A 71228-nucleotide genomic window follows, 5' to 3' on the forward strand; every position below is an offset into this window, starting at 1 on the left:
AAAGACACTCAATTTTAGGCCTGGTCCCTAAAACAAAACAAGCGAGGAAAGACTTTTCTTTAAGTAATGGTAATAAGTAGCCATTGTCCAGGAGCAACTCTGTGGCTCTCACAGTTTTGTAGTTACTCCAGGAAAGAGAGAAGCTAGTTAAAGGATGGTAAAGAAGTATTCAGCCTCTTTGAGAAGTTCAAGTAGAAGGAACAATCTTTTTCAAGATCTCTTATGAAGTGGTGAGTGGGTTCCAAAGACAAGGAAGTAAAATAACTCAATGAAATTGCTAGGCAGAGGATCTCTGGTCCATGGCTATCTAGATCCCAGTAACTTTAAGTGCTCAAGCACACTGTCCTAGACCCTATTACTAATTTTACTTGGTGGGGTGTACACTGTGTAGGCTCATAAAACAATATATTTACTTTTGAACTACTATGACAATCAGTTTTGATGCTAACATTGTAGAAATTAAAACAGAAGAAGGATAAGAAAAGTCCTAACTATAGGGAATGCTCACATCCCTGAAGAAGGACAGGTCAGCAAGGGACCAAATTCTCCCCTGGTCTTTTTATGTAGAAAGGCAAAACATCATATTTTGAAAAGAGGCTTTTCTCAGCCAAAGCAAATTAGACTTCTTTCTTTAAGCCTATTGATCTGAAGCTGTTCCAGAAAGAAAAAAAGAGATCAGGCCAGATGTTCAGCAGCAGCCAGAGTTGGACCCTACGTCACCAGAGTTCCGCGGGGAGGAGCTGGATCCCACCGATGTTGAAATACACTGTTGGGGACCAATCTTGATTCCATTTGCCTGCAAAAGAAGAGGTAAGAGATCCCTCTCAGTTCTCAATGCTGAAGTGGAAGAACAAGGGAGGATAAAAGGAGAATCATGATTTACATTTTCAGATACCACCTTGGCAGGTAATCGTGAGCCCTAGTTAGACTGTTGTGAAACAATAATCCATGGCTATAAGGATGTGATGACCAGTTGTGATATAAGGATTACTGATGATTAGTAGTGGCTTCTGTGCCCACTTTAAGATGACTGTTTTAAGTTTCATAGTTACATGCAGAATCAGGATGTGATTAAGAGTAGGAGAAGGCAAAAAGTAGATTTAACACAAAATTCTTTTTTTGCCCTGGAATTTGCTTTATAGAAATAACCCTGCTGAACAATTAAGAATCACACCTCCCCAATGCGCGGGAATAGTAAAAAAAAAAAAACAGGTTGAGAAGAAAACCTCCCATATTATATAAGCCTTTTAGATCCCTTATTAATAATCTCTAGGAGGGCCTCCCCGGTGGCACAGCGGTTGAGCGCTGGGTTGCGAAGCTGCCTGCAGCCTCTGCAGTGCCAGTTCGATTCCCAGCCGCTGGCGAGGGTCCCACATGGCACGCAGAGATCTCCTGCTGTGCCCGCTGCTCCCCTCAGCAGTGTATTTCGTCAGTCTGCCTGTTCTGTTCCCCGCTCTGGCTCTGGTGAATCCTCTCACCCTCCCACACTTCTGACTGTACCCAGTGCTTGAATAAATAAATAAATAAATCTTTTTTTTTTTTTTAAAAATAATCTCTAAGAATTATGGGTCTCAGACTTAAGAAAAAAAAAACAGAATGTGATGATAATTTTCTATGTAGCTACATAAAAAAAACAAGTTAAACTGGCATAGCTTCAAATAGTGTGATGTTAGATAGCAATGCTCACATTCTAGGCAGCTCTCTGTTTAAGACAAAGCAAAGGTAACTGACAGGCCCTCCCCACAACCCTCCTAGCCCCCCACACACACACTTTCTCACCTCATTGTGGATATCAAATAAACCCTGCTGGATCTTTCTATATATTTCTTTGGCTGTGTTAATGAAGGCCTAAAGGAAACACAAATCATATTATTAGGCTCAGGTTTAGGTAGAAAAATGAGGATAGCCAAATATAAATACTCCTATTTGGTTATCTAAGATGTATTAGGAACCATTAGAGAAGACAGTGAAAATACAGACGGCTCACCAAAGTTCCTCAAAAAAAAAAAAAAAAAATTGAGAGTAGTTTCAAAAGGAGAAAAGAGATTATATGGCATCTAGTACTGACCCAAAATGTTCCTAGCATTCTCTACAAATAAAACAAACATGCTCTCTTTGCCATTAGTCACTGAAGACACAGTCAACACCAGTATTGTGAATGACTACAGTAGAGGCCATTAGATCCTCCAATAAAGTGATTTACAAGTAACAGAGTCCTCTAATCCACTTACCAATTAATGTTACCCAGAGCAAAAGGAAAACCTTAGAAATAAATGTGAAAGAAAATAGGAGAATTCCCTTGAAGGGAGGACTTATGGTTACCATGACTACAGGATTTTTTCCTTATCCATGTCTTACAGGAAAAAAGAATGCTGAATAAAAGGACATAGCTAAGGTGTAGTCTATGAAGAGTTTTCCCTATTTTTTCCAAATAGTACCTCTTCAACATTGCAGGCTGTTTTGGCTGAAGTTTCCATGAATATAAGTCCATGTTCCCGAGCAAAGGCCTCTCCTTCTTCTCTCTTCACATCCCTGCGGGACTCTAAGTCACTGCAAGAGATTAATTGAGGGGCAGGGAGGAAACTAAAAAAAGATGGAAGTAAAAGAAGCAAGTCTCATTCTAAAAGAATCCCATAGCTGTTTCAAATGCCAGTTAATCCATAAGGTATGTAGCCTCTACACGATACTCTCCAGCACAGGGTTACTGATTTCTGTAGCCTCTTGGAAAATATTCTTCAGATTCATGACAGCTGCTGCATGGTTGAGGATTAAGCCTTACTCTACTACAGAGAAGGTTTATAAAGGGGTAGGCAAGCCCAGTTACTCAAAGCTTATGTTCTAGACTGCTTTTGTGAATGCAATACAATGAGAATTTAGGAAAGATGAAAAGAAATTTCCAGTGGCTAGAAGGTAGCAAAATCATAGATGTCCTATCCCATAGGGATGAGCACTCCTTCCTCTTTTACTGAAATCAACCCACAAGAAGGGAGTTAAGTGGAAATAAGGACACTGTTGCCTCGGGCCTCCCTGGTGGTACAAGGGGTTAAGTCTCAGCACTATAAAGCTCTCAGCAGCCACTGCAGCACCAGTTCTATCCCCAGCCAGGAAGTGAACCTGCATGGTGCACCAGACCTTTCCTGGTTCACCAGACCTTTCCTGGTTCACCTGCTGCTCCCCTCAGCAGTATATCTCAGTAGATCTCCCTGTTCCGCTCCCCACTCTGTCTCTGGTGAATCCTCTCACCCCCATGCCTCTGGCCTCTACCCCAGTTCTTGTATGAACTTTTTTTAAAAGATACATTTTATAAATGTATAAAATGTATAAAATGACAAAAGATAAAATGTATAAAATATATAAATCTTTTTTAAAAAGATTTGTTATTTATTTATGCAGTTCTTGTATGAATAAATAAAATAAATCTTTAAAAAAAAGATTTATTGGGCCTCCCCGGTGGCGCAGCAGTTGAGCGCTGGGTTGCGAAACTGCGCGCGGCCTCTGCGGCGCCGGTTCGATCCCCGGCTGCTCCCCGGCCACCAGAGGAGGGTCCCACATGGTGCGCAGACCTCTCCTGCCGCCCGCTGCTCCCCTCAGCAGTGTACTTCGGTCCTTCTGCCTGCTCTGCTCCCCGCTCTGGCTCTGGTGAATTCTCTCACCCTCCCGCGCTTCTGACTGTACCCAGTGCATGTATAAACAAAACAAACAAACAAACCAGCAAACAAATAAATAAAGCATGCCTCTATAAAAAAAAAAAAATTAAAAAAAAAATTAAAAAAAAATAAAATAAAAAAAAGATTTATTTATTTATGCATACAAGAGCTGGGGTGTAGGCCAGAGGTACAGCGGGGTGAGAGGATTCACCAGAGATAGAGTGGGGAGTGGAACAGGCAGATTGACTGAAATACACTGCTGAGGGGCGCAGCGGGCGAGTCAGGAGAGGTCTGCTGCGCCAGGTGGGTTGCTCCCTGGCCGGGGATAGAACTTGTGCTGCAGTGGCTGTGGACAGCTTCATAGGTTGTGTCTTAACCCCTTGTGCCACCAGGGAGGCCCCCAAATAAAATAAATCTTTGAAAAAAAAGAACACAGTTGCCTTAATTCTCATGTTTCTTTATTAACCTGTACAGTAGCAGCTTACTACCAAGGAAATGAAAGATTCAGAGAAAATGATATGGAGGAAAAAAGAGCCAAAGACTAAGAAAGGGAATAAAGTGGCACAAAAAGACATTACGAAAGATGGACAAAAGGCTGCAGAATAAGGTAAGGGTGATCTCTTTGAGTTTCACTTTTCAAATTCGAAGTTTTTGTTTGGGAGGTTTCAAGTTTTTCAACCATGGGAAAAAAATCAAGAGTAAGTCCATTAAAAGAACAACAAATCCACAATATGTCTAGTTTTTATTCTTCAGCTGTGTGAAGACCAGGGAAAAACTATTCATTTAAATGTCAACACTCCTAAATTTGTACCTCTAGCCCAGATGCTCCTCTAAGCTCCAGATCTCTTAGTCCATTTGTCTGTTCTTCATTTCCATTCCGATATATAAAAAGCAACTCAAACTTAGATCAAAATGGAACTTGATTATTTTCCCACTAACCTACTTCTGCCCCAGGCTTCTACGTCTCAGTAAATGGCACAAAGCAAAAATCAAGACACTATTATTAACATCATTTCCACTTTCATTTCAAATACTCAATCCACCCCAAAGTGAGGCACTTCCAAAACGTACCCTAAAAGCACCCTTTCCTCACTCTTTCCAGCATCATCACCCTAGTCCAACCCACTATTAGTTAGATTACTGCAAATGAACCTCCATTTCAACTCTTGCTTCCCTCCAGAATAACCTTTTACAATTTGATCAAGCCAGTTTTTTGATCAAGCCACTTTTCTACTTAAAACTGTCAGAATGGGGCCTCTCTGATGTCGAAAGGGATTAAGTCTCAGCATTATAAAGCTATCAGCAGCCACTATAGCTCGAGTTTGATTCCTGGCCAGGGAGCTAACCCACATGACATAGCAGACCTCTCCTATCTCACCTGCTGCTCCCCTCAGCAGTGTATTTCAATAGATGGGCCTGTTCTGCTCCCACTCTGTGTCTGGTGAATCCTTTCACCCCCTGCACTTCTGGCCTACACCCCAGTTCTTGTATGCATAAATAAATAAAATAAACCTTTAAAAAAAAAAAAAGATTTACTGAGACTGTAAGTGTGGTGAGGAGATGGAGAAATTGGAACCCCTGTGCACTGCTGGCAGGAATGTAAAATGGTGCAGCCTATGGAAAGCAGTATGACAGTACCTCAAAAAATCAAACATAATTATAAGATGCAGGAACTCCACTTTTGGGTATGTAACCAAACTGAACAGACATTTGTATACCCATGTTAATAGCAGCATTATACGCAATAGCAAAAGGTCAAAGCAAGCCAAGTGTCCATCAGTGGATGAATAGGTAAAAAAAAATGTGGTCACCACTTATGGTGAAACACTAGTCATCCTTAAAAAAGAAGGAAATCCTGGGCCTCCCCGGTGGCGCAGCAGTTGAGCGCTGGCTTGCGAAGCTGCCCGCAGCCTCTGCAGTGCCGGTTCAATCCCCGGCTGCTTCCCGGCCACCGGAGGAGGGTCCCACATGGTGCGCAGACCTCTCCTGCCGCCCGCTGCTCCCCTCAGCAGTGTACTTCGGTCCTTCTGCCTGCTCTGCTCCCCGCTCTGGCTCTGGTGAATTCTCTCACCCTCCCGCGCTTCTGACTGTACCCAGTGCATGTATAAACAAGAAAACAAACAAACAAACAAATAAATAAATAAATAACATGCCTCTATTTAAAAAAAAAAATAAATAAATAAATAAAAGAAGGAAATCCTGACACATGCTACAATAGGAATGAACTTTGAGGATATTATGATAAATGAAATAAGTCCATCATGAAAGGACAAATATTACATGATTCTACTAATACGAGGTGCCTAGAGTAGTCAAATTCATAGAGACAGAAAACAGATGGTTGCTAGGGACTGGTGGGCTGGGAAACTGGGGTTAGTATTCAATTGAAACAGAGTTTCAGTATGAGTAGATGAAAAAGTTTTGGGGATAGAGGGTAGAGATAGATGCAGAACAGTGTGAATGTACTTAATGCCTCAGAACTGTACACTTGAAAATGGTTAAAATGATAAATTTTATCATTTATATTTTATCACAAGAAAAAAATTCTTGTACTGAGACACCAAGAACACCATAAACTAAAAAAGCTTGGGAACCAAATGCGTCAGTGTTGACATAGGACTCCCATGATTCCTGGTTCTTATTATTTACACAAATAAAAATTTACCTCTTATTCCCAATTAGCATGATAACCATGTTGGAGCTAGAGTGTTGCCGGGCATCCTCTAACCAGGAGGTCAGGTGGTTGAAGGTTTCACGTCTAAGCAGAAAAGTTTAGAAAGGTGGTCAGGGGCCCATTTCAAAATGCTAAAGTAATTCCAAATGCATGATAAAGGAGTAAACTACATGTATAAAGAAAAATACTGAAGAGATCACTCTTATTTAGCATTCTTGCCAGAATCAGTAAGTAGAAAAGAAAAATATTTCAAGAACATAGGAAAAGTCTCCCACCCACGCACCAGATCTGACTCACCTTGTGATGTCGTACACCAGCAGGGCTCCCGCAGCTCCCCTGTAGTAGGAACGGGTGATAGAACGGAAGGATTCTTGCCCAGCCTTTCCCACCAACATAGCAACAAAAAATCCCAACAAAACCAGGTTATTTCCAGAGAACTGACTTGATCATATGCCACTCTAACACAAAGGCCTTAACTTCAGACAAGAATTATATTAAAATAAGAGAACTAGGGAAGTAAACATGACTGCCTCGGGAGAAACCCAAGTGGAAAACCATTATTTTTCAGTGGGAGTGCAATGGATAACTGGGGTGGACTGTCCATCAAACTGCTAAGTGTTGAGCATCACTGGCTCCAGTGACTACAGGCCAGTAGCACCCCACCATGCCAGTGAGAATCAGACATATTTTAAGATGGGAAAATGAAGATGTAGACATGGGGAAAAAAATGGCTTTCTCAGAGCATAATAATAATAACCCAAATGGGAAAAGTGAGACTCAAATGAGTAAGTTCAATAATTGGTCAAAAGTGATAAAGCCAGGCCTCCCTGGTGACGCAAGGAATTAAGTTCTGCACTATGAAGCAATCTGCAGCTTCTGCAGCATGAATTCGAATTCGATCCCCAGCTAAACAGGGAGCAACTCACATGGTACAGCAGACCTCTCCTGTCTTGCCCACTGCTCCCCTCAGTAGTATATTTCAGTCAGTCTGCCTTTTCTGTTTCCCACTCTGTCTCTGGTGGATCCTCTCACCCTCCGCATCTCTGGCCTGTACCCCAGCTCTTGTATGCTTAAATAAATAAATCTTTAAAAATTTTTTTAAAAAAGTGATAAAGCCTAGGGCCTTCCTGGTGCACACAGGTTGAAGTCTCAGTTCTATCAAGCTATTGCCAGCCACCGTGGCATGAGTTCCATCCTCTGTCAGGGAGCTTCCTACATGGCACAGCAGACCTCACCTGTCTTGCCTGCTGCTTCCCTCAGTAGTGTATTTCAGTAGATCAGCCTGTTCTGCTCCCCACTCTGTCTCTGGTGAATCGTCTCGCCCCCTGCACCTCTGGCCTATACCCCAGTTCTTGTATGCATAAATAAATAAAAAATAAATCTTGGGGGGGAAAAAGTGATAAAGCCTATAAATGTTGAATCTACAAATTAAACTCAGTACTTTCTAGTACAAAAATTTGTTCTCTTAGTCATTATGTCATATAAAATAAACCTGGGTTTGAAGGTGGGAAGAGAATTATGGTACATAAGGTTACTTTTCTAACACAAGAATTCCTTTCTACAGGAAGCATACAGTGTTTTAATGAGTTGCATGCCTGTTAGTATGTAAAAATCCAAAAATAATTTTAAAGAACTTTGTTGATAATTTTAATATTTTAAGATTTAAAATACACCTTTTTCTAAGAGCTCACTTAAAGTTTTATTTATTCTCTGACAATCTCATATTTTAAATTATTTGATTCCTGTTTTGCTTTTATCTCTTACTGAGTTTTCTCCTTTTCTGTTATTGGTGAAAACTCCTTCCTTCCCCTGGATTACTAGGAACTAAAAGGGAAAGTTTGAGAGGGGCCCACAAAATGGTTGAATTATATGACAGCGTTTCACTTAAGCAGTTGAAAACACTTCCTGTGAATCATCAGAAATTGCCAAAATAAAATCACTCTACTTCTTCATCTCAGTCCATTTCATGAACTAAAGTTTGTGAGCCAGGAAGTTAGAAAGAGCCATTCTACTTGGGCTGGTCTAATCAGTCCGAGGCATCCTTGTCTAGCCACAGGAAAAAAATCTGAAGCAGATATTTAGTAAGATGATGGTTTGATAAAGAGAATTTCAACAGCTTTCTAATTTCTCTCAAGTGGAACTGTATGTTATTGTTTCAAGATAAATTATTTGAAATATCAATTCCTACAAAATCAGATACACTCATTTCCTAAGAATCAAAATATACTCCCAAATAAAATACAATGAATTTGGGATTATTTAATCAACATTTTATATTAGCTACAATACAGAGACTTTTCATTTAGCATGGTTATTTGGGCAACAATGTATAGAGAATGAACAAAGGTAAAAACTAATATGGTTCTCTAAATACTCGTCAATAATCAAAATGGTAACAACAAAATCTTTGAAAAACTTTGAATAACTTAAAGTCTCTTTAAAAATACTCTTGGGCCTCCCTGGTGACGCAGCAGGTTGAGTGCAGCGTTGTGGGGCTGACCACAGCCTCTGCAGTGTGGGTTCCATCCCAGCCGGCCAGGGAGATGCCCACATGACGTGGCAGACCTCTCCTGTCTCGCCCACTGCTCCCCTCAGCAGTGCTTTCTGTCCGTTTGCCTGTTCTGCTCCCCCCTGTCTCTGGTGAATCCTCTCACCCTCCTGCACCTCTGGCCTGTAAGCCAGCTCTTGTATAAATAAAATAAATCTTTAAAAAAAAAAAGAGAGAGAGAATCCTTATAAATAAATAAATAAATAAACAAATAAAAATACTCTTCATGGGGCCTTCCTATTGGCCTAGGAGTTAAGTCTCAGCGCTCTCACCACTATGGCCTGAGTTCAATCTTAGGCCAGGGAGCTAACCCACATATGGCACAGCAGACCTCTCCTGTCTCGCCCACTGCTCCCCTCAGCAGTGTAGTTCAGTAAAGTTGCCTGTTCTGCTCACAACTCTGCCTTTGATGAATCCTTTCACCACCACCTTAACACATACCTTTGGTCTATACCCCATTTCTTCTACACAAAAATGAAAAAAAATAAATAAGAAAAAAAATACCCTTCATGGAAATCCCTAAACATTTTCATGTACAATGGCTCTGGGAATGGGTGAGGGTCAACAAAGTGGAATGCTGAGGTGGGTAAGCAATGAGCAGCAGATCAGGGCTCATGAGAGAGATGATCAGGTTTATCCAGAGAGTGGTAGACAAAACAGATACTACATTATAGGTAGGAATCTTAAAATAAATAGAAAATCCCAGTATTCTGAGACCTATGTGATTCAACAAAGATTAGTCTGAATTCAAAATAATTATTAAGAGAGAGCAGAAAGGAACTAAGCTAGTTTCTGTCAACAGAGCAGTGGCTCTTGACTTTCTTAGTTACGATCCATCCAGGACTCATTACCACCTAAGCTAAAAAAGAAGGAAAAAAATCCCAGCAAGCCAACACTTAGACATTCTCATGACCATGACCATACCACTGACTGACAGCTATAAGGTCTCCTGGCATCAAAACATCAATTTTTGGAAATGGTAGAGGTTTAAGTAAAAGGCGGAATCTAGTTAATAATATTAAACTTGATACTTACATGTGCTTCACTCTGTGTCCCCTCCTCAAAATGTGTCCTGTGGCTTTGAGGGGGTCAAATCTCCCTCGTGAGAAATACAAACCCAGGGAGTAATAAAAGGAGACATGGTCTCACTCATATGTGGAATATAGGGAAACCAAGCAAAAGGTCAGGAAAAAGTCAAAACTAGCAGGCTGACCACAGAGCTGAGGCCTACAGCAAAGGAGAGGGTAGAAGAGGGAGCAAAATAGGGGAGGGCAGAATACAAGGGAATGTGGTGGTAGTTCATGGGTGATAAGGTGGCAGGAGAACTATGGAGACTACAATGAGAAGAAAAAATTCAATAAAAACTAACTAACTAGGGCCTCCCTGGTGGCGCAGCGGTTGAGCGCTGGGTTGCGAAGCTGCCCGCAGCCTCTTCAGCGCCGGTTTGATCCCCGGCTGCTCCCCGGCCACCAGAGGAGGGTCCCACATGGCGCGCAGACCTCTCCTGCCGCCCGCTGCTCCCCTCAGCAGTGTACTTCGGTCCTTCTGCCTTCTCTGCTCCCCGCTCTGGCTCTGGTGAATTCTCTCACCCTCCCTCCCACACCTCTGACTGTACCCAGTGCATGTATAAACAAAACAAACAAACAAACCAGCAAACAAATAAATAAAGCATGCCTCTATTTAAAAAATAAATAAATAAATAAATAAATAAAACTAACTAACTAACTAACTAAATAAATAAATAAATAAATAAATGGAGAGTTGTAATACCTACTTGGGTTAATAGTGACAAAGAACTGTAGGCCCCAAGAATAAAAGAAGGGATTAGTGATAGTTGTTTAAGAAATATATTCTCGGGCCTCCCCGGTGGCGCAGCGGTTGAGCGCTGGGTTGCGAAGCCGCCCACAGCCTCTGCAGCGACAGTTCGATCCCCAGCTGCTCCCAGGCCACCGGAGGAGGGTCCCACATGGGGCAAAGACCTCTCCTGCCGCCCGCTGCTCCCCTCAGCAGTGTATTTCGTCACTCTGCCTGTTCTGCTCTCCGCTCTGGCTCTGGTGAATCCTCTCACCCTCCTGCGCCTCTGACTGTACCCAATGCTTGTATAAATAAATAAATAAATCTTAAAAAAAAAAAAAAGAAATATATTCTCTTAATTTTGGCAACAGGCATAGAATAATACCTCTTAGGCTTTATTGGAAGGAAAAGGCTAGAGAAAAGCTGATCAAATGAAGCAAGTTTGAAGTTTTAGAGGCATCTAGTTGGTCCTACCACTATTAGAGATGTGAAATGATTTACGTTCATGTTATAAGATGGTGAGGTGCAAAATCTGATCAGAAGGACAAGTGGGGGGCCTCCCTGGTGGCACAAGGGGTTAAGCACAGCACTGTGAAGCTGTCTGCAGTCTCTGCAGCACAAGCTCGATCCCTGGCCAGCCAGGGAGCTACCCACATGGCACAGTAGACATCCCCTGACTCGCCTGCTGCTATCCTCAGCAGTGTACTTCAGTCTGCCTGTTCTGTTCCCCACTCTCTCTGGTGAATCCTCTCACTTCCTGCACCTCTGGCCTGTACCCCAGGTCTTGTATGCATAAATAAATAAATCTTAAAAAAAAAAAAAAGAAGGCAAATGCTTATTCAAATGCTTGGAAATACAACCAACAAATGCACAGAAGAATATCGTGCTTGTAAACAGCATCTGATCAATTAGTTCATCCAAAAATGGCAACCATGTTGGGGACCACCAGAAAAGGACCCGGTGCAAAAAGGCCCTACAGCAGTAAGTAACTGCTTTTAAGATAGACATCTATATGTGTTGGGGGAGGGAAGGAGAAGGAGAAAAAAGAAAAATTATGTATAAATCAGATATACGAGTTTCACTTCTCCATTCTGAGAATAAACAGAATCAAATAAGAAGCAAAAACAGGAAGAGATTTTAGGTGAATATTAGCAATATTGCTAGCTCCCTTTAACTCAGAAAACTAGGATGTTTTTCTTAGAGGAAAGAAAAGAAAAACCAAGTGGGATACTGCCTATAAGGACAATTTACCTGGATGAAACAAAATTACACTGTCAGGCTAAATTTTGGCATTTATCAAAGTTTAAAATATGCATAAACTTTTGGGCCTCCCCGGTGGCGCAGCGGTTGAGCGCTGGGTTGCGAAGCTGCCTGCGGCCTCTGCGGCGCCGGTTCGATCCCCGGCTGCTCCCCGGCCACCGGAGGAGGATCCCACATGGTGCGCAGACCTCTCCTGCCACCCGCTGCTCCCCTCAGCAGTGTACTTCAGTCCCTCTGCTTGCTCTGCTCCCCACTCTGGCTCTGGTGAATTCTCTCACCCTCCCGCGCTTCTGACTGTACCCAGCGCATGTATAAACAAAACAAACAAACAAATATAATAAATAAATAAAAACATGCCTCTATAAAAAAAAAAAAGTTTTAAAAAAAAAATAAATAAAAAAAATAAAATAAAATATGCATAAACTTTAACTCAGAATTTCCATTTCTGGGCAGCTATTCCACAGAAATTCACAAACATTTACATAAACATATAGTAAATAAGAATGTTCAATGAAATTTTGCCATGGTGAAAAACTGGAAACTACCTTTCCCCAAGGGAGAAGAAGTAAATAAATTATGGTATAGACAGTCTATGATCCTGTGCAGTGATTAAAGGGATGACGTAGATTTACCTATATCTACATTTAAGTCTCCAAAACAAATCCTTAAATAAAAACCCAAGTCACACAGCTAGGTCTACTATGACACAATTCTATAATGCAAAAACTAATAAAAACAAAACCATTATCATATATTTGTACATTTTTACATTTATGTATCTACATGCAGAGAAAAAGTCTGAAAGTATTAATAGTGGTTTATTCTGGTAAAGCAGAAACTAAGATTGGAAAAAAGAGATATTTAGATGTGTAAAGGGGACATTCACTTTTTATTCTATTCATTTTGATTTTTTGTTTTTATTTTCACTAGAACAAACTCATATATTACCTGGAGAATTTAAAAGAAAAAAATAATTTGTAACTAAAACAGATGGAAGTGAAAACTTCCCTACATCTTTAATTTTATTCCTCCCCTATTCTCGTTACCATTAGTCCCATCCTCAGTACTGTTCCCCTGAATTAGCCTTTACTATTATATTTGCATAATGACCAGGGACTAATTATTTTGTCCTCTCTCACCGTATCCCAGATTTGCAGTTTGATTTGTTTTCCATCAATGTTGACCATGCGGGCCCCAAACTCCACACCTGTCAGTGAAGACCGAGAGAAAAAACATGATACTCATGAACAAGAGCTATGTTGAATGAGAAGTTCTTGCTTTCCCTCAGTGTACTAATATGACTCATCCTCACTCAGTGCCACTAAGTCCATTACTGCTGCCTAATAGCTCCATTTAACTGTGTATTCTTACGGTTTCATTTGCCTTCTAGAATTAAGAACTGTGTCCTAGGTGATAATGACTTCAGGAATGTAACCAAAAGGCAGATATGGGGATGAAACTAATTAAGAGTCAAGTAGAAAAGGTGAATACATTTTTAGCAATGTTAGTTAATGCACAACTTTGATTAGGTAACATTCAATTTTGTAACTTTTTTAAAACAGCTAAAGATTTTGAAACTATTTCTTAACATTTTTCTCAGTCCCTGACCCTCTATATGCAACAATAGTCCTTTCTTTTACAAAGTAGAACTTTTTGTTTGAGGAAAGAACCCACCTAAGAAATGGGTTCGCAAGAATGATACACTTCAGATAATAGATACACTTCCAATAATTCCCAGAGCTCACTGGGAAATAGCCTCTCATAGGAGTATGGAATCTGACAGTCTTAACAAAGGTTTTAGTTTAATGGCATTCATCTTCTTTCAAGGCAATGTCAGGCCAAAACTTAAAAATTGAAGGTCACTTACATTACAAATACTTTATTGTAAATCAGACAATTTGTCCTATTTCCTATTTTTATACAGTACTTTACACATAGTATAGGGAATTCTGATTTCCAAATAAGAAAGCACACTAACCTAGCTTCCACTAAAGAGGTGATCTGCACCCATAAAGTGCCCCAAGCACAATATATCTGGAATATCCCTCTCAACACTAAGGTACTGCAGTGAATAAGAAAGATATAAAAATTATTTCTTACAACTCTAGATTGCCTCATCAAAAATAGTGAAAGCTACTGAAAAAAGCCACTATTTTTTCTTTCTGATCAGCAGGAATTGAATTCCACTGGGAAAAATTTAAAAAACTTTATCTTCTTTATGCAACTTCATCTAGTTATCATTCAAAACTCCTATATTTTGCACACATTTTCTACCTAACTGCCTTATTTATCTTGGTACAGAAAATTGAAGTCAGAAAAAATGCAGCCCATTTTAGACTCTAGTTGAAAACACAATTGCTTCATTCTTCACTTTAAAACTTGTCATTTGCTCCCTTCACCTTCAGGTATTTCAAAACTTGGTACCTAATTTATTCTCTAATTTATTCTCTTGCTACTTCAAACTCAAACTTCACTTCAAACTCCTTGCTCCAGTCACAGTAAGTTGCTATCAGTTTTTCAAAAGTGGCCTGACCCCTGACATTGCTGAGCCTCTGCACATTTATTCTCTCTCGCACTTTTTCCACATCTCTAAAACTTTTGCCTAACTCCTACTCATTCTTCAATTTTCAGCGTCTCCTGATAAAGATGGCAGCCTCAGCTTTCCTTCTGCAATAGGAATTTACTTTCTGCACGCAGTCTCAGATTCTGTCTGTATATTGGAAGACAGTAAGCTACTTAGGGCAAGCACAATATTTACTTTGTTAAGCATTGTATTATTAGCATCTATCACAGTTTGGTATTCACTTAATACTCATTTACCAAAAATATTTCCTGTTAATGCTGTCCTTTTACTCATGTCTAAACCCACTAGAAAGCTGACTCTGAAAAAGTACTTTGGGAGGAATAATACCTTCAACTTTCATAAAGACAGGACTAGAAAGTGGCACTATGTTAAGAGTGGGAGCCAAGTATTTTATTCAGAAACTGTATTTTCATGGAAAGGTTTTTTATGTATTTATTATCTGGGCTGGGGTTATGCATTTATAGGGAAGAGGCAGCAGGCCATTCTTTATCACAAATGTATGGGACATGTTTATACTTTGCAGGATCACCAGTGTGTTTTTGGAGCGTTCTAATACTGTTCTTTAAAAGGAAAGTTAGTATTTTCATCTATCTTTTCATTCTAAATCTGGGATCACCCTTCAATTTGCATCCTCCTCTCACACACAAGAATTCATTCGTGTGTGATGATGGTTTTGAAAAACATATATTTAGCATTGTTACCGCGATGTTTAGAGAGTTTTTGAAAAATTATTTATGCTGTCATGAGATTTTCCATAAACATATAAATGGCATTTGGTGACCCCCCCCAAAAAAAATTCCTAATACATACTACACGCTCATCTCTTAAATTACCTCTTAATTATTTACTCCCCATTGCAGTTCTTTCCAAGTATAGCATTTTCTAGTCACACCTCATTTAATATACTTTCGGATTAGTTTAAAAGTAGCGAGAAGAAACTTTCCTTCGCACACTGAAGGCTGCTAACTTTCCATGTAAACTAGTCAGTTTTTTTTTATAACTAGTCAGATGCACTTACCTATGGTGAGGTCGTGGACAGGCTGGAACCGCTTGTCTGTGAACTGCAGAAGGAGACATGACTTCCCCACACCTGAAAGAGGAGGACGAGACTCTAGGAATCACACCCTCCAGGAACAGCCTTCAGTCCCGGCGTCCGGATTAGGGAAAGGGAACCCGGAGCCCCGCCCCCGGCCGCCCCGCCCCCGAACGTTCTTCACGAAATCGCCCAGCCCACTAACAGAGCCCCGCCCCCACGACCCGATTTGGGGACTTCGGATCTCCGCTCCAGCGATGAGGACAGTCGCGGCGGGTTACCTGTGTCCCCGATGATGATGTACTTGAAGAGATAAGCATAAGTCATGGTCCCGTTTCCTCTAGATTCCGGGTCCGCCCGACTTCACGTACCACCTGCCCCTCTAGCCACTCAGTCGACCGATGTCCGTCCCCTCTAGCCCAGATCAAGTCTCTATTGCTCTCCCAAGAAACCCTCTCTTGATCTGAGCCACGGTAGTATCCTGACACTGCTTCCCGGCACGCCTACAACAAATCTCCATGCCATTACACCACCAAGCTCCAGGGGGCGATAGCTAGCTTTTCCGTCCGGTCGCCCTTCCGGGTATGACTCGCAACAGCCCAAACAACTCCTTCCAATCAGCGGAAAGCGACGCGGTCCTTGCGGAAGTGACGTCAGTTCCGAGTCCTCTGGGGGCGGTGGGAGAGATGAGAAGGCTGAGATTGGGGTAGCCGTTGTGTGAAGATGGAGGTACGAGCCTGAGAGCTTAGAAGGCTGGCGAGAGAGCGCGGCCGACGATGTTGAAACAGAGACGGGAACCCGGGAGGAGAGGCGGCTGGCCGGGAGGGTTGGCGGCGAGAGGGGTTTTGGGTTCTGGCAACATTTTGGCAGAATGTTGGGGTCAGAAGCTGTCGCTCCAACTCCCTTCTCCCCCCCAAACTTACTCCACGGTTTTCTTTTGATTTCCAGTTTCCCGGAGGAAATGACAATTACCTGACGATCACGGGGCCTTCGCACCCCTTCCTTTCAGGTGCCGAGGTGAGCTTGAGCTGCCCACGCAGTGGGGGGAGGGCGTGGAGCTGCAGTGGATCGGCTGGGGGGGTGTGGGCTCGGACGCCAAGGACTGGGGGCCGGGAACTAGGGTCGCTATGGTGTTTACAGAAAAGTGACTGCCACTTCTAGAGCCCGTGAGGATTATAGGGAAGGCCCAAGAAGCCACTGTCATCAGATAAGCAGGATGTTGGAAAGAGCTAACTTATTCAAGGGTGATTCTGGATCAGAGGAGTGAAGTGGCCTCCTTTTCTTGGGGAGAAATAATACAACAATCTTGAAATATCACAGCGGAAAGGAAATGTTATAGCTAAAAAGTTGGGGTAAGAAGAGGGCTTTACCTAGGAGGGTTTAACTGGGCTATTGAAGGGGTCGTTTCACTTAAATTTCCTACATTGATTTTAAAAAGTTTGTACTTAGCTTACATACCTGGTATTAATTTGTTTTGCTATTAAAAGGCAATAAATGCCAGAGAACTTGAAGGGAATTGAGTAGAACACGTGTTTTTGTTTGCCAGTGACTCAGAGTTTGCCAGTGACTCAGACCTAACCTTTGTGTATCACAGTTTTCCCAGTTGTCAAATGGCTGTAAAAATAGTTTATGATGTTGTGAAGTGGAAGTAGTGGTTGTGGTGGGATATTTAGTATTCACAGGAAAAGTTTTGGTTGAAACGTCATACTATTTATCATTTGCTTGGTCAAAGCGAAAGAGAAATGGAACAGACAAAAATAAATTTCTTGGTCTTTAAGAACTTGAAGTTGAATTTTCTACTATCTCTTGAGGATTTTAATTCTTCAAAAGTGGTATGAGCCACTCACGTACAATTTAGCTTCTTACTTTGCTAGTATTATTTTTTGGTATTCTCCTGAATAGGGGAAAGTGTGAATCAAGGGAGCGGCAAATTTAGAAATGATTTTAAACTAAAATGTTTGATGCTTTGCAGTTTCATTGACGGTTTTCCTAAGCAATATATCCATGTTTTAATTTCATAATTTGGAGTGTTGTAAATCTCACATTAGCCTTTATCCACATGAAATTTGCCAATTTCTTCTGAATTAGTCTCCAGTTTGTTTCTTTAGAGTGCTGTAAATTTCACACAGGCCTCATGCATGTGGAAGTGCATTGCAAAATTTAAGTTAAATACAAATAGACTTTACATTTACCCCCGTTCTTTTTTTTTTTAAAGATTTTTTATTTATTTATTTATACAAGCACTGGGTACAGTCAGAAGCGTGGGAGGGTGAGAGAATTCACCAGAGCCAGAGCGGGGAGCAGAGCAGGCAGAAGGACCGAAGTACACTGCTGAGGGGAGCAGCGGGCGGCAGGAGAGGTCTGCGCGGCATGCGGGACCCTCCTCTGGTGGCCGGGGAGCAGCTGGGAATAGAACCTGCGCCGCGGAGGCTTCGGGCAGCTTCGCAACCCAGTGTTCAACCGCTGTGCCACCGGGGAGGCCCTACCCCCTGTTCTTAATATTCTACTCCTTTTATAAACTTGAACAATCAAGAAGAGGTAACTACCTAAGAAGTTACTCCTTATGGGCCTCCCTGGTGATGTAAGGGACTAAGCACAGCACTATGAAGCTATCCACAGACTCTGCAGCAAGAGTTCGATCCCTAGCTGAGTCCTCTCACCCTGCCCCCACACTCTGGCCTGTAGCCCAGTTCTTATATGCATAAATTTAAAAATCTTTAAAAAAAATTTTTAGAAAAATTTTTTAAAAATGAAGTTACTCCTTTTTACTTCAAGAAACTTTCCATGTTTGAGTCTATCTTTTTCATGACTTTAAGATGTGTTAAAAAAAAAGCTTTTGCCATGAAGCTCATCATAACTAAGTTTAGGCTCAATTTCGAAATCTCCCTTTAGCCTAGGGCTCTGTCATCATTAACAGTTCTTTTCCTCATTACTACTTCTTCATTTTCCCTTTCCCTCTAGTTTTGTTTAGTTTTAAAATCCTTATTTTAATTGGTTTGTGGTTTTTGTGTTTCTGGTCTTACTGTGAACCACCCCAAATACAATTTTTTTTTTTAAAGATTTGTTCTTTGTTACTTTATACAATAGCTGGGGTACAGGCTGGAGGCGCGGGAGGGTGAAAGGATTCACCAAAGACAAAATGGGGAGCAGAACAGGCACAGACCGAAAACACTGCTGAAGGGAGCAGCAGGTGAGACAGGAGAGATCTGCCACGCCATGTGGAATCTCGCTACTCTGTGTCTCAGTAATTTCACTCCTTGATAGGTGCTCAAGAGAAATAAGTGTATGTGTTCCCCAAACATGTTTGCTCACAGTAACTTTACTCATAATAACACTAGAAACAACCTAAATGTTCGTAAACTTCTAGATTTGTTTAAAAGGAATAGTATACAACAGATTATAAAAAGAACAAATTACTAATTAATGCATCTTGGGTGATATCAAAAATTTATCGTTGAGTGAAAGAGGCCAGACATGAAAGAGTAAACATTAAATGAGTTTAATTTTTATGAAGGCTAAGAATACACAGCACTAAACTATGGTGCTAGAGATCAGAATTCCACCTGTTGTGGAAAGAAGGGAAGGTAGAAAAGGAGCATGAGAAAATCTTTGAGTCATAAAAATGATCTGTCTGTGATCTGGTTGGGGCTAATTGGGTACTAACATATGCAAAAACTCACTGAACTCTACGCTTAAAATTTTTGTAATTTGCATGAGTTGTACCTCAGTGAAATAAATAATTTTAAAAGAGTGGTAGTTCAGAGAGGGAGGCTCTTATTGTTTAAGATGGGAAAACTCTAAAGGGAGTTTAATCTTTTTCTTATATTTGTTTTGACTCATACATTTTCATTTGAGCAATCTGGGAAAATAATAAGTCATAAAGATATACCTTTCCTTAGTTAGGGAAAGTAATTCTAATATAAGAACTAGTTAGTGATTTCAATATGAAAACTATTTTTACTATTGTATTAGGTTTTTTTTTTTTAAAGATTTATTTATGTATACAAGAGCTGGGGTACAGGCCTGAGTTGCGGTGGGTGAGAGGATTCACCAGAGACGGAGCGGGGAGCAGAACAGGCAGATCTACTGAAATACACTGCTGAGCAGTGGGTGAGACGGGAAAGGTCTGCTGCGCCATGTGGGTCCAGCTCCCTGCTGGCGGTCATACTCATGCCGCAGTGGCTGGCAATAGCCTGATATAGCCGAGACTTTAACCCCTGCGCCACTAGGGAGGCCCTAAAATAAATTGTTAAAAGTAATTTACAGAAGAAACTATATTAAGAAGTACTGGATTGTGTGTTTTGGTATGTAGGGGTGGTGAGAAAAAGGAAGAAAATGGTATTTTTTGGTTTTCTAAATAGTTTAGCATCCTTTATAAACTGTAATTCCCAAACTGCTCTCTCCCTCAAAATGGCCCAGGAATTTAACAGAAGGAAAATAAAGCTGAGTGAAAAGAGAGCCGCATCATCTTCCTATTTTCTCCTATGTTTGAACCATTTATTATTTCTTTAAGACTTGCTACAATTTCAATTTTGTTTCATATTTGACAGTCTGGCATAAATGCTAGTTATGTAATAACATTCGATATTGATTTTTTTTTACCCATAATCTTACAGATTATCTGTGGTAGTAACAGGTATTTAGATTAAATCTATGTTTATTATAGCATGTGGTATACCTTTCTGTATTCTTGATCATTGCTATTCTCATTTAAAGGAAAAAACCAAGTGAATAAAACATCGCCCCCACCAAAAAAAACAAAACATTAAAATCAAGGGTACCGAGTAGCAAAGCTGCTTGCACATTCCATGAGTGGTGCACAGAAAGATTCCTTGTTAATCCCATACAATGAAATCTCTGCATGTCTGTTTTTTTTTTTTTAATTTTTTTTAAGATTTATTTATTTATGCATACAAGAGCTGACGTACAGGCCAGAGATGTGGGGGGTGAGAGGATTCACCAGAGACAGAGTGGAGAGCAGAACAGGCAGACTGGCTGAAATACACTGCTGAGCAGAGCAGCGGGCGAGTCAGGACAGGAGAGGTCTGCTGCGCCATGTGGGTTGCTCCCTGGCTGGCTGGCGATCGAACTCATGCTGCAGAGGCTGTGAATTGCTTCATACTGTGGTGCTTAACCCCTTGCGCCACCAGGGAGGCCCCTCTGCATGTCTGTTTTTTTAATGTAGTCCATGAGAGCACTCCAGATGGTTTATGAGGTATAGTCCTTTGTAGAACACTGGCCTTTTTATTTTGATATGAATTTTTTTAGATTGATATGAATTTTTATTCTTTTTAAGTTCTCATAATAAATAGTATCATTTTCAGATCTCAGCAGTTGCTTATGTATACTTTCTGAAAACAGAAAAATATAGGTACCTTTTGTGTGGCCAAAGCTATCTGCATCTTTTTTTAAATATTGAAAATCAATATTATACTATTATTAATTTGGTCTAATAAATGTTATTCCTGGTGCTTTCTCCTGCTTCTGTAATTTCTTTGTTTGATGTGCGTATTGTAAAAATCTTTGTACCCTGATCCTGAAAAAGTGCTCACATGAACCAAAATAAACTAAAATTTCAGAGAGCTTCATGGAGCTGAAATTAAGAACTCCCACACAATAACAAAAATTATAAGTTGTATATTGAGAAAAGTTAAGTTCTTGGGGAGAATTTCCAATTTTTCCATCAATAACTGCCTGCTTCTATGCTCTGTATATGTTCCTCTTGTGTTAAATCCTAGCCGACTACCAAATTTTTACCATACTAAGTAAATAAATAGTAAAGTTCTCAAAGGAGGAAAATGTAGAAATGAAGGGAAGGGATATATATTTTGTTGTCTTCTAGAAAACTTTGTTTGCCTGTGTGATTTAGAAAGATTGGACAGGGCCTCCCTGGTGGCGAAGGGGGTTAAGCACCGACTATGAAGCAATCCACAGCCTTTGCAGCACGAGTTCGATCCCCTGCCGGCCAGGGAGCAACCCAAATGGCAAAGCCGACCTCTCCTGTCTTGGCCGCTGCTCCCCTCAGCAGTGTACTTCAGTCAATCTGCCTGTTCTGTTCCCCACTTTGTCTCTGGTGAATCCTCTCACCCCACTACATCTCTGGTGCATACCCCAGCTCTTGTATGCATAAATAAATAAATCTTAAAAAAAAAAAAAAAAAGATTGGACAGTTCACATACTTTTTTTTTTCCCTCTCTAGTTTCTACTAGCTGGAAATATTCTTTTAGCAAATAAAAATTGTTATTAATGAGGCCATTTTAATGAGTCCATTGAACTTGATATCAATCAGTAAATATTTACTATGCCATACAATAAGTTGAATTTAAAGTTTCTTAAATTCCAATTATCTGTGATAGTTGGGTAGGTGGCACATAAATAGTAATTAGGATATTAAGATTATCACTAAAAATAGTGATTAACAAGTTATTAAACAGCTATCAAGCAATGTGATAAGTAGGTGAGGCTACTATAATGTGATAACTAAATCCTTCATCCTCTTAATAATATGAATAATCATATGAGGTTACCGTTGAAATGCCCATTTTATATATGAGGACAAGCCATTTAAGATCAGGAAGTGAGTAGCAGAGCTGGAACTTGAATTGAGACTTCTCTGGCAACAAGGTCTGTTGCCAATATGCCATATTACTGCAGATTCCACTTACTTAGTTTTTTTTTTTTTTTTTCGGTGTGTGTAAACAAATCATAGGATTAAATATATCTTAGGTTAGACCCAGGTCTTTAGCTTCATGAATGATGATCCTATTTAGAATAGAAAATGTTTATTATTATTGGTTGTTGGATCAGAAGAAGGGGTTGGATCTTAGCTGGAGTAATCTTATTGCAGAAAGACGTCGTCAGAGCAAGACTGTGTATGTATTCTTTTTTTTTTAAAGAATTTATTTATTTATGCATACAAGAGCTGGAATACAGGCCAGAGGTGTGGGGGGTGAGGATTCACCAGAGACAGAGTGGGGAACAGAACAGGCAGACTGACTGAAATACACTGCTGAGGGGAGCAGCAGGCTTGAGTACGGAGAAGTCTGCTGCACCATGTGGGTTGCTCCCTGGCCAGCCCGGGGATTGAACTTGTGCTGCAGAGGCTGCAGATTGCTTCATAGTGCAGTACTTAACCCCTTGTGCCACCAGGGAGGCCCTGTGTATGTATTCTTAAGCTATTAAAGAACCACTTTGGGGCCTCCCCGGTGGCGCAGCGGTTGAGCCAGCTGGGCTGCGAGGCTACCTGCAGCCTTTGAAGTGCCGGTTTGATCCCCAGCCGCTGGAGAGGTTCCCACATGGCGCGCAGACCTCTCCTGCTGCACCCGCTGCTCCCCTTAGCAGTGTGTTTTGTCAGTCTGCCTGTTCTGTTCCCTGCTGTGGCTCCGGTGAATCCTCTCACCCTCCCGTGCTTCTGACTGTACCCAGTGCTTGTATAAATAAATAAATAAATCTAAAAAAAAAAAAAAAAAGAACCACTTTGTCTTTGTTGCTCTTTTTAAAAATTTATCTCCTCACTGTTATCTTTATCTTGGTATAGTTCAGAAAATGTTGTACAAAGAGGAATCTTACTTGTTTTTATTCTTTTTTTTTTCTTGTTTTTAATGTCATGATTTCTACAATGAAGAGAAGAGATAGGAAATCAAAGTTCATATATTATTTTAGAGGAGGATAAGGATCCTATAACATATCTTTTAGGATCTTCATCAAAGGAAACTGAAACAGTAGTCAAAGTACAACTGTCTGATTAACAATCAATTTCTGTGTATTTCAGTGAATTTCTAACAGTTCAGATGTAGCATTAATTGTGGAATAACTGCTATCTGTTAGAATCTTTGGAAAGATTTTAAGCATTATAGCTAAATAGATTATAAAGGCGGTACCATTTCATTGGAACAGTAGGAGATGGTAATGATAGGAAATAGGAAATAATTGAAAACTGATGATCTTTTCAGTTTTGTATATGCTATATGACCTAGGGTATGAGGAAGAAGATTTATTTATAAAATTAAGTATGTCCCAAGAAATTGATAACAAATACAAGACCCAGGCTGAGGGCCTCCCTGGTGGCGCAAGGGGTAAAGCGTCAGCTCTAGGAAGCGATCCGCAACTACTACAGCACGAGTTTGATCCCACACTGGCCAGGGAGCAACCCACATGGCCCAGCAGACCTTTCCTGTCTCGCCTGCTGCTCCCCTCAGCAGTGTATTTCAGTCAATCTGCCCATTCTGCTCCCCACTCTATATCTGGTGAATCCTCTCACCGCCCCCCCCACACCTCTGGCGTGTAACCCAGCTCTTGTATGCATAAATAAATAATTTTTTTTTTTTTAAAAAAAGACCCAGGCTGAAAGATACACTGAGAATATCCAGTTCTGAACCAAGTGATGCTTTTCCCACTAATTCTTTTTTTTTTTTCTTTACAGACATTCCATACACCAAGTTTGGGTGATGAGGAATTTGAAATCCCGCCTATCTCCTTGGACTCTGATCCCTCACTGGCTGTCTCAGATGTAGTTGGCCACTTTGATGATCTTGCAGATCCTTCCTCCTCTCAGGATGGCAGCTTTTCAGCCCAATATGGGGTCCAGACATTGGATATGCCTGTGGGCATGACCCATGGCTTGATGGAGCAGGGCGGGGGGCTCCTGAGTGGTGGCTTGACCATGGTAAGGGGAAAGGCATTATTGGACTCATCCAAGCTCATGGGCATGGTATTAGAGGAGGCAAAAACAATTCTCTATTCCCTACCACACTTGGGTATTTCTTGTCACTGCAAAGACTTCATTTCCCCTGAATAAATGAGGTTGTTATTTGAATCAATTTCACTTGAAAAATGGTTTAAAATTACAAATAGTCCAGTATTAACCCTGAAATAAAAATGGTTTATTGTGATTGTCTTAGGGGGGTGAGCAAGGTTTTTCCTCCTCTTATTATTGCCTTCCCATCTTAGGATTTAGATGTGAGTATGATAGATAGCTGTCACATCAAGCAAGGGATTTATTTTAAAAACAGCCTGCATCCAATGTATCGATGTTGGATTAGTGTTGTAAATCAGCATATTGGATTTCCAGCACGTCTCTTTAGTAGCACATCTCCACACACTATATGGATGGCAAACCTCTCTATCATTAGTCTTATTTACTGTGAATCCTTGTATATTGCAAATAAAGTGTTTATTTTGTGAGGGTACAAGGAAGTTTTTCTTTACTTTGTATAGTGTCACTACCTCCAGTTTACTAAATAAGTTATTTGCTCTTTTTGCTTGTCCAGAATTAAGATTTCACTGGTTATTTTTAGTTAGAGCAGGCCTTTGCATACAAAAAATGAGTTTACTAATTCTGTACTTTGTTTAAAAGCTTAATGTTTATAGAAGACACATTATTTGATCATATCTAGAAGTTAAACAAGGACACAGTCTAGTTAAGTGGGATTTATAAATTGTCTTAAATTTGGGGCAGAGGTAGTGGTGGTTTTTATATTTAGAATTTAATTAATCTTTCTGCTTTTCTCAGGACTTGGAGCATTCTATAGGAACTCAGTATAGTGCCAACCCACCTGTTACAATTGATGTACAAGACATGGCATCTAGCTTGATACCGCATAGCACGTTGACCACAATTGATCAATCAGAACTGAGTTCTCAACTTGGTTTGAGCTTAGGTGGTGGCACCATCCTGCCGCCTGCACAGTCACCTGAGGATCGTCTTTCAACCACCCCTTCACCTACAAGCTCACTTCATGAAGATGGTGTTGAGGATTTCCGGAGGGTAAGGCCTTCCCTGCAAATAATCAAATCTGCCATTATAGGCCTCCCTGGTGGCACAAGTGGTTAAGCATGGCACTATAAAGCAATCCGCAGCCTCTGCAGCGCGAGTTCAATCCCTGGCTGGCCAGGGAGCAACCCATATGGTGACCTCTCCTGTCTCACCCGCTGCTCCCCTCGGCAGTGTATTTCAGTCAGTCTGCCTGTTCTGCTCCCCACTCTGTCTCTGGTGAATCCTCTCACCCACTGCATCTCTGGCCTGTGCCCCAGCTCTTGTATGCATAAATAAATAAATCTTTAAAAAAAAAAAATCTGTCATTTTAGTCTAGAATGAAACTCTTGGCCTAACAAGCCTACTCAGGGTTCTTTACTCCTGCTTTACCACCTTCTCTTCTTTTTTCTCACTCTCAATTTACTTTTATCCTCCCAATCCCTAATTTTTTTTAAGATTTATTTTTTTATTTATGCATAGAACTGGGGTGTAGATCAGAGATGCGGGGGTTGAGAGGATTCACCAGAGACAGAATGGTGAGCAGAACAGGTGGATCTACTGAAATACACTGCTGAGAGGAGCAGCAGGTGGGACAGGGGAGGTCTGCTGCGCCATATGTGGGTCAGCTCCCTGGCTGGTGATTGAACTCATGCCGCGATGGCTGGCGATAGCTTAATAGTGCTGAGACTTTAACCCCTGCGCCACCGGGCAGGCCCCCCATTCCCTGTTCTTATTGGCCCTCACATAATTTATTAAAGTCTTAATCCTTATTGCCTCTTTTTAGCATTTCTGAAAATTCCATCCACATGGTCTCTTTCCCTCAGACAAAAGTCCTTTTTTGTAGTTCTCTCGACACAGTACATTCCTTCTTCCGTCTTATAATTCTTTTTTTTCTCCCTACAGCAAGTTCCCAGCCAGAAGGCAGTTGTGGTGGAAGTAGGGAAAAAGCAGAAGGCCCCGAAGAAGAGGAAAAAGAAAGATCCTAATGAGCCCCAGAAACCAGTCTCGGCATATGCTTTATTTTTCCGTGATACACAGGCGGCCATCAAAGGACAGAATCCCAATGCCACTTTTGGGGAGGTTTCGAAAATTGTGGCCTCCATGTGGGATAGTCTTAGAGAGGAACAAAAACAGGTAAGCAAATAATGAGGAATTAGTAAGGAATGAACGTTCCAGAAGTTTTTAAGGGGATTAAAAACGAAGATGTGTCCGTCTTTCTTACATATTCTTAATGTCAACTCCTTGTTAATGACATTTAGTATCATCCTTTATTTCAGAAGTTGCAGCTATATATCAAATCAGAATACACTTCTAAAAATTTATTATGAAAACAAAGCTAACTTTTTCCAGGCCTTGTTTTTTGTTGTTATCTGTGAAATTAGGCTGTTCCTTGGTAAGATGCATATTGTAGCTATTTCTAAAATCCATTACAAAGTTTAGAGTAAGCATTTAGTTTAGGGCTTTCTCATTGGCCTAAGTGTAATTTAGAAAACCTAGTTAATCTCCCAAAGTTTATTAAAAAATAAGTGAAAGTCGTGATACTATTAAAGATACAGTTGAAGATGACTATAATTATCATCCTAGACTCCCCACACAAGATTCCTCCTGTCAAATATTTGAAACAAAAAAACTGGCTTCTCATTCTCCAAATAAGCTAGACTGGCTTCCTCACAGTATGACAGGCTTAGAGCAGTGTTCCCAAGAGAGCAAAGAAAAAAAAAACCTTAAGGGGTTTTTTGTATCATGTCAACCATATTCTAACAGTCAAAACTTAGTCACAGAACTAGCCCAGATTCAAAGGAAGAGTAAATAGTTTTCCACTCTTGCTGAAGAAAAGGCATGCAGGGTAAAATTCTTGTGGGCCATTGTTGCAAACAATTCTTCACATTCATTAAGAGAGAATATACTGGCTAAATACAATCCCAGGCTAAGCAGATGACTGATCTTAATTTTGGGGTCAGGATTTGTTTTGGTTACAGAAGTGGGTGTGGTTTCATGTTAGTGTTAGAAGTGTACTTATTCTGGCGAGGCTTGTGTTGACTGGCTTTCAGATGCATTGTAACTGAAGAATCTGCCATGGAGGCTATTCTGGTTACTAGCTCTCAGAAGTGTATTTAATAAAGGAAATTTATTAGATTGACATGAATTGTCATTCACTGATGAATATTATAGAATTATCAGTCTTTTCTAGGAGTATGAGGACTTTTTAAATAGTCTTTCTTTCCTGTAGGTGTATAAGAGGAAAACTGAAGCTGCTAAGAAAGAATATCTAAAGGCGCTGGCTGCTTATAAAGACAATCAAGAGTGTCAGGTAAGAGGGTTAGGATAGGTAGTGATTTAAACCAATATAAAGATTTTTGTTGATTTGTGGTTATAAGAAATACCACCCAGGGCCTCACTGGTGGCCTAGGGGTTAAATCTCAGTGCTGTCACCACTATGGCCTGAGACCGATCCCCGGCCAGGGAGCTAACCTACATGGTGCAGCAGACCTCTCCAGTCTCGCTCTCTGCTCTCCTCAGCAGTTTATTTCAGTAAATCCTCCTGTTCTCCCTGCTCTGTCTCTGGTGATTCCTGTCACCCCTTGCACCTCTGGCCAACAACCCAACCCACTTCTACGCAAAATAAAATAAATGAATTCTAGAACTTAATTTAAAGGGAAAAAAAAAAATCTTGTGGAAAAAATCTCGTAGAATTAAAAACTTAAAAGTGACTAACTGCTTTCCTGTTGTTTTCATCATAAACCTTGCCTGGCATTCTTTGTGAATTTGTTATTTTGTTGTTTACTTCAGTCAGTAGCACCCACATACCCACAGCGGCTCCTTTTCTTAATTCTGTCTTTCCCCTCCCCAGTCTGTGATGCATCTTTTGTTGGGAGGTAGATTGTATCCTGGGAAAGAGGGTTAATCTCCCAATGATGGGCTTTTTGGTCTTTTTTTAGGCCACTGTGGAAACAGTGGAATTGGATCCAGTGGCGCCATCACAGACTCCTTCTCCACCTCCTGTGGCTACTGTTGACCCAGCATCTCCAGCACCAGCTACAACAGAGCCCCCTGCCCTGTCTCCTTCCATTGTTGTCAACTCAACGCTGTCATCCTATGTGGCAAACCAGGCATCTGCTGGGCCTGGGGGTCAGCCAAATATCACCAAGTTGATTATTACCAAGCAGATATTGCCATCTTCTATTACCATGTCACAAGGAGGGATGGTTACTGTTATCCCAGCTACAGTGGTGACCTCCCGGGGCCTCCAGCTAGGCCAAACCAGTACAGCTACTATCCAGCCCAGTCAGCAAGCCCAGATTGTCACACGGTCAGTTTTGCAGGCAGCAGCAGCTGCTGCTGCTTCTATGCAACTGCCTCCACCCCGACTACAACCCCCTCCATTGCAACAGATGCCTCAGCCCCCAACTCAGCAGCAAGTGACCATTCTGCAGCAGCCTCCCCCTCTTCAGGCCATGCAGCAGCCTCCACCTCAGAAAGTTCGAATCAATTTACAGCAACAGCCACCTCCTTTGCAGAGTAAGATTGTGCCTCCACCCACTCTGAAAATGCAGACTACCTTAGTCCCACCAGCTGTGGAAAGTAGTCCTGAGCGGCCTATGAATAACAGTCCTGGGGCCCATACAGTGGAGGAAACCTCTCCTGAGACAATCTGTGAGATGATCACAGATGTAGTTCCAGAGGTGAGTGTTTAGACCAGTGGCAATCTATAAGAGTGTTTATGTTAACCAGTAAAAGTGGGGGTTGCTACTAGCATTTAGTAGCTGGCAACCAGGAGTATGAAATGTCTGCAAGAGGCAATTCCCTGTGACAGGGACTTGCCCCACCTGAGAGACTCTATAGTGTTCTTGGTAATATTATTCAATCTTTAAAGTACTACTAGCGTTCAATTAGAGCAGATACAACCTAAGCATAATTACTTTTTAGAGGTCTTTCCCCAAGTAGCCTAAGCTTTGGAGATGTAAATCCTTTTCATTTCTCCTCCATTCTTGATGTTTGAGGTGGAGGGATGCATATGTGTAGTCCAGTATAGACGTGGTTTATCTTACTGTCTTGAACAGATAAATGCCAGTTACCCAGTTTTCCTTAACGTGTACATGACTATTAGTCATTTTAAAATATGGGTCTTTGAGAATCTTGAGCCGTAATTAATGAAGCATCATTTAAATGAAAACACAAAACCAGACTTCTATCAGAAGGAAATTGAATCTTTAAGTTCTCTTCCTTTTTCTAAGGGTACCACATGTAGTCTTCTCTTAGCTTTCCTTAATCTTAGTTGAGGTGCCGTACCCTCTACTCACATTCTAGTTTTGATTTTTTCTGAAAATACTATTCAAGTGTGGAGTCAAGTCAATGAGCATGTTTAAAACGAAAGAAATAGCGTATGTCCAGCACTCTGGATGCAAGAATTTCCTTACCAGTTTGTTTGGCAAAGTACTAAAGCTAAATATCAAGGGGGACACTCACTGAGTACACACCTTTAAGATTCTGCCTTTACCTGGAGGTATTAGCACCTGTTCCTCCATTGAGTCCAGACTTAATTTCACTAGCTAGCTAGCAGGTAATAATCTAATCAGTCTTTGTGTATTTTCTGCCTCACATAGGTTGAGTCTCCTTCTCAAATGGATGTTGAATTGGTGAGTGGGTCTCCTGTGACAATCTCACCTCAGCCTCGGTGTGTGAGATCTGGTTGTGAGAACCCTCCCGTTGTGAGTAAGGACTGGGACAATGAGTACTGCAGCAATGAGTGTGTGGTGAAGCACTGCAGGTGAGCTTATGGTTCCTTCTTTTAATTCAGGTATTACTAAATCAATTGTGTTTGAGACATAACCCTGAGTATACAGTTTTACCTAACTTAGGTATGGTAGGTTGCTATCTACGTATCTATAGATAGCTGATTCTAGAGCCTACTAAAAGTTACCCTGCATAAAGATACTACATTTACAGCAGCTGAAAATGACGTGATTAGCAGTGCATGCTTTCCAGTTAGCACATTACCTAAGATTGCTCTTTAAAAGTATGTATTAAGCTGCAACTATGTATCTCTGGAGTTCAAATCAGACCACTGAGGGAATTAGAACATGGGGAGGTTTAAAGTGAGTTAGGTAGTATAAGGTGCTAAATGTGACAGGAATGGGGGAAAATTGTGAAGAATTTTTTCCTTCCCATATTTTCCTAGGATTTATCTATATCCATAAAACAAAGCATTAGTGTTTCCTATCTCAAATGCTTTATAAATCAGGATTGCCCCTATTTCAGACTTTTAGGCCCCCTTGCCCTTTTACTCACATTGGATGATATCATCTCACCTTGATGCTACAGGAAGTTATCTGGGAAGCTATTTAAGACAGTATAAAAAGAATACTGTTACTATAATTCTACGTTTCTGTGTATCTTCTCTTTTAGGGATGTCTTCTTGGCCTGGGTAGCCTCTAGAAATTCAAACACAGTGGTGTTTGTGAAATAGTCCTTCCTGTCCTCCAAGCCAGTGAAGACTTATCTGCTGGGAACACGTCCAAGAGCCTTTTAACCAAATGGGCTTGGTAGTGCCTGATCTCAAACCATGATGGTCCTTTACGCTTTTCCCCTTTTTTCTTTCAATAGGGGCCACACTATGGAGCAGGGCCAGTGAGTTTGCTGTAATCAGGATTTGCTTTTTCCTTTTAAGTACAAGCAGAGATACCAGTTATTAAAATAGCAGAGGAAAGGGTAAAGGGAAAATGACAAGCAGAATATAGGGATGGGATGGCTGGCAGGGTGATGGTGGTGGGGTTGAGAAAACTTACTGGTGTAATTGTCACAGGACTTTCCTGAAAAATTATTAAAATGATGGGAGAGTATTCGGCTTTGAGTCCAGGGGAAAATACCAGTGTGTGCATCAATTTTAAAGGGGATAAAAGATTGCATTAAAGGTTATTTCTTGAACAGGGAACTGCTACTGTTAGATCTTAAGTGCTGCTCTGAGAACAGAGGTTTTCAACATAATTGGCACAGTGAACTGCAGGGAAAATAACACCTAGGAGTTTCTCTTTACATATTATTTCTGTAGTTGATATCCCTCTATCTGTATTACCATAGCTGTAAAAGGCTGTCTACATACTTAAATTAATATAAGTTTCACCATAATCTAAAGAAGTCTGTTCACTTGTATTTGATAAAGTATCTTAAAAAATAGGCAAGAAGTGTTTTCACCTAGCCGTCATATAGATTAATTCTCTGCATACCTCTGCTACTTATTTCATCCCAGTGTGCTCATTTTTTTTTCCTAGATGTAAGTTAAAGAATAGACAAGCAGAGCCACAAATTTTTAACATGATAAGCAAATATTTAGAGGGTGATAGTCCCCAGTGATACTTTAAGTGAAATTCAATCAAACCTTACACCTTAAGAAATGCTATTCCAGAGAACTTCCGTATTAACCACCATGTTCACATAGTACTGATTGCTAGTCACTTTGATCCTGTTAGTGTATAATCAACATTTTAATGTGTTCCATGCATTCGTTTAGTTTGAACCCTCACAACAACCCATGAGGTAGGTAATAATCCCATTTTATGTATGAGTCAGACTGAGATGAACTACACAAAAACACCACTGTTAAGTAGCAGAGCCAGAATTTGACCTCAAAATCCCAACCACAATACAAACTTTTATTTAAATAAGGAGAAAAGACTACTGTACAATATTACTCTTCAGGTGCAGCCTGTAGAGCCATGGCCTTGAATTGCTTAGCTGTGAGGAAGTGCTTCACAGATTCTTAGGTTTAGAGATGATACCATCTGGATACCTTTGCTTGAACCGAGCAACGACATCTGGGTCTAGTAGATGGATCCCATCCAGCTGGTTTCCAAGAGTGATCCTTGAAGCAAAGGAAAAGAAGGGGCAAATCAAAAATCCTAGAATTAAAAGGCTTTTAATATTGTTTAAAAAAATGTATACCTTTTATTAAGATTGCCTTTCATCTCATGAAATATCCATTCTAATTCTTTTTTAAAGATATTACTGGTAGAATAGTATATGGTAGATGACTGATTAAGAACTGGGCGTAGATGCTAGTATGAAAACATGCTGGATCTATTACTACTTAAAGGTTAATAACTGATGGCTAACTAAGCCTACTTCACAAAGTGGCTACTACAAGTGGGTATTCTTTGGGTAAGTAAAATGCTAGCAGCAGGTCTTTTAAACTCTGCTAAAGGGATGAAAGTTAGAGACTGTTGTCGACAGATTAAATTCTTTAATAACCACCAGGGGGCAGATACCACACATCCAATAGAATAAAAGGAAGTGCCTTAGGTGAAAGCAAATAAAGACTGTAGAGATCAGTGGTTTAGTTCTACCTGCTGGATTTCCAATCAATGTTTTGAGATCCCATAAACATTTTAAATACAAGCTTAGGTGACTTATGAATCCTCTGAAGCCAACTTATTTGTGGACTGTGAGATGAAACTACTTTTTCCTTGACCAAACACAGTTCTGCCCTTAGGGGTCAGCCTGTTGTCTTACCAGTTGGGTTGCACATTGTGTGGCCGTCCAAATAACTCAATCTTGCGAGTGCCAGGTGACAGTCTCTCAATCATGCCATAAATTTCATCTGGTTTATGACTGGTGGAACGAACCTAGAAATAAAGGCTCTAGCTACTTTTAAGTTACCTAAGATTACAGTTCTAGACTTTTCCAGTATGTTTATGGTCCAAATGAGAGAACCTGGGATAACAATACATCTCATTTAAATAAATGATACCAAATAAAATGCCTAAGCTATGAATGTCCTGGGGAAGCACATACCTCAGCTACGATCACATCACAGTCCAGACCCTGGTTGAAGCCTTGGGGATTTCCTTTGACACCAACCTGCTCGCCACAGAGAACAAATAATTACCCTATGAAACCCCAGCATTTGAACTTTTTTTTTTTTTAAGAAATTAAACAAATGAGCCTCCCTTGGTGGCACAAGAGTTAAAGTCTCAGGGCTATCAAGCTATTGCCAGCACTGAGGCATGAGTTCGAACCCCTCCCTGGCCAGGGAGCTAACCTACATGGCGCAGCAGAACCTATCTTGCCTACTGTTCCCCTCAGCATTGTATTTCAGTAGATCTACCTGTTTTCTCCTCCCCCTCCCCCACTCTGGTGAATCCTCTCACCCCCTGCACCTCTGGCCTACATCCTAGTTCTATGCATAAATAAATAAAAATATATCTTTAAAAAGAAAAAACAATTCCTTTTTTGCTCCACCTATTGAATTAGGCCCACTGCTGCTCACCAAGCAGTGTTCCTTCCCATGGTTCAACCAGTGACCTGTTCGGCCTGTCCGAATGATACGCTGCAGTTGATTTGTCTTCACCCAGATAATTTCATCTACCCGTTCATACCTGTGGACCACAACAAAGAGAATTAGAGCTATAACTAGGCTTTCACAATTTAGGGGTAGTACCATCTATTTTAGAGGCAAGACATCATGGAATACTCTGGGAGAAGGGAACATATCTACAGCAATTATGTATTTCCCTCAAAAGAAAAAAGAAAGCAACAGTGATCTCTACTTACCCCCAGAGGTTCAGGCATTCTCTGCCCAACTCCATGGCCCTAGAAAGAAAGGATTACAAAGCTATTTTCATGCCCATATATTTTTTTCCCCTTCAAGATGTGTTTTCATTAGATATTCCATGAACATTTACATGCAAGTGTACCATTAGGGAACAGACTGGATCCAAGAATGAGACAGTATCTGTTCTCAATGTCCATACATTTCACCAGAAGCAAACAGAATTAAATATAATTCAAGGTATCATCTGTGTTATAAACAGGCATTAATTAGGTCATAGTAGGGAAAAAAGCAGACTCAGTCATACTCTTTAATAGCAGGAAACCCCAGGATTTTATCCCCACCCAGTACTCACTCTGTACTATATCTGCCCATACCTACATATCTTTGAACTGCATTACCTGCCTGTGACCCAGAGGAAGAGAAAGCCATCATCCTGCAGTACTGGTATGTTGAGCCTGCGCATCTCATCATCTGTCAGGGTCCCATAAGGCAGCTCCATGTGAATATCCCAGGGTGGGTCAGCCATCACAACTGCAAACTTGCCCAAGATACTGACGTCCAGGTAGCGGATATCACAACAGATCCACTGCATAAGGTGGTATTTGGTCATCTTCCCTTCCTTCACTCTCAGATGCAAGGCCCCAGACCCTCCTTGCCATATGACTTTCTTATTCCCTTATAAGGGTGTCTTCTCCCACTCCATTCCCAATCAGCAAGAGATTGCCAATTATACCCTGCTCTCCTGTATGTCTGGCTGTATACTTAAACCTAAGTCATAAGTTAAATTTTCTGACCAAGCAGGTACCTGAGGTGGGAAGAGTCGATCTGCATTGGAGTCGCCTCCAACACTCTGTGTAAGAGCAAGTTCCTGGCTTGGTGTATGGTCTTTACTGCCAGGAGCCTCAGAATCCATGCAAGCGTCAATTTCATAGTGAACGTATTTGCAAGTATCCATGTGGAAACATGTATTAAGGAAAGAGCAGTCACCTAATGACTCATCAGTGTGTTTATTGATGATTCGTCTGAGGGAATAAAAAGAATCAAAATAGTGCACTAGAGTTAGATCCCACAGTTTGAAGTCCAAGTCATTTCAAAACTTCCTTTCATTACCCACTCCTAATTTTTTCTATTTAGCACCTCCTCCAGTTTTCAGACTGGAAGTTAGGTAAAACCCATACTTCATACTAAAGAAGAGTTGTAATTCCTCAATGATCAAAGATAAATCCTTATAACAGGAAGGGAGCGCTTGCTGGTTAGAGCAGAACAAAACTGACCTAAATTAAGTTCAGGTTCCCGTTTTTCCTAGCTGATATCCTTTCAGGGAACTTTTTATCTATCACATCTGCTCAGAGACAGCGATACCTTGCATTACAAGAAGTGGCATTACCAAAAAAAAAAAAAAATATTTGGGAGGGCAGCCTGTATTCTCTCCCACAAAACACTACTTCTGAAAGTAGAACTTGCAATCCAAGACAATCCATAGACTAACTGATAGAATTAAAGAAAACTTCAATGACTGGAAGGAATATGCTGAAAAGGAATGACTGCTTTGAAGAGGCCCATCCCCACCTTTCCCCTTCCCAAGAGACCTGAAATGTAGCTTGCGACAGGGTCGGTCAGCATCACTGGCTTTCATGCACTCCTCCTTGGTTCCATAGTCACAGAACTCTTGCACCTGGGCCCGACCTCGTGAGCGAAACTTTTCAACAATGGATTGTTCCTTAGCTGTTGTCGTATTTAATAGCTCTAGGATCTCCTGACTGACCTATGATGGAAGAAATTTTGTACTTAAAAAGGGCTGACAAAGGGCCTCCCTGATGGCTCAAGGAGTTAAGACGCAACCTATGAAACTGTCTGCAACCTCTGCAGCATGAGTTCGATCCCTGGCCAGGGAGCAACCCACATGGTGCAGCAAACCTCGCCTGTCTTACCTGCTGCTCCCTTCGGCAGTGTTTTTCACTCATTCTGCCTGTTCTGTTCCCCACTCTGTCTCTGGTGAATCTTCTCACCGCCTACACCTCTGGCCTGTACCCCAGTTCTTATATGCATAATTTTTTTTTTTTTTAAAAAGGGCTGATAGATAAAAATTGGTCCTTAAACTATCTCTAAATTCTAACTGACATTAATGTCCCATAGGGGATATATACACGCTAATTTATTTATTTTTATTTTTTTTTTAAACTTTCCTAAGAAACCTTTTTTTTTTTATAGAGGCATGTTTTATTTATTTGTTTGTTTGTTTGTTTTTTTTTTTTGTTTATACATGCACTGGGTACAGTCAGAAGCGCGGGAGGGTGAGAGAATTCACCAGAGCCAGAGCGGGGAGCAGAGCAGGCAGAAAGACCGAAGCACACTGCTGAGGGGAGCAGCGGGCGGCAGGAGAGGTCTGCCCGCCATGTGGGACCCTCCTCAGGTGGCCGGGGAGCAGCCAGGGATCGAACCTGCGCCGCAGAGGTCGCCGGCAGCTTCGCAACCCAGCACTCAACCGCTGCGCCACCGGGGAGGCCCTATACACGCTAATTTAATCAGAGATTTGTCTCAGGTTCCATTCTTTCTCACAAATCTGCACTTGGAATGGAATTAAAATACAACAAGGTTCATACTGCTAAACATTAAGCTAACCTCCCCTCTCCAGGAAAACACTGCTTCCTACAAAATAGTGGTATTTATTAGATGCTGAGCCAAGACACACTGCTAAGCACTTTCCTGTTTAGCTGCCAGACTATTCAATAGTTTTATAAAGGAGGATACTCTGGTAATCCTCAAATTACATATGAGAAGACTAAGATCAAGAGAAGTTAATTAACTTGCTAGAACTAGCAAGAGGGTGAGAACTCACGGGTCTAATGTTTACGCTCAGAACCACTACACTGCCAATTCACCTTGTTTAATCATAAATTCCTGTAAGTACTGCTCCATGTGACTATTTTCAAGTATTCATCCCCCACCCCCTTACCTCTACATTTAGATTACTCTTCTCTTTGATCTAAGGAGCTTCCAGAGTCTATGATAAAGATTCTCTAAATCATAGTTTCTCAGCACTGGCAGTGACAATATGGGCTGGGAAATTCTTTGTCATGAGGGTTGTCCTAATATGATTGGAGGATGCTTAGCAGCATCCCTTGCCTCTATCCTCTAGATGCCTGCAGCACTCAAGTATTGTGACAACCAAAAATGCAGACATTGGCTAATGCTGGGGAAAGCAGGTGGCAAAGTCATCCCCAGTTGAAAGCTGCTGCTCTAATGCTCTAAACACTCAATCGAACTGTTCTTGCCCTAGAAATAAATCCTTCTCAAGCAAAGCTATAAATGAAAGTATGTGTATGAAAGTGTTTTCATCTACCCTTACCTTCTTGCTCTGTTGTTCTTTAGTAGACTGTTGGTTCAGAAGGCTCTCTATCTCCAGGTCAACATCTGAGGCAGCATGTCTCCTTGATTTCTTAGTTGGCTCCTTAGCTGGTTCTGATGCTGAAGAGGCCAGACCAGAGGCCAAAGAACTAGCAAAGGCAGCTACTGTGGTCGAGTCCTGTTCTGCACGCCGTTTCTGCCCCGTGATAGTCCCTGATACCTCCCCAGGGCCCTTCTTTTCTGCCACAGCACCCATCATAGCAGAGAGCTTGGAATGATCAGCATAGGTCACAAGCGTGGGATGTGCATCATCTTGTAGGAGTCCTCGCTTTACCTCGATCAATTCCTGAGCTGCAAACTTCTGCAGCAGGCTTTCCACCCCATCTTGAGTGGCAGGGGCATCTGGCTAGGGAAGCAGGAGAAGGAAGGGCAGTAAGATATTCAGTATGAACTGGAAAAAAGAAGTGGTAGATCCCAACCCTGTCTTATCTGTCATTACCGTGGAGATGGCAAGGCGAATGGACACGGCATCAGTGGGCAATGTTAGGGCCAGATCAGAGAGGTGGTGTAGCAACTTCTTCTCTAATTCAGGGTCTGTAGCTAATTCAGGAACTGCTGAAGCTGTGCTGGACTTGGCGCCACCAGAAGTAGGTGCGGAAGGCACTGGGCTATCACTTCGGAAAGTTGGAGACAATGCAGCCTCTGGATTCCGTAGATCTAGCAGTGAAGTGAAAAAGCACAACCACTATCACTCTGTATATTCCCCAGAAGTCAAAAATTCTCCAGCATTCGGGCCTCCCCGATGGTGCAGCGGTTGAGCGTTGGGTTGCGAAGCTGCCTGCAGCCTCTGAGGCGCCGGTTTGATCCCCGCTACTCCTCGGCCACTGGAGGAGGGTCCCGAATGGCGCGCAGATCTCTCCTGCCGCCCGCTGCTCCCCTCAGCAGTGTACTTCGGTCCTTCTGCCTGCTCTGCTCCCCGCTTTGGCTCTGGTGAATTCTCTCACCCTCCCACGCTTCTGACTGTACCCAGTGCTTGTATGTATAAATAAATAAATAAATAAATCTTAAAAAAAAAAAAATCCTCCAGCATTCGCAGCATATAGTTCTCTCATTTCATGGAGGAAAATCCTGTGACCAAATTTTAACAATAGATGATGACCTTTCCTCAGTCATACTCAAGTATTTACTTTTTGCCAAAGATAAGCATCAAAGGCTTTACTGAAATTGAGAGGCATTTTCCCAATATCTTGTCCTTATCGTGTTTCAAAGGAAAAAAAATTAGTAGCATGGTAAATTTAAATGTTCATACCACCTCATTTCAGTTACTCTAAATGACAACTAATAAATTAACCTGCATTTGAAGTCAGAAATAACTTCAACAACAAAGAAAGAAAGATCTTCAACAACCTAAACTGTGTTCAGACTTATCTTTCTGAAGATTGGAATTTGAAATTTAATGAATTAAGGTCAGTAGACATCAGGTGTACACAATGACAGTGAAGGGGACCAGAATGATGTGATCTTTAACACTGAACTCAAAAATTTTACAAAACTTTGCTGAAGTCCTGGTCAATAAATGATATTTCCTGAATGTATTTTTATTATCTACTCTACTACTTTACAAAATAGATGGCTATCCTAACCTTAGTAAGGTTTAATAAACTCAAATTAGGAAAACAGGATTAACCTTTGGGAAAGTCTAATATCTATAATTAGTTAAAATACAGATGAAAATTTTAAACTCCCTGGCCTTTCTGGGAATTGTTAAATTATAAGTGGGATTTCTGGATCATTTGGGCATTCCATTTTTATTTTTTTAAAGATTTTTATTGATTGATACATACAAGCACTGGGTATAGTCAGAAGCGCAGAAGGGTGAGAGAATTCACCAGAGCCAGAGCGGGGAGCAGAGCAGGCAGAAGGACCCAGGTACCCTGCTGAGGGGAGCAGCGGGCGGCAGGAGAGGTCTGCGCACCATGTGGGACCCTCCTCCGGTGGCCAGGGAGCAGCCGGGGATTGAACCGGCGCTGCAGAGGCTGCGGGCAGCTTTGCAACCCAGCGCTCAACCACTGCGCCACCAGGGAGGCCCTGGGCATTCCATTTTTTATTTTATGAGGAACTGCCATATTGTTTTCTATAATGCTTGTACCAATTTACATTACCACCAACAGCGAATCAGGACTCCCCCCTAGGCATACAAGAACTGGCGTATAGGCCAGAGGTGTTGGGGGTGAGAGGATTCACCAGAGACAGAGTGGGGAACAGAACAGACAGATCTACTGAAATACACTTCTGAGGGGAGCAGCAGGCAAGTCAGGAGAGATCTGCTGCGCTATGTGGGTAGCTCCCTGGCCAGGGATCGAATTCCTGCTGCAGTAGCTGTGGACAGCTTCATAGGTTGCTTCTTAACCCCTTGCGCCACCAGGGAGGCCCTACATTGTAATTTTACTCGTTTCTAGTCCATATAATTTAAAAATGATTGAAAATAATTACTGATTAAAATAAATTATCAAGTCACACTGGTGACACAATGGATTAAGTCTCAGCACTGAAGCTATTGCACCCACTGCAGCATGAGTTTAATCCACGGCTGGCCAGCGAGCTACCCACATGGTGCAGCAGACCTCTCCTGGCTAACCCACTGCTCTCCTCAGCAGTGAATTTCAGTCAGTCTGCCTGTTCTGTTCCCCACTCTGTCTCCAGTGAATCCTCTCATCCCCCCACCCCCTACCCTCTGGCTTGTATTCCAGTTCTTGTATGCATAAATAAATAAACCTTAAAAAAAAAAAAAAAAAGAAGCAACCCAGTCATTTGTCTGTGATGGAGGTGTAATTGTTCTATTTCCTATCTAAAATTAAAATGCATAAAAGGCTCATAAATGGAGGGAACCAAAGAATAAGGAAATTAAAAAACAGGGAAAAGTGGATCTACAACATGAAGACAAAGAGTTGAAATTTATATATCAAGGGAAAAAAAAATTCTCCCTTAGGTAATTCAGTAATTTACTCCAATGCTTGAAAATGAATATTCCCTTACCATGACTTATATACACTTCTTCCTCCACTCTTAACTTATTTGATCACCTAAGTTTTACATAGCCATCAAGACCAAATTCCGTTTCCTTCATTATATCCTTCACTAACTAAACCAGTTACTTCTCCCTTTGCTATACTCACTATATCCTTTACCCTCAACTAAAATTTAAACTCCTTGAGGGCAGAGCCAGTATCTTATTTATTTTTGCCTAACTAGACTTCGCACTGTACTCAACAGATGTCTACTTATTATGATGAGAATCCTTCTTGTTCCAGGGACCAGAATATATGACCATGGATCTAAGCTGTATCAAGACAAGACTTAGTTAGATACAGCATCGAGTGCATGATGAACACTAGAACAAGTTACCACAAGAGTGATAAAGATTCACTAACGTTTAGATTCTTATAATTGACTTGCCTTAAATAATTCAGGACTTGTGCAGGGAGGGCATCAGGGGTGGTTAGAACTTGACAGCCTTTTACGGTTCCTTCAAGTTTTATGCAAATGAATCAGGTGCAACCAAAAGAGAAAAAGTTTAAAAGCAAATGTTTCAAACTTCTGCTCGGTATCTAAGTGGCTTGAGACAATGCAAGTTCCTCTACTCATTTGGCACGACCAAGTGTCTACTCTGGGTGGGCTACTGTATTGTTTACTGTGTATACAAAGCTTCAGTCCTTTTCTCTCTCGGTGTCCACGAGGGCAAAGTACCCGCTATAATCAAGGGAAGAACAAAGCGTTCAAGGAGTAATCAAAAGGAGGCACTTGCAGCTTAGAGGGATGGGGGCTGAGAGGCCTAGAACAGGCGACGTTCTGGAAGACCTAAGAGAAGCCGGCCAGAAGCACGGCTGTGAGGCCCGGGCGTTTGTCCGGGAAAAGTGAACTGGGAGAAGCCAGGCCCGAGATGGGAAGGGACAGCAGGAGCGCGAAGCATCTGCGCTGCAGCGGGGGAGAAGCGAGGGGGTACCAACCTACCCGACTTTACTTTAAAGAAATGGCCGCTTAGGGAAGGATGCCGATTCCGGAGCTGTCTTTTTCTCCAAGGTTCCCTGCCCCCCGTCTCCGACTGAGCCAGAACCCCCACAGCCCCTTGCCTCACCCAGGTGCCCGGAGTCCTGCTTCCGCCTCCGCTGCAGTCTCTCCCGCAGCGAGTCCAGCTGCTTCTTGTGGGCCTGGATAGAGCTCCACGTGTCCGACATCCTAAACTCCCAGCTCCAACACGTCTCGAATCAGGCGCGGCGAACTAGCACCTCCCAGCCCCAGCTTCAGGAAACATCCAATTCTCTCGCGGATGCCTTAGGGCTAACCGGAGAAAGTCCCGGGAGGGGCGCTGAACGGGAGCGTCATTTCCGGTTTCGCGCTCTCTTTGATGCTGAAATGGGAGCCATCATAAGTATTGGCAGGATGGCCGACTCAAGGGGTTTTTTTTTTTGGTTTGTTTGTCTTTTTTTTTTTTTTTTTTTTTTTTAATGAGGGCTCCCTTGTGCTTCCGGGTGCTCGGAGGCTGCAGTTGCCATGTTGGTACCTGGCAGAGTGGCCATGTTGCTTACAACGCGCGCATGCGACCATGTTAAATATTAAGTGAACCCTAGGTCGGCCAGTGGTAAGACGGTTCTCACAGAACTGCGCTTGTTGTATGCTTTTTAAATGAAAGATCTTTAGGGCCTCCCGGTGGCGCAACGGGTTAAGCACCGCACTATGAAGCAGTCCGCAGCCTCTGGAACACAAGTTCGAGCCCCGGCCAGGGAGCAACCCACATGGCGCTGCAGACCTCTCCTGCCGCCCGCTGCTCTCCTCAGCAGTGTACCTCGGTCAATCTGCCTGCTCTGCTCCCAACTCTGTCTCTGGTAGATCCTCTCACCCCCCACATCTCTGGCCTGTACCCCAGCTCTTGTATGCATAAATAAATAAGTCTTAAAAATAAAATGAAGGATCACTAAGTCCTTCTAACAGTTTGATACTAACATTGAAGGTACTGTAGGGTTATATTTCCATGAATTCAGTTACAAAGACATAGCTAATATATATTTTTTACCATTACATCAATGGGGTGTAGATATGTGCTCTTTGAAAAAGGCAGGGTGTGGGAACAGACGTTATATGAGGTCTACAAATACATATTCTTACTCACTTTACTTATACCAAATCTATTAGAACCATGTGTACTCCATTAAAATTCAGCCCAGAAGAAGGCACTAGAGGGCCTCCGTGGTGGCACGGGCGTTAAAGAAAGGGCTGTGAAGCTCTCCACAGGCTCTAAAGCATAAGTTCGACCCCCAGCCAGCCAGGGAGCTGCCCCACATGGCGTAGCCGACTGCTCCTGTCTTGCCCGCTGCGCTCCTCAACAGTGTATTTCAGTCAGTCTGGCTCTTCTGTTCCCCACTCCCTCTCTGGTGAACCCTCTCCCCGCCTCCACCTCTGGCCTGTACCTCAGTTCTTATATGCATAAATAAATAGATCTTTTTTTTTTTAAAGGCACCAGAAGGGCTTTAGAGATTCTGTTTGCATTGTTTCTTTTTTTCTTTTTTAAGATTTATTTTATTTATGCATACAAGGGTTGGGGTATAGACCAGAGGTGTGTGTGGGGAGGGTGGGTAAGAGGATTCATAAGAGACAATGGGGAGTAGAACAGGTAGATCTACTGAAATACATTGCCGAGGGGAGCCACAGGGGAGACAGGAGAGGTCTGCTGTGCCATGTGGGTTAGCTCCCTGACCAGGGATGGAACTCATGCTACAGTGACTGGTCGTAGCTTGATAATGCTGAGACTTTTAACACTTGTGTCACCAGGGAGAACTGCTGTTTTTTTTTTTTTTTTTTTTCCAGATTTATTTATTTATTTATACAAGCACTGGGTACAGTCAGAAGCACAGCAGGGTGAGAGAATTCACCAGACCCAGAGCGGGGAACAGAACAGGCAGAACGATGAAATACAATGCTGAGGGGAGCAGCCCTCGCCGGTGGCTGTGGATTGAACCGGCACTGCAGAGGCTGGGGGCAGCTTCGCAGGCCAGCGCTCATCCGCTGCGCCACCATGGGAGGCCCTGTCTTTTTTTCTTTTTTAACCAAGTCTTCTGAATGAAATCATTTGGTAACCATTGATTTATCAAATGGCTATGTGATGTGAAACACCGTATCAGAAAGAATAACTTAAAATGGCATCATTACCCTGTTTTCAAAGGGTTTATGATTGGAGTAAAAAATAGCTACGACCTAATTCCTTAATATCAAACTCTCTTTACAACAGAGGCAATGTAAGTGTGGACTCTACAAAACAAATAAACCCGATGACAAAGAAGAGGGCTCCCAAGTGCAGATCACCCAGGAAGGTATTTGAAAGAAGGTGGATTCAAGGTTCAAGCCTGAAGTGACAGTGAGGGTTTCAAAGGGGAAGCTATAGGAGAGACTTGCAGGCCAAAGACATGATAAAAACAAAGGTCTAGACTACAGTTAGAAAAGCAGGTATGTTCTGCTAATTCACATTAACTTGCTAGATCAGAGAGATTGATATTTTAAAGTACTGGGGGAATTATTTAGGTTTTCACGTTTGAGAACAGATTGCAAAGGGTACATGTTCCCTAGGTAAAGAGCTTCCAGTTTATTCAGAATACAACAGGGGAACATTTTAGGGTTTGTGAATAGGGAAATGTTTTAAAGTTAATCTGGCGTTCTAAGAAGATTGAGGTGAAGAGGCAGAATTTAGAGACAGAGAAAGATGGTTAATAGCTTAGTGTACAATTCAGTGCCTGATGATAGGACTAAATGATAATTCAGAAGCTGGTTAAGGATAGTAATGGAAGGGAAAGGATGACTATGAAGAGGAATTATTGTGAAGATGTATGTGTATTAGAATGTGAATTTTATCCATTTATTCAGCAAGTATTTATTGAATGAGTACCATATGCTAGGTGCTGTGGAGATTTAGTAGTCATCAAAATATTCATTTTTGGCCTCCCTGGTGGTGCAAGGGGTTAAGACACAACCTATGAAGCTATCTGCAGCCACTGCAGCATGAATTTGATCCCCGGCCAGCCAGAGAGTTACCCACATGGTGCAGCAGATCTTTCCTGACTTGCCCACTGCTCCCTTCAGGAGTGTATTTCAGTCAATCTGCCTGTTCTTCTCCCCACTCTGTCTCTGGTGAAGCCTCTCACCCCTCACACCTCTGCTCTGTACCCCAGTTCTTGTATGCATAAATAAAAATAAATCTTTAAAAAATATATTCATTTTCATCTTATATTTCAAATTTAATTATTTAGTTGCTGATTTACACTATTTTGTAAGATGTGAAATTCTCTGTGTAAATTGAAGTAGAGGATGCAAAAATGAATATGGACACATATGAACATCTCTGTACATTTAAATCTCAGAATCACAATTAGAAGTAAAATGATCTCTTTTTTTTTTTTTTAGAGGCATGTTTTATTTATTTTATTTATTTGTTTGTTTTTTTGTTTATACATGCACTGGGTACAGTCAGAAGCGCGGAGGGTGAGAGAATTCACCAGAGCCAGAGCGGGGAGCAGAGCAGGCAGAGGGACAGAAGTACACTGCTGAGGGGAGCAGCGGGCAGCAGGAGAGGTCTGCGTGCCATGTGGGACCCTCCTCCAGTGGCCGGGGAGCAGCCGGGCATCGAACCGGCGCCGCAAAGGCTGCAGGCAGCTTCGCAACCCAGCACTCAACCGCTGCGCCACCGGGGAGGCCCTAAAATGATCTCTTTCTCAGTTGAAATACTCTGGGGAAAGTTGGCTGACAGGAGATCAATGAGACCATGAAAGACTATTCAAGGGACTTCTCTACCTAAACATGTTATATCTTTTAAAAACCAGCCCTCAAGAAAGTTGACAAGGGATTTTTTTACATTCGTACTTTCATTTGGGTATTCTGTGTGGCTCTATGTTTAGGTACATATATTACTAAAGAAGTGAAATAATCCCACTGTTGCTATATTGTAGAACTGTTAATTGTTCAAAGTTTGAATCCATCACGTTATAAGATCACAGTTCTTTAAAGGTTCTTAACACATATGAGTGAAATATAGAAATTATATGGCTGCAAATTAAATAGTCTTGGGAGAGTACTGGATATAGCATTGCAGAAGATGAAGGGGATTCATTCATCTTAAAGGCATAAAATTCTTCAGTTCAACAGTATAAGCATTTTGTCTAGAAAAGGAAGAATTTCCTAGTGAAAGAGGTTTAGTCCTTGTAAGGTTTGGGATACTGAAGACTTGGATTACCTTCCTCTTACCAGAGGAAGTCAAAATAGCCCAGGTATTCCTGAAAGCCAAATCAAGGGCAGCTCTCAAAAGTTTTTGCACATTCACTTTGGGTAAACTTACAAAGTAGTAAATTTGGCAAATTTTAGGAGTTCATGATGGCCATTTTGAATGATTTACTTTAAGAGAAAGTCCTTATAGAGTCTTCATAACAGTAAATTTTGTGGTGGTTTGTTACACAAGGGATTGCCGAAACATCTATAGTACTGACTTGACTTGGTTCTCTGACCAAATATTTTTGTTTTATTTTTAATTTTGTCCTTTATCAGTTTTTCATTATATGACCTCCCCCCCCAAAAGTAAAATGTGCACTGTGGTTAATCTAATATTGTTAAACTAAACATTAGAAAAGACAAAGGAAATGTAAGGGGAAGTCAGAGTTAGGTCTAATGAAGCCAGTTTTGGGGATCAGGAAATAGACTTTACCTGCTTTACTAAGTTCCAGGTACAGTAACCAGAGTCCCAGGAGCAGGAATTTATAAATGAAAATGTGCTAACAGAATTGAGGCCTTTGGAGGGTGAGGAGGAGGCTTTGGAATGGGTTGAAATCTCCAAGAAGCAGAGAGCCTAAAAGTTTCTTTGGGAAGTAACGCTTGTGAAAGGAAAAGGAAGAAAAAGCAGAATTGGACAGGTAGAGCTGACAGACCTTAATGTAGACCTGACAAAGTGTTTGTCAGCCCAAGAGTTAGTTTCAGAGTAAAAAATGCTTATTAGAGTCCCATGTTCCATGTGATGGCTAAGTCCTTGTACCACCAACAACCTTTTTCAATTTTTGGACAAGGGCTGGAGATTAGTTGGAGGTTTTTAACCAGGTTTCCTATGGCTGGATAGCCAGTTCTTTTTTGAAGAGGCATTTCTGAAGCAGCATGATCTCTGTGTTTGTCAAAAGAGACCTGGTGGATCTTGTATAATAGGTTCTTTCTTTCTTTCTTTCTTTCTTTTTTTTTTAAAGATCCATCTATTTATGCACAAAAAAACAGGGGTACAGGCCAGAGGTGTGTGGGGTGAGAGGATTCACCGGAGACAGAGTAGGGAGAAAAACAAGCAGATCGACTGAAACACACTGCTGAGGGGAGCAGTGGGTGAGTCAGGAGAGGTCTGCTGCGCCATGTGGGTTAGCTACCTCGCCGGGGATCGAACTCACGCTGCAATGGCAGCAATTGCTTCATAGGTTGCATCTTAACCACCAAGGAGGTGGTGCACCACCATGGAGGTCCTATAATATGTTCTTAAATGGTAACTGCATTGGTCTTTAGGTTGTTCTATGGATTGAATTAGTATATTTGAGAGTGGTTATTATTATATTTGGGAGTGGTTATGTACACTCTTTCCCCCTTCTAACTTTGCACTGAGAATTATTTCGATGGGGCCGAGTTTGATCCCTGGCCAGGGAGCTAAGCCACATAGCTCAGCAGACCTCCCATCTTGCCCGCTGCTCCCCTCAGTAGTGTGTTTCAATAGATCTGCCTGTTCTGCTCCCCAATCTGTCTCTGGTGAATCCTCTCACCCCCGCCCCCCACACCTCTGGCCTACACCCCAGCTCTTGTAAGCATATTTTTTTTCCCAAGATTTCTTTGGTAGCCCCCAGAGACTGTGTACCTATCATAGTCTTTACTACCACCAATAAAAATGCTTACACTTTCCCTCTTCCTAAATTGAGCTTCCGTAGAGACAGACATGTATCTCATTTATTTTTGTGCCTATCCAACACTTACGTGTCTGAACCAAAGAAATCCTCAAATATTCATAAGTAAATCTCTCACTTCTTATAATAGCAGCACTTTTACGTACCCAGTTTGAACTGGATCCACTATTTATTTTGTGTTGTTTTTCAAGCTGCATTTATTTACACACCCAGTAAGTTAGTATTAATTCCTCTCCCAAAAAGATGAGCCTATGAAAAGTGAGTAAGAAATGGTGGGGCTGAGGGTGAGCATAAGGGTGCTGCAAGAATGAAGAAACAGAGGCTCTGAGAAAGAATAAACTAAATGTGAAGCTAGAAAAGAGAAAGAACTGTTAGATTAAAAAGGTCAATGAAAGAAGAAAAAAACAGGGCCTCCCTGGTGGCGCAAGGAGTTAAGCACCACACTATGAAGCAATCCATAGCCTCTGCAGCATGAGTTCAATCCTGGCCAGCCAGGGAGCTAGCCACATGGCACAGCAGACCTCTCCTGACTCGCCCACTGTTCCCCTCAGCAGTGTGTTTCAGTCAGTCTGCTTGTTCTGTTCCCCCGTCTCTGGTAAATCCTCTCACCTCCCACATCTCTGGCCTATACCCCAGCTCTTGTATGCATAAGTATTTTTTTTTAAAAAAGAAAAAACAGGAGAAAAAATATAAAAAGGAGACAGAGAAAATGAGAGGTGTGGGGTGGGAAGTCAAGCCCAGTATGACTCTACCCAAGGAAATACCCATCAGAAGCCTCAGTCGTTACTTTAATGGGAAGTGGCATCTAAAGAGAGGGCAAGTCTAGTTTAATTAGTTAAATGGCATTATCTATGTCCAAAGGGGTTGGGGGAAGTAAAGGGAATAGGATTATGACCCTCTTCCTACCACAGGCTAAGGCAAAATAGATTTATAAAGCTTTGCCAGGAATTAAAGAGACAAGGGCTGTTTATTCCCCACTTGACATCACAAGATTCCCTTACGTTCCTATTCATCTTTTATTTATTTTTTTTTGAATGTTTTATTTATTTATTTTTTTTAAATAGAGGCATGTTTTATTTTTATTTATTTGTTTGTTTGTTTTGTTTATACATGCACTGGGTACAGTCAGAAGCGCGGGAGGGTGAGAGAATTCACCAGAGCCAGAGCGGGGAGCAGAGCAGGCAGAACGACCGAAGTACACTGCTGAGGGGAGCAGCGGGCGGCAGGGGAGGTCTGCGCGCCATGTGGGACCCTCCTCTGGTAGCCGGGGAGCAGCCGGGGATCGAACCGGCGCCGCAGAGGCCGCGGGCAGCTTCGCAACCCAGCGCTCAACCACTTCGCCACCTGGGAGGCCCTCCTATTCATCTTTTAAAGGGAACCTGCACTGCTTTGGTAGGGGCAATTAGAGTCAAACATCGGTTCTTTACCTTGAATTGAGCCAAGGTTTACTCACCTCTTTGCCTCTGCCCTCCAGTCTTTAGTGATGTAGCAGGAAGCAGGCACCATTCCTGATCAATGGAAGTAGAATCCCAATAGACTGCCTACTTGTTTTTTTAAACCAACTCTAATGCCAATTGGCTTAGTGACTCTGTGAAATCATTTTACCAGCTCCACCTCCTTAGCACTAAGATTCAGTGATATTATCTATCAAATGCAAAAAAAAAAAAAAAATTATGGCGAATGGTCTTTTAGGAAAGCAAAGTCTTGGAATCAAATCTGAGCCTTATCATGTTGTAGAGAGATTATATTTCATTTCATGCTCCCCCCTTAATGTACTTCCCCTCTGCTAACAATATTTATATTCTCGTTGGCAGAAATTATTAAGGTCAAAATTAGGCTTCTGTTTACATCAGATGTCAAGGATCATAAAGATTAATTCATCTTGGTGTGCAGATCAACTGATGGCAGCTAGATTGAAAATGACACTTCCATCCTCTGAACAAAACACAAAAACATAGCAGTGGGGGGCCTCCCTGGTGGCCCAAGGATTAAGACGCAACCTATGAAGCTATCTGTAGCTACTGCAGCATGAGTTCGATTCCCGGCCGGCCAGGAAGCAACCCACATGGCGCAGCAGACCTCTCCTGACTTTCCTGCTGCTCCCCTCAGCAGTGCACTTTGGTCAATCTGCCTGTTCTGTCCCCCACTCTGTCTCTGGTGAATCCTCTCACCCCCTGCGCCTCTGGCCTGTACCCCAGCTCTTGTATGCATAAATAAAAATAAATCTTTAAAAAAAAAACCCAAAACCTGGCAGCAGAAGGTTCTAGGCAAAGAGAAAACCTAGACAGTGACTACACAAAGTGAGCAAATCCCCTGCCACTTGAGAGTACAAACTCCATTTCTCCAGGGAAATTACACTCACTGGAGGTTGTTTTAGGACAAGGCTGAATAAATTAAATATTTCAACACCATATGTTCAGCTTTGGCAGGGGATGTAAGTGAGAAGGGAATCTCAATGTTAGGGAATGCCCATATCACACACCAGCTGGCTATTTAGTTATGAAATAAGGAGAAACACACAAATATTTGGTTAAAACACCTTTAATGAAGAGGGAAAGACACTAATATCTCCCTTGTTTGCTCTTCACATTTTACTATGTTAAGAAGCTCTGGAGCCTAACCTTTGGAGGAGAAACCATCATTCAAGTCAGTAGCAGAACTGTCACTCTCTCCTCCTCAGAACTCCTGTTTCAAATGATCCTATGTTAAGAGTAAGTACTACATCTCATTACAAGACGGAGAGGCAGGGAGAACATCACCTGGAGCTTATCTCCCAAAGTCTGGGACTCTAAGAACCAGACAGTGGCAAAGACAGAAGCCCTGGTCTATGGACAGGCAAAATGGGAAGGAAACGGGCCTTGAGACTGGAAGCTGAGGAAAATACAAGGAGCCAGGGAATAAAGGAGGGAATTATCTAAAACTAGAAGCACACTAGTGCTAGGAAATCCCCCGTGAGCCACGGTGCACTGCTGCACACTAAGTCACTATTAGTCCAAAAGAACATCCATGGTTCATTCAATCAAAAATTCAAGGTCCCCTCCCTTACATCATATCCCCTTCCTAATCACATAGGTTCCCAGCATGCCCTATGCTTTAGCAACATTCCCCAACTCTCCGTCTTTACTCCTTCAACTACCCTCACCAAAAATGCCTGTTAATGATATAACTTCACATTTTCAAAATGACCCATAGAAGACCTCTTGGCAAGAAATCTTGTTTCTTAATTGTGAGAGGCCATGATAAAGGAACATGAGAAGCTGGAGATGTCTTAGCCTATGGACCAGTCAACATCTTGGCCTTAATGTGACTATCAAAGAATTTACTGGGAAGAGTGTCTTATGCCCTTCGTTTCTCCCTACCCCATGAGGCTGAGCCAATAGATAAAAACAGATATTGCTGTATCTTCATTACTGGCACCTTTGGGGGGCGGGGGTGGAGAAGGAACATACAATTTGCTACTTCTCTTCTATGACGGGGTTCTCAGGTACTGCCCTGGATGCATGAGGCTAAAATAGGAAGGGGGGGGTATCTCTTCTCCTTGGATGCTGGAGGCACCTTCCCAACCACAGTTTCTAGACCAAACAGCACTGACGATGCTAGGCCTGAAGTGGTAGTAGAAGTAGAGCTGGAGCTCCAAGGCTTGGTAGGCAGAACAATTACACAAAATATTGGTCCCCAAAAGACAGGGGATCCACCCCAACGACTGGACAGGAATGTCTGGGACAAGACATGGTCACCAGAAAGGAGTGCCGTGGGCCCTTCAGGGCCAGCTACTGGCCCCTCTGGCCTGGGCTGTAATTCCAATGTGGGTGCTCAGGTGCACCTGCCAAAGGGAAAGCAAGAGGAAGAAAGAAGAGGGGAGAAGGGTCATCCCAGGGAATCTAGAGGTGTCCCCTCAGGAATGTGGAAGCTGTAGGGAATCTACATTTCTCAGGTTCAGTGAATGAAGAAGGAAGTAAAATTCCTCAGGGGGCCATCCCCCTATGAACACACTGATTTCCAAGCTTAGGGACTAGAGAAAAGTCACTAGGGACACATGTTATTAACTCAGAGAAAAGGAGAAATGAAGGTTCAAAATCTTGGAGGTCCTTATGGAGAACTGTTGGTTTCTGCTCCCTGGGTCAAAGAGCAGCAGGTACAGAAAATCAGGCTCATGGGATTGTGGGGTCATCTTTTCGGGGGAAAGGCGAAAGCCCTGGGGAAGTGATGGAGGGTGAACAGCCTGGGACCAAGGAAAGAGCAGCAATATTCTGGGGGCCGTGCGGGGCAAAGGGCTGTACCTGGTGGTGAGCCAGCAGCATGTGCTTCTTGAGGACAGCCCGCTCAAGAAAGCCCTGCCTGCAGAAAACGCAAGTGAAGAGCGGCCCCTCCTTGGGGTGGGTCTTCTGATGCTCCTCCAGAGCCACCTGGGTGGGAAAGGTCTGGCCACATACATCACAGGCCTTTCTGCTACTGCTCTCTCCTGGCTCCTTTCTTATTGCTTCCTGAACGCTCAGCTCCTCCACCAAGGCGGTGCTGCTGCTTTCCCCTTCTATGGCAAGTGCTGACATTGGGCTTGCGCTTCTCTCCAGTTTGCCCCCCTCTTCCACGCCTCCCACGACATCACTGCCTCCCTGCTCCATTGACTGTGCTTGATCCAGGCTGTCAGGTGGTGGTGGCGGTGGTGGTGGCAGAGAAGGCTGTTGAATTGCCTTCTCATTACTGTCAATCTCCTTCCCAGCTGTGGCTGCTGCTGCCACAGTGCCCACTTCCTCCTCTGCCCCAGATGCCTCTTCTGAATCACCTCGCACGGATATTGCCTTCTCACCTCCACTCTCTGAGCCTCTCCCTGCCAGGGAATCTTCATCAGTCACATCTTCCTCTTCTTCCTCCTCCTCCTCCTCCTCTTCAGACAACTCTTCTTCTGGGGAGGGCTGCTGGGATGGCTGCGGCGGGAAGCTCCCTCCTCCAGAAACAGCAGATTGCTCAGCGGCATTTTCCTGGGCAGCTCCTCCGCTTTCAGGTAGTGTGGTACCACCATTGGGGATCTGGCCCCCCAGGTGCATCCGAACGTGCTGCTGCAGAGTAACAGCATTGGTGAACTTCTTCTGGCAGATAGGGCAGGAGTTCTGGGCCCGGGCAGCTGGACTGGTCTTGTGACCCACAAAATGTGCGCGCAGATTGCCCCGAGTGGAGAAGGCTCTGCCACACACCTTGCACTTAAAGGGCCGTTCACCTCCATGTTGACCATAATGCAGGCGTAGTGCCCGAGGACAGCTCAGCACCCGGAGGCAGATGACACACTGATTGGGTCCAGATGAGGCTGAGGATGAGGCTGCAGGGGCCGAGGTGGTGGGAGCTCCCGAGGCAGTAGAGGCCACTGTCACAGCTCCCTGCCGGTCAATCTTTTCTACCAGTTGCTGCAGTTTCGATGTCTCAGAGGGTGATGCCCCCAATGGCTCTAACACATAGGGGAAGGGGAAGCTACCTGTGGACTTAAAGTGGTTGGTGAGCAGTGCCCAGCTGGGTAGTGAAGTCACCAGCTTGCTTAGCTGCATGCGGGTAGCACTTCCACTTTCTGCCACCCCTGTGATGGCAGAACCCTCACTCCCTGGAGGGGTATTTTCATCAGCTTTACTCTTTGGCTCCACCGCTTTCATGAGCACAAACTTATTGAAAGGAGGGAGTGCAGGAGCTGAGGCTGTGCCTGCACTGGTGGAGAGCAGCGTCAGGCTCTCTGTGGCACTGAGTGCTGTGGTGGAGGCCACCAGAGGCTTGCGTTCTACACCGCCACCTGGCATGGCCGCCTCCTCCTCGGCCTTCTCAGGTGGCACGGACATACCATAGGGCAGGCCGCTGCTGGTGATGACGTAGTCTAGGTGCTCTGGCACCGGGTGAGGGTTCATCTGCACATGCGGGTACTTCTCACGATGCCGATGGAAGTGTACTTTGAGGTTGCCACGGGTGGTAAAGCGGTTGCCACAGACATTACACTTATAGGGTCTCTCACCTGTGTGGGAACGCAGGTGGATCTGAAGAGCACTGTCACTGCCAAATACTTTGGCGCAAAAGCGGCACTTGTGCCGTCCACCAGGCTTCTCCAAGGGACCCATCACTTCCCCATAGCCCAGCTCACCACTTCCATTCTTTGGCTTCAGGAGCCCTGGGGAGGCAGCAGCCTCAAGGCCTCGGGCCGCCCCAAGACACTGTGCTGCCAGTAATCCCGTGGTGCCTGGGAAGGCCAGATGAGGCGAGGCAATTAGCTGATCTGTGCTGCCTGGCAGGGCCGGGGAGGGGGCAGGGGTGGGTTTGTGGCTTCGCCCAACCGCTCCAGCAGAGAAAGGATGCTGCGATCCCAGTGGATGGTAAAGGTGGAAGAAAGCCTGCTTGGGTGTTTCTGCCCCCGAGGAGGAGGAGGAGGAGGAAGAGGAGGAGGAAGGTGCCAGGGTCTTGCTGGTTTGGACTGGCTTGATGGGACTGAAGAGGGGTAGCAGGGGCTTGGTGGAAGAGGCTGTCCCTGTCCCAGGCAACTCTGAGGGACTGGCAGGGGCGCCCACCGTCTGGCCTAAGGAGCCAAGCAGCAGTACCTGCCGGCAGATTTGCTCGGTCATCTGCATCTGATGGATCTGCCGCTGCTGCAGCACCCGGAGCTCTTCCAAGATCAGAGGGATGTTCAAGTGGCCGCTGCCCACCCCTGGGGGTGGAGGAGGTGGCGGAGGAGGCGGAGGTGCAGGGGTGGATTCTGGAGGTAATGGGGTTGCTCCCAGTTTGGGGCTGGCCAAGATCAGGCCTCCGCCTCCCCCAGTTGCTGTACCTGTGGCAGCGACCAGAAAATGCCCCGCGGACTCCTCTCCTCTCCGCTCAGGGGCCCAGGTGGGATCTGTAGGCACAGAGGAGGACCCAGAATCCTGGACGTTGCTGTGCTCTGCATCCATGACCTGGGGGCTATTGTGGCCCTCAGGCCGGGGTTCAGAAGAGGCGGAAGAGTTGTTGGGATTCTCCTGGCCCCCAATGATCACCATTACAGGGGGTTCAGTTGAACATGCATTCTGGTGGGCAAGGAATTCAGCTGGGTCAGAGAATTGTGCGCAGCACTTGGCACAGACTTGGGGGTGGTCCTCCTCACTAGCATCACCTGGGGAGAAAACAAGAAGCGAGAGCGTGGGTGGCGCGGGTGGGATGGATACACAGAGGCTCTAATTAACAACGAGCCCAGTAACCGCTAGTTGGGGGTGGGGGTGATGAGCTCACCATCAGGCCATGCAAGGGGCTTTAGAGCTCAGTCCCAACACCCTAGCATGCAGGGCGGGGTGGGGGTGTTGGTGAGAGCACGCGTGAGCAACCGCCTTTCCCAACGCCCCCCCCCCCGCAACCCCCCAACCTCGGTCACCGGGCCAGCGTACTGCATGGGCGCGAGGACAGGGGCCTATGCAGAGAATCGTTCATTTTCATCCTATCCACCCGAAGTCCTCCCCGGCCCTCCCCCTCCTGCGTCCCCTCCCGCTCATTCCGGCCCCAGCCGGGCCCTACCGCACCTCCAAGCTCCGTGGGCTCCCCGAGAAGAGAACTCCTCCCGGCTTCATGCGCCATGGTTGCAGGGGAGGGGAGGGCCGGGCGGAGGGGAAGACAATGGGTATCGCGACTGGGGGAGGCGGCACTGGCCGCCGGGGCTGCGGCAGCCTCTGCACCCAGCGGCCCAGACTGCGGAGATGGAGATCGGCGGGCGGCGGGGGCAGGGAGCAGCCCGGGAGGGGGAGGGGAGCGAGGAGGCGCAGGAGGGGAGGAGCTGGAGCGAGAAAGCCAGGCGAGGGGAGACGGGGGAGGAGCGGCTGCAGAGGGGAGCTCGTGGGGAGGAGCTGCAGGATCTGCGGAGGGAGCGGGGAGGGGGTCGGAGGGTGGGGGTGGCAGCCCAGGGGGTTTCCGAAGTCCTAGTGACAGGTGCTGTGGGACAGGATGGGGGTCCACCTTTCCTTGCCCTCTGCTAGCTCCCCCCTTTCAAGATGTCTTTGCCCAGGCCTGCCCGCCCCCGCCCAGCAAGCTCAAGGGGGCACAGTGGGAAACGGCCCTGCTCAATAGAGCAAAGCGGTAGGCTTCTCTTATTTTTCTTTGGATAAAGGATCCGCTGAGCCTGGAAAACGTGCTCTCCAGAGAGGGTGGTCTGATCTCCTCAGAGGTCGGAGGGCCAAGTGGGGAGGGGAGCCCAGGACATCCACCTCTCGTCAACACACAGGGACCTCAAAATGTCCCAAGTTTTGTCCTGTCTTCCTCACCCCCATGTCCCTTTCCCCCTCCACGAAGAAGTTTCTCAGGTGGGAAGCTTCAAGGTAGAATTTCCAAGGAAGTCATTTCAGGACTCCTCTCTGCGGAACACTAAACACTAAACCTCATTACACCCCGCCCCTCCTCCCCCAGAATAATAGCTGAATGCAAGTTACTGCACAGATCACCCAACCCACACCTAATTTATAGAGTTCATGCTTATTTAAGGAGCCATCTCCTATTTAGTACCCCCTTTATTCTTCCTCCTCCTCCTCCATTGTCCTCTGGCAACACAGGCACACTGTCACTATTAAGGAGAATTGGGTGTGAGGAGATGTTAGCCTGCAGAGACCCTATATAGGCCCACCTAGCTCTAACTTGGGGGGGAGGGGAGCTCTTTCTGGAACAATGGGGAAAATGCAGCAGGAGCTTCCAGGCAAACAACCTCTCCTAGTCTGAAGCCCTATTCAGCCCCAGCCTGGTTTGAATGCCTAAGAAGTGACTTCACACTTGCTAGCACCACGGAGACCACCTTCTGCTCAGAGACAGTATAAATAGCAGTAGGATGCCCCATGCCCCATTCCCTTTCAACGTGAAATGAGTCTTAAATGGTTTTCCCACTTGCTAAGAATCTTACAGGAAATGACTATTGTTTACTGATGCCAGTTCTATTATGGCCTACCGGGTAAACTGAGGCATGGTGGTCAGTCATACCAAGTTATGCTATCATTTCCCTTTCTATAAAGTAGTAACAACATTGTAGCTGCACTATCTTCCTTAGAGAAATATCATGGGGACAAAATCTTGAAAAACCTCAATAAATAATATCAATATGTACACATGAGACTAAATTGGGCGGTGGATCCTGAATGAGATCTGTTTTTCACATTACTTATTAATCATATTGATTTCTGAGGTAAGATATTGGCTGTTATCACTAGCATATGTCAGGGCTTTAGGGAGCCTTGCAGGGGGGCGGGGAGCTGAAATAATACTAGAAACAGACATTTCCTTTTTCAACACAACGTTTGCCATCTTCTTAAAATTAAAAACATTGAATTGGATTAAGTCAAAGTTTTGAAACTTTAGACAATCTTAATACTGTGAATCATGGCTCTGAAACAGATGACCTGACCCTTGCCATTGCTGCTCTATAACACCATGAGGAAGAGGAGGATCTGTTTTCAAGTATGGCAAGTCACAGATTAGTACAATGGTTGTTTATTTTTATTGATAAGGAAATTGAAACTTGGAGAGGTTAAATGACTTTTCCAAGTTCACACAGTAATTCAGTAAAGCAAGCATTCAGAATTTTGACTCCTGTCCAGTGTTTTCTCCAGCACATCGACATTGTGTGGCTTCCCTGATGCTAGAGAAAGGGGCCTGTGTGGCTCCCAGCTGCCATTTGCTCTCTGGCCTCAGTAAGGGAAAGGGAATCAGATGGAGGTTTCTACTGAGCATTTGTTAATTAGCACTGAACATTTGATATCAAGTTGCTGTTTTGTCAAGTCTTCCGACAAGAAAAAAATCCTGTTCTTTTCATCTTCTCCTGGGAAACACTGTTCCCTTTCTTGCTCTTTAATGAAACTTGCTTTCTGATGCGTAATTTGATCTGCACTCTTCTATGAGGTAAATTTAGTCCCTGGTGAAAGGTGACGGATCAACAGCTACCTGTAAGAGGAACCCTCTATTTCTCAGCACTTTGCACTCACTGCCTGTCCTGAAAAAAGGGGCAGGATTCTTAGGCAGACATGAATGAAGTCATAAACACAAGAATAAACTAAGCTGGTAATGGTGTCCCTAGATAGCAGATAAGGTGAGGTAAGCTAACCTGGGTCACAGGTAAAGTCTGGCATGGATATAGACTAAGACCTGGACATGCCTGTTTATTTATTTATTTTTTTTAAGATTTATTTATTTATACAAGCACTGGGTACAGTCAGAAGCGTGGAAGGGTGAGAGAATTCACCAGAGCCAGAGCGGGGAACAGAATAGGCAGACTGACGAAATACACTGCTGAGGGGAACAGTGGGTGGCAGGAGAGGTCTGTCGCGCCATGTGGGACCCTCGCCCGAGGCTGGGATCGAACTGGCACTGCAGAGGCTGCAGGCAGCCTCGCAGGCCAGCGCTCAACCGCTGCACCACCAGGGGACGCCCACTGTGGGACTGTTAAACATTGGTTTTCAAACTTTGTTGTCCATTGGAATTACCAGGAGGGCCTTGTAAAATTCAGAGGGCCAGACCAATTAGTTTCAGAATCTGAGAGAGCAGGACCAAGCTTCAGGAGGTTTATAAATCTCCTCAGGTGATTCCAAGGTACTACCAAGGATGAGAACCACGGTATGTGTCAGAGGACTCCCCTTTCATCAAACCTTCCACCCTAATACTTATAAATTTTACCTTGTGCAACCTGACCAAAATGAGGACATGGACAAAATAAGCCATTCTTATGTCTAATGGCTGTCTTCTGCCAGGCCCCCTCTCTACTCTACCCACACACACTTAGCTATCTTACATTCTGCTTCCTTGAATAGGATTTGATATGATTTGTACCTGACTGTGAATTTAAGCAGACATTGTCTTTCCCAGGGTATGTGACTCTTGAGCTGTATTTCTAATTCTAAGATGAAAGGTTTTGTTCTACAGAGTTCAAGCATCATCCACTCATGAAGACAACTACAATCTATTAACATTGGACCAACACCAATTGAGAGTGTCTGCCATTATGAATTGGTTCTGTGACTGCTGCTATATAGACTACTTGTGAGATGGTCTCATCTTTTCCTCCTCACTCTCTTTCCTTCATTCACACACATAATCCTTTGCTACCCACACCTACTAATATGCCTTGGTGTTTGCAACACAGTAGACAAATAGGCACCATGATTTATCCATTTAGTGATAGGTGAGAAAAATATGTTTCTAGAAAAGAAATAGATCAAACAAGAAATTGGTTTTTTTGTGGACATTTTTCTGAAAGCAAAGGACTGAGAAATTTAAGATGAAATTCATACCACTTGGGAGCCAAATGGGACTTTATATTCCTTTAGAGAGAGCTGACCCTCTCTCAAATGAGTGGAGTGATTGGGAGTGTCAGTTCTGAATCAGCTAGAACTAAGTTAAAGTCCCATTTCTAGCACTCTCTTTTTTTTTTTTTTAAGGATTTATTTATTTATGCATACAAGAGGTAGGGTACAGACCAGAGGTGTGTGGGGTAAGAGGATTCACCAGAGATAGAGTGGGGAACAGAACAGCCAGAGTGACTGAAATACACTGCTGAGGGGAGCAGCCGGCAAGACAGGAGAGGTTTGCCGCACCATATGGGTTTTTCCCTGGCCGTCCGGGGATCGAACTCGTGCTACAGAGGCTGTGGATTGCTTCATAGTGCAGTGCTTAACCCCTTGCGCCACCAGGGAGGCCCAGTGCTAGCACTTTCTAACCTATGTGACCTTGGCAAAGTCTCTTAATTTCTCAAAGGCTCAGATTTCTCTTAAAATAGGGGTATAGTCACCAAGAGACTAAAATTCTGATACATGTTTTCAAGTATGACGAGTTACAGCTTAGCACAATGGTTGTTTATTTTTATGGACAAGGAAATTGAAACTTGGAGAGGTTAAGTTTCAGCATGGAAAAGGTGCGGAAAAGCCTTGAAAAGTTATGCCCAGTGAAATAAGTTAGGCAGAATAACGTACGAGTTCACTGTATGAGGCTCTTGTAATGGGTAAATTCAGAGACAAAAAGTGGAATGGTGATTGCCAGGAGTTGGAGAAGTTATCGTCTAACTAGTATATAGTTTTAGTTTTGCAAGATGAAAGAGTTCTTAGTTTTGCAAGATGAAAGAGATGGATAGTGATGTTGGTTGCCCAACATTGTGAATATTCTTAATGCCACTGAACTGTACACTTAAAAATGATTAAAATGGTAAATTTTGTTATGAATACTTTACCATAACAAAAATGTCTTTTAAATGGAGCATTTATTTATTTATGCATACAAGAACTAGAATACAGGCCAGAGGTGGAGGGGAGAGTGAGAGGATTCACCAGAGACAGAGTAGGGAGCAGAACAGGCAGCCTCACTGAGAGACACTGCTGAGGGGAGCAGCAGGCATGACAGGAGAGGTCTGCCACACCATGTGGGAATCTCCCTGGCCATCCGGGAATCGAACCCATGCTGAAGAGGTTGTGGACAGCTTCACAGCACTGCGTTCAACCTGCTTCACCACCGGGGAGGCCCCAATAAAAATCTTTTTAAAAAATCAACGGGGCCTCCCCGGTGGAGCAGCAGTTGAACTCCAGGTTGCGAAGCTGCCCGCGGCCTCTGTGGTGCCGGTTCGATCCCTGGCTGCTCCCCGGCCACCAGAGGAGGGTCCCACATGGCGCGCAGACCTCTCCTGCTGCCCGCTGCTCCCCTCAGCAGTGTACTTCGGTCCTTCTGCCTGCTCTGCTCCCCGCTCTGGCTCTGGTGAATTCTATCACCCTCCCGTGCTTCTGACTGTACCCAGTGCATGTACAAACAAACAAACAAACAAACAAATAAATAATACATGCCTCTTTAAAAAAAAAATGCATCAACGGTCTGCAGAATACCTGACAAATAGTAGATACTCTGAAAATCTTAACGATGAGTGTGATTATTTAAAGGTCCAAAGCTGAGCCCTGGGAGAAAGGACTTGCCCAAGGTCACATAGCTTCAAGGTCCAAAGTGGATTGAAAACCCTGGTTTTTGCATGCTTATCCTGTATTTATAACACCAAGCCGAAGTTACTTTCTAGTTACTCAGAAATGTTTTCTATTTGACCCGAGAGCACCTGGGGTTGAATGATTCAGAGCTTAAGAGCCTGAGGGATGATGCTCTCAACTTCTAATATAAAAAAATATAGAGTGCTCAAAAGGCTATTTTTGGGTCACCCTGGTGGTGCAAGGGGTTGGGACACAACCTATGAAGCTATTCACAGCCACTGAAGCATGAGTTCGATCCCAGCCAGGGAGCTACCCACATGGCACAGCAGACCTCTCCTGACTAGCCCGCTGCTCCCCTCAGCAGTGTATTTCAGTGGATCTGCCTGTTCTGTTCCCCACTCTGTCTCTGGTGAATCCTCTCACCCTCCACACCTCTGGCCTGTACTCCAGTTTTTGTATACATAAATAAATAAATCTTTTTTAAAAAAAGGCTACTTTTGCCTTCTATCCCCCCTTGTGCTCTTGATGTCTGCCAACTTCCATTTCTCCCTCTAGGCCTGTTTGGCTGTTGTCCTGGTTTCTCCTTCTCACTAAATATCTGGGTTTCTGATCGTTTTCTTTATTTCCCAGATGTACTAGTTTACATTTTCCCTATTCACATCCTTTAAGTTCTCTATCCAGATTTCTAGACTCTGTAGGGGAGAGACAAAAGTTTTTTCTCTCCAGAGTTTTTAAGTAAATAGACTATTTCCTTCTCATCACTTATGTGCAATGACTATTTGTTAGGTTTTGGTGTTCTGGTCAGGGAAGCTGAGAAAAGACAGGGCTGTAAAACAGGTTTTTCAGACTGCTTCTTGGTGCAGTTTTAGGGCACTGTGGAGATGGGGCTTTTAAAATATGCAACAGAGTCTCCCTGGTGGTGCAGGGGGTTCAGTCTCAGCACTAGGAAGCAATCCTCAGCCACTGCAGCACAAGTTTGATCCCTAGCCTGGAGCTGACCCACATGGTGCAGCAGACCTCTCCTGTCTTGCCTGCTACTCCCCTCAGCAGTGTATTTCACTCAATCCACTTGTTCTGCTCCCTGCTCTGTCTCTGGTGAATCCTCTCACCCCCCAGCACCTCTGGCCTACACCCCAGCACTTTTATACATAAATAAATCTTTTAAAAAATTAAAAAAAATAAAAAAGCAACAAAGGCTCAGCATTTGCTTATCACATATGGTAAACATGGCTTAAAAGAAGGCAAAGACTTCTGAAAACCTAGCCTAATGAATAAGTATCTGTTGATGCTCCCAATGATAACCATAATTTCACAGATACACCAAAAGTCTCAAAAAAGAAAGCGCTGCACCCCCCTCCCCAATTTTGGAACATGCAGAACAAGACACTGTCTCTGAAGTAGAAGGAAAAGTAAGGTGCCTGATTGTCAGATAAATGAACAGAAACCCTAATTATGGAAAAGGAGGGAATGTGAAATTTATAATTCAGAAAGGAGTTTTAAGATTTGATCAAGTACATGTCTTGTGGTGTGTGTGTGTGTGTGTGTGTGTGTGTGTGTGTGTGTGTACACAGAGAGAGCTCATAGGAGATATAGATGATAATTTCATCTCCCAAATGTGACCCAATGACCCTCTACCTCATGCAAGTAATCCAGAATCTTTTACTCTCAGGAAAATTCTAATCAAAAAACCCTTAGGATTTCTTCAGGCACATCTTAAGAGGTTACTTACTGCTTTCTTCCTTCTTATAGTTATGATTATGACTTTTCTGGCTCAGAGACAAAATTTCAACTGCAATCTGTTGCTGCCATTGGGTTGAAGCCTACACTGTTTCTATGGGGATGGCTTTGCAGTAGCAACCCTGTGGCCTCAAGTGTTCATAGCCCCAAGTGGGAGCTATTGCTCAAAAGGCTTGAGAATCCACTCAGGGCAATTGTGATATATTCCTTCACATAAGATTTTCCTCAGCTGTGGTATGGGAAATGGCGGAGCCAACTTCGAAGATCTGGGGAGAGGCGAGGAGTGGAGAGGACGCCCGTTGGGTGGGGAGAATTCAGCATAGTTCCACAATTGAACCAGCAGGGGAGCAGGACTGTGAGGCAACTCTGAGGCTCTGGGGGAAGTCTCCTGTAGAGTAGCAGGAGGAAACATCCGGCCTGTAGCAGCATTAAGAGGGGGGTTAATGTGTCCCAGAAGGGAAGGATGCCACCATCATGAACCTCTTAATATGGCATAGTGGGATCCCCGCAGAGCAGTGGCTTAAGGAGGATGTGTTTTACCCAAAACACAATGTCTGTTAAGGTTATTCTGTGGCGCACTGATTTGATCTGAAGTCATTTTTTTTTTTTTACAACAGGTGAAAGGGTAAACTTAATGATTTAGAATTAGTCACTACAAATACACTATCCTAGAGCTCTTCAGGTCACACAACTCAAAGAAGTGCTGAAGTTTGCCAAGAGGTTCCTGAGCTTTGGTCATACTTCAATACTTGCAGGAAGTGCTACAAATGTACATGCCGCCAATATTGTTATAGGACAGGGAGAGGGGCAGCCCCTTTCTGCTCAGCTCCACCCTCCCTTGGGTGGGGCAGGGAACCTCCTCCTTTCCTGGGGACCACCCTGTTGCAATATCACAAATAGTGATAATAACTCCCCCCACATATTAAATACTCATTTATGCTAGGGACATAACCACATGTATCCAGTACATAGTTACATTTGTTTTTTTTCCCAAAATTTTTCCCAAATGCTTTACATGTATTGAATCATTTAGATTCACAGTAACCTAATGAGGAAGCTGGTATATCTATCCCTATCTCATAGATGAGGAAACCGAGGCATAGAGAGGCAAAGTAAACCACCAGCTGATCAAATTGTGGAGCCAGGATTTAAATTCTGAAAGTCTGGCTCCTGAACAGCTGTGCTTGGGTAAATCAATGGTCTGCTGAATAAATCCAGTAGTTTATCCCTGAGCCAGGACTTTCAGATTTGCACAGTAGGCACATGTGCAGCCACAACAACTAACATGTCCAAAACTTGCTCAATCCTAAGAACAACCCAGATATTTGCAAAAAGATACAGAATCCCAGTTTCTAGGCCAGATCAAGCAATTTGGAAAACTTTAAGCATCAGGAAACCTAGGTTTTTGTCCTTACTGTTCCTCTGTTTCTGAGACTTTGGGCAATGTGACTTCTCAATACCTTGGTTCCTCCATTGTCTGTCTCTTATTTCTGGAAGGTTATAACAATACATGAACTTTTTTCCTCCTCATAAAGAAGTCTGTTACTTAAAAAACAGACAATAATATCCTCATAAAGTGACATGCATATACGAGCAGGCACGTTAACTCAAACTTTTTTGTTTTTAGCTTGGCTTTCCGAAGCACGAACTGAAATGCCTCTACCCCAGGTGACACAGATCCACACCCCAAAGCAGACAGCCCCTGACCGACATTAGCACTCTCCCTCTGGGAGCTCTTCTCTGCTCTCAGCTCAGCTCAACAATGAGCAACTTTTTTCTCTTTTCCCTCAGGGAAGCCTTCACGTTTATCCAATTCATTCTCTTGCAACCCAACTCTCCAGAAAGGGGAAAAAGAAAAAAAAAAAAAAAAGCGTGTGTGGGGAGGAATCCCACCCCTAAGAGACGGTCTTCAGGTCTGAGGACGTTACTTAGCAACGGCACAAAGACCAGGGAGCGAAGGGGGACCTGGGGAGAAAACTCTTGGGTGGGGAGACAGAGCCAGTTTGAAAACTCCATTTCATCAAGAGAAAAACAGCGAGCAAAACACAAACAGAATCATTCCAGAGAAAAGCCAAGTGGGACTTCTCCCCCGCACAGGTCATCTTACTCCCTGCATCTCAACTCCTTCAAACCCCCGATGACCAAGTCCTCCCCCCGGTTTCACCCCTGGCCCGGCTGCCCTCCCCTTGCCCTGGCCTGACCCTCACAGGCTGGGACTCAGGGCTCCCCACCCCTCCCCAGGCACCCACCGTTCTCAGACGCGCTGGGACCTTCGCAGTCCGAGATTAACTGTTGGGGTTTCCGCTGCTTTCGCCGAGACATTCCCGGGTAGAAGTGGGGTAGGGAGGGGCAACGCTCACTTAGTCTTAACCGGGGTGACCAGGTCTGGTGGCCCCCTTGGGTCTGAAGCCAACTGACGTCTCTCCCCCTGTGCAAATCACTGTGCAGCAGAGACGCGCTCTCTTCCCAGGGACAGACAGACAGACAAACTCGTGCGCCCGAGCCCGCGCGCTCTCTCCGATTCCGTCCCTGACTCTCTCTCTTTCTCTCTCAATCTCTGCAAGTCTTTAAAGGGGAGACGCCCCCTTTTTTTTCTTCAGCTTCTTCCCTACGCTTCTGCAGCTCCCATTGTAAAAGCAAAAATCCTAATCTTTCCGCACACTCTTTTCTTTTGTACTGCAGAGGGAAGGATTTAACCCTCTCCTCCCTGCCTAGGGCTCCGGGCCTCTCCCGGTGCTGTCTGTTTAGAAAATGCTCTGCCCTAGTTTTTTTTTTTTTTTTTTTAACTCTTCTGCCAAGATTTCGCGGTACTTTTGGGTCTTTCATCATTCTGTGACATCTTGATTGGTAAAGTGACTTGTTCTGGGCTATAAACTGAATTAAGCACTTTCTGTTATATTCTGATTTTGAAGCCAAGAAGTCAGTTAGTCCCAATGGAAAATGAGGATATGAAAGGTTGACTATAAAGATTTGAGTAAAGATGGGCAGTCATTATACATCAGTAATTACTGATGTATAACTCTAATTTATAGAATATTTTAATGCGTGTGACATGTGTCTGAGATCAGCATGGCAAGTTTTACTATTCTGATTTATAGATGATCCCTTCATAAATGAACTCAAAGTCTCAGTGAGGTTAAGTAATCTATCCAAGTTTGCACAGCTATGATGTCACAGACAGGAGCCTGGAAGCCAGGTGCACCTAGCCAGGTACATTTTCCCCCTACATTGTCAGTGGTGCAATATGCCACCAGATTCCTAGCAGGAAAAGAAAGTGATTTTAAGGAATCTAATTAAAAATAGCAACAATGTCGGTGGCTTTTCTGTCTCTCCCTCTCCTGTCCAGCTCCCAGGGTGGAAGAGGTCCACAGGGTGATGAATTCCTCGGTCGGGGTAGATGAGTTTCATGCTACGCCCAGGGTAAAATCTACAAGAAGGCACTTATAGCTCAATATGAAGGAACTTTCTGATAGTGTGGTGGACTCTTTGTAACATGTTCTTACACAGGCTGAAAACAATTTCAAGAATTCTATTGAAAGAATTTCCATGTGGATGAAGTTGGACCTTTATGAATCCATCTCTAAAATACATCCTTTGGCAACCAACCTGGTCTTTCCCTCTCAGCAAGCACCCTCAAGGGAGACTCATTTATTGTTTATGTGTCCACCTGAATTGGAGTAATGCCACGCTGCTGAGCTTAGAGATGCCCTATCTTCTAATTATAGTGCCTAAATTCTGTTCTTTTAACTTTATTTACCTTTTACTCTTCTGCTGAGATTTGAGAGAACATTGAAACACCATCAGGAAAGGGGGAATTATTTTCCCCTTTGGAGTTTAGTGATGTAAATCGCTGGTCCCTAAGGCTTCAGAGAAATGCAAAGCAGGGTTCACTCACATTTTAGGGTATAAACTTGAGGTTGCCTTCATTTTTTTCCCTCAGACAAATCCAGGTTAGTTCAGCAATACCAAGAGGGGAATACAGAACAGATGGTAGGAGGGTTGCTGGTGAGAAATGAGACAGGTACTCACGGCTGAAGAGAATTTGGGAAGCACTCAAATCTTTGCTTTGGCGTTCACTGACTCTCCATTATTATCCTAGTCCTTTGGGGTCAGGACCCTAGGAGGCTCCCTTATATATTCACCCTTGAAACTTTTTCTAACATTGTCTAATTCATCCTGTCAACTCCTCTGTGGTAGACAGGTGTAGTGATTGCAGGGCTATTGTAGGAGATATAGGAACACCAGGGCAGGAAAGCTTCTCATTTCTCAGTGGGCTAGGCCCTCTCATCCCTGCTGTTTTCACCATGACCTCTTCTTTGAAAAAAGTAAGGAGGGAAGGAATAGAGCTTTCTGTTTTTCTCAGGAGTCTATGAAGACTCCAAGGGCAGATTTGGGAGTCTACTATTTGTCTCTTTCCTAGGTTTTGTCTGTCTTGTCTTTTCCTATTTTTTTTCTACCCTCCTTCTTGCTGGCCTTATTGTGAAAGGAAGGACTCTTTCCCCTCCTCTCCTTTCTTCCGCCCTCCCCCATTTACCATTTTTTTTCCTTTTACCTCTCCACTGTGGCCTCTTGACCTCCCCACAGAGTTACAAAAGTAAAATCCTTGAAGAGATGCTGCTGTGGGAATGTTAATGAGCCTTCCCCACAAAGGGGCAAAGACTTTACTTCACTGAGTTGGAAAAAAGCCCCTTTGAAAAGGGGTTTCTGTGTGTGGTGAAGTGGAGAGGGGAGGGGTAAGAGAGAGGGAGGGACAGAGAGGGAGAAAAGAAGGGAGGGAGAGTCAGGGAGATATTGAAAGGAGAGAGAAATGAGAGACAGAGAAGAGACAGACAAATGAGCTAAACTTAATAGTTCAAGAAAATATTAAAGCCATACTTTTCTTCATTTAATTTTGGAAAACGTTCTACTTGTGGGCATTGAAGATAATAAAGGATAGGAGAAAGTGACTTATCCAGGCATTCTAACTCAATTCCTTCCCATATATGGGACCCTAAAAGACTCTAGGGAGACTTCCGGATGGGGGAAGCTGGTGGGCTCTTCTGGTTTTGTGGTCCTGTCTTACAATATTTTCTAAATAAATCAACATTTTCTGCTTTGCCTCCCTGTTGGCTGTTGGCCTAATAATTTTTTCTCCTGTCAAGAATAGCTTAAATTATATTTGCGCTATATGGAGCCAATTTTCAAGCCAGACCACTTGAGCATAATCTCTGTATCATTTGTGAGCAAAGGTTTACTCTGAATTAGTTAAAATTCCTTTTATTTTCAGTGTCAAAATTAAGACCTTAAAAAGCAAATACATATTGTTGCTTTTTAAAGAAAGCAGTCCTTACGCTTAACTTTCAGAGATTTCCCTACACATTGTTTTGTGATATCAGCATAACACTCCAGCTAAAGGAGCCCAGAACTGTGAGGAACAAAGAGAAGGTGATTGGAAAGAGATCCTTGGAAGAGAATGCTGAGGAGCCAGTCGGGAATGCTAATCCCCAGAGCTCTATACTCTCCTCAGAACTCACTGTAATCACATGGGATATTTAGAATTCAGATTCCTGCCCTCTATCAGACTCTCTGAGGTGGGGCCTAAGGTGTTCAAACAAGCTCTTAAATGATTCTTTTGCAGAGTCAAGTTTGAGACAATTGCTCTTGAACCATGGACTCTACAGCACCAGGGGACTACAGAGTCCGCGCATGGAAATCCTTATACACACGAACAGGGCCTGGCCTTTGCTGTGAATAAATAACGTGCCTCTCAGATGTATATGCCACTGTTGGCCAATGTTTGTTGATGCTGTTGAAATGAATACACTTTTAAGTCATTTATAAATGATTCTAAACCCATAGTGACTTTTGCCCTATAGTTCAATTCTTGTCATGTTGTTTCCATGACTCAACATGAGGGGCCAGTACATTTCTGGCCTTTTGTTCAAAGCCTCTTTTCTCAGGGCAACACTCTGAGAAAATGGGTTCTGCCATCCGCCGCATCAACACAAAACATAGGAGACTTTAATGGGAAGGAACTTTAATAAAACTAGGAAACAATAGGGCCTCCCCGGTGGCGCAGCGGTTGAGCGCTGGGTTGTGAAGCTGCCTGCAGCCTCTGTGGCGCCGGTTCGATCCCCGGCTGCTCCCCGGCCACTGGAGGAGGGTCCCACGTGGCGCGCAGACCTCTCCTGCCGCCCGCTGCTCCCCTCAGCAGTGTACTTCGGTCCTTCTGCCTGCTCTGCTTCCCGCTCTGGCTCTGGTGAATTCTCTCACCCTCCCACGCTTCTGACTGTACCCAGTGCATGTATAAACAAACAAACAAACAAGCAAACAAATAAATAAATAAACATGCCTCTATAAAAAAAAAAAAAAAAAAACTAGGAAACAATACAGGTAAGGCAAAGAGTCTAGTTTCTAAATGAAGCACCCAAAGTTACCCGTCCCCTCGTGGGTAAAACTCCATCCATATGGGATCGGCCCAGAGCAAGGCCCCAAAGCCTGCCACAAGTCTAAAGCATCTTCCAGTGGGGACCCACAGAAAAGAGTCAGAAACAACCAGACAAGCCCGGAAGGAAAAGAGCAAAATCAACATCAAGATAAAAGCTGCCATGGTCACCTCCCCATGGGTCTCACCCACATCTGTGTCACCCAGTCCACGACCAAAAGACAAGCGCAGTTTCCTCACGTGTCTCTAGGCTCCATGTGCCTCCTCCAGGTCTCCTGGCTCCATCCTGCTTCCTTCCTTAGTCTCTTCTCCAGCTTCTCCTCTTCCTGCTCAGCTCCACCCTCCCTTGGGTGGGGCAGGGAACCTCCCCCTTTCCTGGGGACCACCCTGTTACACTTTCAGGTTTGTTGATGAGCATGCATTATGGAGGCATTTTCTTCACTTTCCAAAGAGTTAGACTCTTATGAGGAATTTGATTTTAGTTGCAAGAGAGTTAAACTATAAAACTAGAAAGTCACATAACTAACATTTTTTTTAAAGCTTTTTAAAATTTATGCATACAAGAGCTAGGTTGTAGGCCAGAGGTGTGGGCCTGAGAGAATTCACCAGAAACAGAGTGGGGAGCAGAATAGGTGGAATGAATAAAATATACTGCTGAGGGGATCAGCGGGCCAGACAGAAGAGGTCTGCTGTGCCTGTGGGTTAGCCCCTGGCTGGGCATTGAACTTGTGCTGCAATGGCTGCAGATAGCTTCATAGTGCTGACACTTAACTCCTTGTGCCACCAGGAAAGGCTGTAACTAACATTTTTCTTTTCTTTTTTTTTTTTTTTAACTATCTCGGGCCTCCCCGGTGGCGCAGTGGGTTGAGTGCTGTGCGGTGAAGCTGTCCACAGCTTCTGCAGCATGGGTTCGATTCCGGGCCAGCCGGGGAGAAACCCACATGGCGTGGCAGACTTCTCCTGCCTCGCCCACTGCTCCCCTCAGCAGTGTCCTCTGTCCATCTGCCTGTTCTGTTCCCCGCTCTCTCTGGTGAATTCTCTCCCGTGCCTCTGACCTGTACCCCAGTTCTTATATAAATAAATAAATCTTAAAAAAAAAAAAAAACTCTTCCTTTTTTTTTTTTTAAAAGATTTATTTAGGGCCTCCCCGGTGGCGCAGCGGTTGGGCGCTGGGTTGCGAGGCTGCCCGCGGCCTCTGCGGCGCCGGTTTGATCCCCGGCTGCTCCCCGGCCATCGGAGGAGGGTCCCACATGGCGCGCAGACCTCTCCTGCCGCCCGCTGCTCCCCTCAGCAGTGTCCTTCGGTCCTTCTGCCTGCTCTGCTCCCCGCTCTGCTCTGGTGAGTTCTCTCGCCCTCCCGCGCTTCTGACTGTACCCAGTGCATGTATAGACAAAACAAACAAACAAACAGACAAAATGAATAGAACATGCCTCTATAAAAAAAAAAAAAAAAAGATAAAAAAAAAAAAAAAATAAAAGATTTATTTATTTATGCATACAAGAGCTGGGGTGCAGGCCAGGGATGCCGTGGGTGAGAGAATTCACCAGAGACAGAGTGGGGAGCAGAACAGGCAGATGTACTAAAATACATTGCTGAGGGGAGCAGTGGGTGAGCCAGGAGCGATCTGCTGCGCCATGTGGGGTACCTCCCTGGCTGGGAATCAAAATTGTGCTGCAGTGGCTGCTGAGAGCTTCATAGTGCTCCCTTGCACCACAAGGGAGGCCCCCAATTAACATTTTTATTGATGGGAATAATCATAGCTTCGATGCATCCTGTGTGCCACATGAATACATGATAGCATTTAATCCTTAAAATAACTTTGTAAAGGAAGCATTTTATAATTCCCTTCTTAAAATACAGAATACCCCATTTTATAAATGAAGAAACTGAGGATTGTCATAGAGTTGACACAATAGCTTTCTTTTAAGCTCTCATAATTGATAAATGGCAGGTTGAAATTTGCCCAAGCAATGCCTGCTTGGACAGCTTGTGTTTTTTCACACAATGTGATACTTGATTGCTGCCCTGCTGATTTCATTCTCTATTATAGGCCTCATTTTCTGGCTGCAGACCTGAAGCATGATTTAAACTTTCAACTTCAAAAGAAAATTTGAAGACCTACATATAAATATCTACAACAAATTTTGATACTTATCATTACACATACTACCATGTGGTCTTGGTCTTGCCAACAGTGGAGGAAGGCAATAGAGAATAAGGGAAAAGTGCTCTTTGCAAAACTTTACTACATAAGAAAGCATAGGCAAACAATACCTAGTCTTAGTAGATGATTTCTGCCTGGTCTCTTCCAGGTGGCGGTTGCCATGGTGCTTTAGGGGCAGAGGGAGGGGGTGAAGATCAAGGAGGGTTATTTAGACTATGTCTAGTCTGATGTTTCTTTCAGAGTTCATTCTGCAAAGGGTAGTGGGAATTTAATAAAAGAGGAAGGATGGAACTTGTACTTTTGACTTTCCTTCATTTCTTCATGTTACTCATGTTAAATAAGGGGGAAATGGAATTGATGTAAAGGGCAGGTAGTGGAACTGGAAAAGGAGGTTGTGGGGGAAGGGCCCTGAGTCTCACAGGCAGTGGGAGAAGACTGGGCTTGGGGTGGAAATGGAGAGAAGTATGTGTATGTTGTCAAGGGAGAAATGATAGAAACAGGGCCTCCCCGGGGGCGCAGCAGTTGAGCGCTGGTTTGTGAAGCTGCCCGCAGCCTCTGCAGCACCGGTTCGATCCCTGGCAACCGAGAGAGGGTCCCACATGGCACAAAGACCTCTCCTGCTGATGGCTGCTCCCCTCAGCAGTGTACTTCATCAGCCTGCCTGTTCTGCTCCCTGCTCTGCCTCTGTTGAATTCTCTTACCCTCCCACGTTTCTGACTGTACCCAGTGCTTGTATAAATAAATAAATAAATCTTAAAAAAAAATTATAGAAACAATTTACTAAAGTTCTGGGGAGCTTGAGATTCCCCGGTTGGTCATGAGAAAGAAAATCAA

At 43.6% G+C, this 71228-nt stretch overlaps 4 protein-coding genes across 7 annotated transcripts; 1 reads left to right on the forward strand and 3 right to left on the reverse strand.

Annotated features, from left to right (window-relative positions):
* Positions 1-688: 688 nt before the first annotated feature.
* Positions 689-15867, reverse strand: RAB2B (RAB2B, member RAS oncogene family; the record flags this gene model as incomplete). Of its 2 annotated transcripts, XM_084239766.1 has the most annotated exons (8): positions 689-796; positions 1780-1848; positions 2439-2550; positions 6313-6405; positions 6619-6701; positions 13063-13130; positions 15526-15597; positions 15822-15867. In XM_084239766.1, 8 exons carry the CDS (start codon positions 15865-15867, stop codon positions 689-691), a joined length of 651 nt encoding a protein of 216 aa, XP_084095892.1. The 2 variants fall into 2 exon arrangements, with proteins under 2 accessions (XP_084095892.1, XP_084095893.1); XM_084239767.1 differs by lacking the exon at positions 15526-15597.
* A 257-nt stretch (positions 15868-16124) lies between these two features.
* On the forward strand, positions 16125-30761 carry TOX4 (TOX high mobility group box family member 4; the record flags this gene model as incomplete). The annotated part of the gene is made up of 9 exons (XM_084240230.1): positions 16125-16187; positions 16489-16557; positions 23963-24205; positions 25052-25306; positions 26198-26428; positions 27525-27605; positions 28234-28977; positions 29899-30062; positions 30701-30761. 9 exons carry the CDS (start codon positions 16125-16127, stop codon positions 30759-30761), a joined length of 1911 nt encoding a protein of 636 aa, XP_084096356.1.
* Positions 30762-32041: 1280 nt separating this feature from the next.
* On the reverse strand, positions 32042-41425 carry METTL3 (methyltransferase 3, N6-adenosine-methyltransferase complex catalytic subunit; the record flags this gene model as incomplete). Its single annotated transcript, XM_084239539.1, has 11 exons — positions 32042-32153; positions 32801-32913; positions 33083-33148; positions 33558-33666; positions 33842-33880; positions 34241-34428; positions 34648-34864; positions 35432-35607; positions 37192-37596; positions 37690-37907; positions 41326-41425. 11 exons carry the CDS (start codon positions 41423-41425, stop codon positions 32042-32044), a joined length of 1743 nt encoding a protein of 580 aa, XP_084095665.1.
* A 9875-nt stretch (positions 41426-51300) lies between these two features.
* On the reverse strand, positions 51301-64128 carry SALL2 (spalt like transcription factor 2; the record flags this gene model as incomplete). 3 transcript variants are annotated; one of them, XM_084241291.1, is made up of 2 exons in its annotated part: positions 51301-54263; positions 64056-64128. In XM_084241291.1, the coding sequence occupies 2 exons, from the start codon at positions 64126-64128 to the stop codon at positions 51301-51303; spliced, it is 3036 nt and encodes a 1011-aa protein (XP_084097417.1). The 3 variants fall into 3 exon arrangements, with proteins under 3 accessions (XP_084097417.1, XP_084097418.1, XP_084097416.1); XM_084241292.1 differs by lacking the exon at positions 64056-64128 and adding an exon at positions 54664-54718; XM_084241290.1 differs by lacking the exon at positions 64056-64128 and adding an exon at positions 54637-54718.
* Positions 64129-71228: the final 7100 nt, after the last annotated feature.

This window comes from Talpa europaea (assembly GCF_964194135.1).
Source record: "Talpa europaea genome assembly, chromosome: 8".
Classification (NCBI taxonomy): Eukaryota; Metazoa; Chordata; class Mammalia; order Eulipotyphla; family Talpidae; genus Talpa; species Talpa europaea.